Genomic DNA, 60948 nt, shown 5'->3' on the forward strand with positions numbered 1-60948 from the left:
TGCAAGTTTTCAGAGAAGCAAGTCACTAAACACACTTGCACACACCAAGTTGTCAGTCAAGAGCCTTGTTTCCAAAAAAATAAAAGTCTCCAGATTTCCACAACCGACGTGAGAAATGTTCTGCGTTCAGTGTTGAGTTGAGTCACACCCAGGACAGAGCCGTGTGAGGAAAAGACAACGGGGCGGTAGGGAGACGAGACTCAAAAGCTCAAGGACTGCCAGCTGAAATGAGTGGACAGGGGTGTTTGAAGATCAGATTTCTGGGAATTTTTGTTTAGTAAACTGTTGCTTTAAAAAGAAAAGAAAAAAAAAAAAACATCTCTAGTATGTAACAGGTTTGGGCGGCACCACAGACGAGGTCTTACGGAAGAGGGTAATTTTATTTGGAAAAAGAAAAAAAAAACAGGAAAGAAGAGGGTTGAGTGAGGGAGAAACTGGACGATGTGCAGGACAGGAGACAGTGTCCAGCCGTTTCTTATGATGTCCGGCGGCATGGAGCACAGCGGCCTTCGTCCAAACCCAAGCTGAGAGTTTCATGCTTTGTATTTGAGAGTTTTATGTTTTGAATTACACTATAGAGAAAAAAAAAAAATAAATTTCTACAATAAAAACATTTTTTTGTTTTTTTAGATGCACTGTATATACACACAAGTTCTGTCATTTGTAACTTCTCGCTCAGCTTGTGGTTTTTGCACATTTTTCACTCAAAATATTCTTCCGCTTCTTATCTTGGTGGAAATCGGCAGACACAGGTGCTGCTCTCTTTGCTTACATTTGTTTTGCAGAAACTACTACAGTGGCACTTTTAATAGGACGCCAGCAACGGACGTGACCCTGACGTGCTCCTTTCGGCGCTGCTGAAGGATCCGAGCAGATGCAGACGGAGGCTGGGGCGGATCCAGCGTTGTGGATATTCGATAATGGGAAGAGCCGTAGCTATAAATACTGCGGGAGAGACATTTGGCCTGCTGGAAAAAAAATAAATAAATACATGCTCTCACAGCTGGCGGTCCCTCTCAGGCTGGTGAATGACTTCACTGTACTGCAGTTGTGTCTCCTGCTGACTGTGAAGCGCTTCTTCAGTGTAACCGTGTTAGGAGCAGGGGTGTTTTACTTTCTCTAAAAGGTCTCCAACCTCGCAGGTCAGGGTGCTGATCTTGGACCAGACAAGCTCCTCTATTTCAGATCTGGGGTAAAAGAGGTGATCAGCTGCCAGGTTTGTTGCCTCTGCTGAGAAAAAGGGGGTTTCTACAGGGTAATTCGGGGGAAAGCCTGGACTTAGAGAGATAGAAAGTCAGATGGAGAGATAACCCTAACCCCCCGGTTTCTTCCGTGCAGTGTCAGTCTTATCAGCGATGTAGCATCACCACATCAAAGACATCAGCACCCGCCACCCCCGTGATTCTCACAGCACACGGGCCGAGAAAGGAAACAACAAAACACACCAGAAGCCACATCCGAAAGAATCTGCGCATAAAGAGCATCTGTCCAGCTGTGAATAAAAGCCTGGTGAAAAGCCTTACCTGAGCTTCCCAACTGTTTATAGAATCTGTACTCCAAGTGAAGCTGCGGTGCCCTGGACTTTATCGGTTCCTGAAAGACAACGAGAACAAAATCTGATCAGAAAAAAAAAGAAAAAAAAGGATGCGGGAGAAATTCAAAACACTGACACTCACTAGATCCTGACAGTTTAATCACAAACTGGATGTTAAATTCTCAGGTCTGATTGGTCAGTAGGTCTTTGTTTCTCATTTACACCACGTCTCCCCTCTAAGAAGCTTAAATATTAATGCATTCGTTTTTGGTGCGTTTTTATGTCTTTATATGTCATATGGATGATGTCCCAGTTCATTTTGGAAAAAAAGCTGCAGTGTCAGCAGGGGTGAAGTCTTAACTTAATGTTTCTTCAGAAATTCCCTGCTAACATCACATGCTTTCATGATCAATATTACACATACAAACATACACACAGTCACCGACTCCCGACTTACAAACATGCTCCCAAAACGAAACTCGTTCGCAAGTTGGATTCGTTCATAAGTCCGACTTATACATCTTTGACACGAATATACAATGTAACTAATGCTATATACACATTATACTCTCTCAACACTGCACCTTTAAATCACAAAGGGAATTCTGGTGACGCAGTGGGGTCAGCTGACCTGGTTTAAAGTGACACAGGAAGACGTCGGGAACAACGCTACATGGTGTTTAATGCGCACTTGACCGGACACCATTTTGTTTCACAGCAGTTTCAGACTGTGAATTCTTTTTTGTTTAGGATTCTCTAAAATTCTGATTACTCACTATTAGGACAGCTTTACAGGACAGAAATTTTCTATCATTGTGCTCCCGGACTGATGCATTGAAACCGGTGAGGCCAAACCATTTCTCCCGCACACACAATATACCCATAACTTTAGACATTTTATAGGCTACATTTACTTACACACTGAAAATATTGTATATAATTGTTAATATTGTGATCTGCTGCACTGCAGTGTTAAATTTTTTGGTACAATACATGTGAGATACTTCCGCGATTTGTTCACATCTACGAATGTTTATAGAACCGCGGTCCATTTGTATCTGCGGAAATTCGTTACCTGGATGATTGTAACTTGGGGACTTGTATGGTAGTAAAAATACAATAGCAGTAGTTGGAAACTTGGGGTAAAAGCAGAATAAAACATGTCAGACGTGGTGTTGCAAAATACTTCACTTCCTGATGGTAAGACGCCGTCACACCACAAGTTCTTGGTGCTAGTTACCTTCCTGCGATTGTATCGATGAACTTGCTTAAAATTTTCGCTATGAATAGACAAAGATTCACATCAGAATTAGTCATGAGCTTCTAGTGGTTTATCTGGCTTTTTACATCCATCCGTCGCTCCTTCATTACATATAGCTTGTACAACACAAGTTATTTTAAACCTCTACAGACAGCCTCTTTGATCATAAAACAGTTTCTTTTAATTTTTTAAAGCTGAGGCAAAAACGAAAAAAAAAAACGAAGCCCTCTTCATCCCGAAGCACAGTAGACCTGCTGATGGAAGCCCTTTAGTTTTTTTTTTACTTTTCGTAAACACATCTTGCAGGAAGTTGCTCAGACAGACAGAGTGTTTCCATCCATTTATTTTCACACACGCTAGACAGACGCATATCAGAGAGCAGTGTTTAAAGGAACAGCACACACACACCAGCCCTAAGCAGATGATGTCAGACGCCGAGAGACCTGAATGAGTAAAAGAGACATTTGAATGGATCGCTGATAAGCGATAATCGGTACGGTTTAACAGACTGGCCGTCAGGCGGTGACGTCCGTGCGGCGAGCGAATGAAGCTATTTCCCGCGCTCTAATTAAATTAGTACAACCGCAATAATGTGATAAACATGCTGGCAGACAGGAAGTGACTCACACACCGCTATGGCAAAGCTCTAATGGCTGAACAGCAGTGGTCGTGGTGGTGTTGGTGGCCTCCCTTTCTCCAATTATTTTTTAAAAAGTTGGAAAGTGCTCCAGCGGCTAATGGAGTGCGTCATGAAACGAATTGAGCGATGCTTCTAACAGCTGCACTTAGGTCTTGGGTTACACGGGAACGTCTGCTTGGCACCGACACGTCTCTCTGCTGGGAGTCAAAAAAAAAAAAAAAAAAAAAAGTGGTGACGTCAGTCTGTCTGTCTTTATATCCAGCTGTTTTAGTCTGTTCGTCTGTCACTCTGTCCCTTTATCAGTCTGTCAATATGTTCGTCCACCAGCTGGTCTGTTATGTTCTGTTTAAATTCACCCTAAACACACGCAACACTCGGCCATGAGGTTCCGCTTCCTGAAGAGCTTATGCTCGACGTAATGGCTTCGCTACATTAATCAACCATATAGATAAAGATTTTGAGAAGGTCTTTACCATCAGCAGTGTTTATCACGTCACCATTAAAAGCTGAAAAAAATAAAAATAGCAGCTCTGAGGAAATCGGTGTGAAGGGAGGGAAGGGGTGGGAAAGATAATAAATCATCTTAAACCTTCCCTTTAATCTGAAGTTATTCATTCAAGCAGCTCGAGAGAGTTTACGCAATATGTTAGCCATTACTTTTTTCGTGGTTTCCAGTAGGGCAATATGATGACATCATCACCACCACCACGATAACTCGTAATAACGTCACAAAAGGCTTTTCAAATATATTTTGAGTATCTATTTGAGAAAATTCAAGAACCTGGATAGGAAGTAGAACCTTAAAAAAATGTTTTTTTGCCATTTCTAACAGCTTTTCTTTCTCCTATTTAAATAAATGTTTTGCTGAAATAGATTGAAATAAATCTATATATCCCGTGCTTCAATCTATATAAAGAATTGATTGAAGCACGAAATAAACACAGAAATTGCTTATTAATATTAATATTTAAAATCATTAATATAGCTTTTCTCAGTGTGACACTAGGTGGTGTCCCTATAACTTACGAACATTCGAGGTACGAATTATTCGCAGATACAAACAGACCGCGGATATAGGTCCGGTTCAATCACTGAAGTCGCTTATTGTGTATTGTACAAAAAAAAAAAGCAGCAGTGCACCAGATACCAATATTTACAATTATATACAATATTTTCAGCATGTAAGTGCGTGTATAGTGCGTAACCTGTAATATATTTTCTTAAAAAGTAGTAAAAGAAAATATTTTACATGTTTTAATACAAATATATGAATCTCACAGGTGTGCGTGAGACTTTTACACTCGCATCCTGACCCAACCTAAACCAGTATTATTATCACAACACAGTAATTTAACCCAAGGCCAGGCTTAAACTCTGAGACACCAAAATAAGCTCCACCCCACAAGGATAACGTTTACCCTCCTCTGTCTGAGTGACCCATGACCTTTCCTAGATCCACCCTTCTTTCAGTGCGACAGCTTTGCAGCTTTGTGTCTCTCCTATAACACGACTTAGACCTTCTTTACTCGATCACGATCCTGGCCAGACCTACAAGATGACACACGGGATGGCGATGTTGTCGATATAAGCATGAAATTTAAAGCTTTGAAAGCTGGACACTGACTAAAGGAAATAAAGTGCCAGTGCATCGTTTGGCTTTTATGTGGAGATAAAGTAAAGGGTGTGCTGCTGTCAGTCACATTCGGTTTCTTTCAAAACAAACACACGGTCACGCTCTCAGTGACAAGTTTGGATGCTTGAACGTCCAAAGTATTACGAAATCTGAAGAAGAAGAAGAGTAGCATACATGCACAGTACTGACTGTGTGTGTCTGAGAGAATGTTTTTTTTTCTTGCTGATGTTCTCTCACAGCCAGGTGATGCGTCATGTTTGCTGACCAGAGCAGCAGAACCAAACAGAACCTGAGCCACAGTTTTGCATGATGACCATCAGCATGTTTTATTAAGAATCACACAGTCGTGCACTTTGTGCTCCAATGCTAAGATCAGCTTTAATCCGCCTTACAAGAGCAAAGAGGGGCTTGACTGAAAGTGATATTCACAAAAAATAATAAAATAAATAAATTAATTGATTAAAAAAAACTGCTCATCTTTAAAAATGAAATAAATAAACAAACAAAACAATGAATGTTACTTTAAAAAAATAAACATTATGAGGACTAATGTCATGTTAATTGACCTCTAACCTGGCATTCGAAACTGACCTGAGGACAGTCCTTAATTCTACAGGTTCATTCCGATCAGCCTGAAGTACAGTACGCTGCGAAGTGCACTTTACAAAGTGTTCAGCCATGTTAAGGAGCGAAAACGTTCACTTCAAAGGTAACTGCAAACGCAGTAGGAAATGACAACATGTGAGATGTACTGTACAGTACATGTACTGTACTATTCATCAAAGAGATGTAATTGTGGGTTTGCATTTGTTCAAGTGTCCAACAGAACGTTTCTATGTTAACGTCACACACGGCTTCTGCATAATGTCCAAGATTAGGTCCAGTCAGGGATGCCAGATAAAACTTGGAAGTTACGTTTATGTACATATTTGCCAACTGAAAAACTAAAATTTGGCAGATTTTCATTACCAGCCCAAGACAATAAAATGTTACTCGACAGGGTGTAAATCCGCCTGATCTGACATCAAGACTCTAAACCTTTAGAGCACACGTTCGTGAGGGTCGTGATTCGGAGGCCCATCATACGCTACAACTTCACACTTTAGTATATCAGATTCTTGTGTGTGTGATTTGTAACCTTGCAAATAATATGTTAAAAAAATAAATAAACAAATAAATCTTAAGTCGATTTGTCTACCTAAGGGTAGACTGCTGATTTGATTCAATTGATTTTAAGGCATTACGATTTTTTATTCAGTTCGCTTCAATAGCACTAATGTCTCAAGATGTCGAAACTATCGTGCACTGAAGTGCTATGTCATTTGTGTGGTTAAGTGTATGAATGTCACCGCCTACAAAGCAGCTATTTATTTAAACCCAAAAGCAGCAAACTCTTGCATAAAATGGAAGCGGAAAAGGTTTGCACTTTCTGCAGAGACTGTAGTATATTAAGGGAATCGTCAAAGTTAGAGAATTTATTGTTTGAAAGTTTACTTGAAGAGCTCAAAAGGTGTGAATCGATACTGAATTCAATACTGATCAAAAACAAATAAATTTAATTTCATAAAATTATAAAATCCCACAGCTCTGCTGACCTAAATCTTACCCAACACAGCTTTAAGTGAGAAACAGAAAGGGCCTTCAGGAAGTCCAGTAATAAACAACAACAATAGAACAACAAAAGAACATAATGATTGATCAGTGCGCACTCTGGAGTGTTTTATTCCTCTTATACACACCAACTTGCCAGCAACTAAATTCTTTTTCTCTGTAAAAGAATGAGTGCAATGATATTCAACGTCTAACAGAAGCTATAAAAACACACATCATCAAAACTTTTATCATCTCATGGCTGTGTGCACCTACGAAACTTGTGAGTCGGCATTTAATTAAGAGAAGAAGAGAACGAGGAAGTTAACCTTTGCGCTACGTCTAATACTATTAATGATATTAATTCTACTGTATCAACTATGGCTGTCCAGGTCAAGAGGATGCAATTGAAACGTGCTACACACACTCGGGTTTCGTAGGAGACCGGATGGACACTGATGATGTCGCATCTAAACAGCTGATCTACTTCCTTTCTCGAGTACGAATGGTCTTCCACGTCTGATTCGATCTGTGCCACCTTTTTAGAACAGACTCGGTACCCGATTGTGTTCCCGCTGATCAATACTAATCAGATTTCACCGTCAAATGTTCTCAGAAACTATTCCACGGCACTCATGTAAAAACTCATGTTACCTAGAAAACACGAGCTCAACTTGACTCTTTGCGTAAAAAAAAAAATTAAAAATCCTGATCAATCCAGAAACCATACTGTAGTATTCATATGAAACTACAGCTTTAATACAAACCCGGAATTGGACTTGTATTTGTCTTTTCCTTGTCACTTGTTGACAGACGGCTTTGGGTTGTTACTCAAACGCTGTAGCGACTCAGCGTGACTCAGGAAACCTGTACGTCACACAAAAGATACTGCTTACTATAAATAGCACGGGCAATACGAAAAGCGCCCCACCCCGTAGTGCAAGGCTTTTATAATCACTGCTGGATCAAGATTCAACTTCTGAACTTAATCAATCTCGATCCTGATGGCAGATCGGCTTTCTAAAGCTTTCTCGGCTGATTTTATGTCAAAGTGTCAGATCTGTAGACATGCTTGATCTGAGGAACATAAACGTAGCCTTTTCACTGATGGTAAAAGTTAAAGCTTTTTAAGTTGAATAACTCAAAACTTTCGCCTTTTACTGTGTGACTCAAGAGTGTTTATAAAGGGGGTGGGGCTTCTTATAAGAAGCATCGGTTTATACTGCAGCAGATCGGGGGAAAGAAAAATAAATAAAAAAGTGAAAGATTTCTGCCATTTTCACTTCACAACATGGTCACTTTTTGTTTCTTGCCAGAAGCTGTCCCTAATGTCAGCACCTCGTCTCTGATGTCTGATCAGCTGAGGTACAACGTCTAATCCAGGTCCATCTGGCCTTCTGTGAAGCAGAAAAGGAAATCGATAGAGAGAGAGAGAGAGAGAGAAGAAACACAAGGACTGAACGACTAATGAAGGGAGAGGGATTTAGTGAGGACTGACAATCTGAGTCACAAACCTGGAAGAGGCTAACGGAGAGCAAGTGTAGGATCCGTGTCTCACAAATAACAAAAACAAACAACAAAAAAAAAACAACACACTCAGATTACAATAATAAGGCCTTTGGGAAACATTACACAACTGGGATCCCCTGCTTGAGTGAATGTAGCGGTACATAGTGGTGCGTCCACAGGGTTCAAAATTATTCAAATCTAAATAAGAAATAAAACATACAATTGTAAAGATGCTAACATTTAAGCGATCACTTTTAATAATTCATATTTTTATGCTGCAAGAAGATATCATGAAATATGAGCAAAAAGGCTGTTGACACAAATTATGTAGATATTGCCATTATATTTGAGTACTTTATAATAATAACAACAACAACAAATGACCTAACCCTAACATATATACACACAGTTTCCTGTCGTACACTGCGCTCAGCGTCTCTCGCTAAAACTTTATGAGAACTGAAAAACAGAGGCGACCTTTCAGTCGTGTTTCTCACTCTGACCCTGACTGCGCCTCTTTTCTTCCTTATTTCAACGAAGTGTGTGTGCGTGTGTGTGTGTGTGTGTGTGCGTGTGTGTGGGAGATGAGTGAGATGACTCTGCTTCTGACCGTCCTTCCTGCTTCAGCTTCTTTTGAGCTTTGCTAAATGATGCGTGATATAAACCCAGAGGTCTCGAGCAACAGAGATGAATCAAGAATAAATCAATCCTCAAATCGAACAAACCGAGCGACATTTATATTTACTTTTCAAATACTATCTCACTACACAGTGATATTCAAGTCTGACGCATTCGTATCGTCACCTGTTAGACAATGTCTAAATGTGTAGCATGCGCGAGTGTGTGTCAGAGAACACGATACAGTACCGCTGAAAATCCTGCTCTGATGCCAAGTTACCCACAATGCACCAAAAGCTTTATACGAGTCCATAAACGTTGCAGGTGATAAAATATTAAAGCGGACTATATTAAAACTATATGGACTTTAATAGCAGAACCGGAACTCTTAACCCCAACACACACTCTCACACAGACAGACAGCATAAGAGCAATGAAGGTAGCTCATTAGATGGGTGACGTTACCAAATTCAATATCTCGTATCAGGCGTAATAGTTGGTGCAGAAGAGCAAAGTTTCCTGTAGATAAAGTGAATTTCTGGCGCTTACTTCCTTAAAGTGTCATCGTTTGCGCTGATGTAATGGACTGGGTTATGGCTCTGGCGTTCCGTCAGTGCGATCACAGGGAAATTGTGAAGCGGTATTAATCATCATAATTGTGCGTTTATGTTTTACTTTTCTAGTCGTCAGCCAATCAGGTCGGGTAAGACTTTAAAACTCTACACCAGGTGGGGTTCAGCTTAAGCGCTCCGAGATGCTTTTCTGATCACTGTGTTTGTAACGAGTGGTTATTCGACATCTCTTACTGGGCTCGCCGGCCTCCTCAACATTCAACACAGAAGAAGCGATGCTCATTTTTCGATAAATAAACCCTCAGGAGATTTCTGAAATACTCAACCACCAACATTCCACCTCCGTTGTTGATCCGATGTTTCAGGTAAACGTTAACTGAAGACCTTTATCTCCTTAATCTAACAGTAGTAAGTAGGGCTGAAACGATTCCTCGAGTAATTCAATTACAAAAAATGATCGAGGCAAAATCTTTTCCCTCGTAGCATCAACAACTCGAATCATCACCACGGGATCACAAAAAAAAAAAAAAAAACATGAACATATATACATGAACCTCCACAGAAAAAAAAAATATCCCCCCATCTCTAATATTTATTTAACAAAGATGTTCATTCCAGAATCTACAACAGACTTGATATAAAATCAAAAAATCTACCAAGAAGAAAAAAAAAAAAAAAATCTCTCTACACACATAAATTCATTCTCAATTCCTGCTTCAGCTCCTGAGAGGCGTGCAGGTAATTTATTGCAGAGTTTGCACCCGCCCACTATGATGCTGCTGAACAAGCAAAGCTCTACCTCCGTTCCTCCTACCTCACCAAATTTTACACAACAAGAATAAAGTGATCAGTTTGACACTTACGCCGAGTACTTCCAAATATCGCTCCGGTCACGCGTAGTAGGAAAAGTTACAGAAAGATCTACCTACACGATACCTCGGACGTTTCATCAAATTAAAAAACAAGTTTTAAAAATTCATGTTCCCAAAAACAAGTGTGGATTACACACTAAAATAAAGATATACAATTAAGAAAGAAAACAAACAGATACATAAATACACACACAACACATAATAGTTTTTTTTTTTATTCATTACTTAGGGAAGTTTAAATGAAAATGGCTCTGAGCTTTCAAGCATCAGAACGGGATCTTATCCACAGGTGTAAACGCAGTTAAAACGGATTTAAATTGAATTCCCGTAAGTGAGAGTATAACTTTGTCAGATTAAATTATTAACCTTAAATTACAGTTTATTAGAAATCCACTGCGCAAGTTAAAGCTCGAACCTAAAGCTAGGCTAAAGCACAGTAGCGTAATACGGACAAGCTAGTTACAGTTTAGTAATAACGAATTATACAGTCTGCATTACAGATTCAACTGATTCAAAAGTCTCCATTAGGTATCACTAAATGGTCAACGCTGGTCTGGACCCAGACCAAGTCACAGTTCTTGCGGGACCTTGATGCTTTTCTAAAAATCGAGAATTAATAATACAAATAATTAACATACCGGTAAATTTAGTGCATTTTTTTCCCTCGTGATGGGCGTCGCTACAATCATCACTCAGTCAATCGGCACGATAGTTTGGACAGAAAGTGTGTGGAAGAAACAGAAAAGTAAGTGTGACACAGTATGGCTTGCTCCAAAAAAAAAAGTTGACTAATTTAAACATGAACAGACAGATCTATACATGTTTATTTAAAACCGGTTGGTCTCATATCTCTCGATTTATTCTAAAATGATTCACTAAAGATTGGTTAAAGGTTGTTGTTTGTATTCCGTACAAAAACAACAAAATATACAAGACCATCAAAGTCCAAATGTTCACATGATTAACGTAGTTACGTAAAATTGACCAATATTATACAGAATTCTTTTTACTGCGGATGATGTATAACAGCGTTTCCACACACATAGAGAACACATGGGCGGGGCGTATGTTTGCGTATCATTTTTAAACATCTCTCCATTCAGTCTCTACAACTGAATAACTTGTAGCAGACAATTCTTAAAATAAACAGATACATGGGTGGTATCACCAAACCGGTGTACTGAGTAAATCCAGCGTATGACAACTGCCGTAAAGAGAGTAAGAAGGGCGTACTGACCGTCACATATGCTCTGTACAGTGAGGTAAACGAGCCAGGAGGATTAACCCTTAAAACTAAAGTGGCACATATCTCTGCGGCAATACAGCACTGGACCGCAAAAAAGAGAAAACGGCTTGTATGGAAAGTCAAATTCAAATTCAAATTCAAATACAAAAGTCTTGCCTGTGTGCATTTGGGATTTGTGTTACATCATGCAGAACCAAAGTTATCATTACTTTTAAAACATGTAAACTGTACTGCATCCGGAGTATAAAAATGATATCACAAAAATGCAAAACTAAAAATGTGTGTACTGTTATTACTATTATTATTATTATTATGTAACAGAAATACCCCGCAAAAAAAAACATAAAAACATGTGATCTTATGAATCTCTGCTATTTCTTTGATTATACGACCCATTTTTAAAAATAAAAATTAAATCAAGTCATGTATTTATTTTTAATTTCAATTTTAATTTCATGATTTTAAATTAAGTTAATCGTGTGCGCATGTGTGTGTGTATATAAACAAAGAGAAAGACAAAGAGAGGGAGAGCTGAATCTTAACACATATGGGAAATTCTGACGTCGGCTTGAAAAAATTGTATTGACTGGACCTTCTTAAATTTTAATTCCGTACCCCTGATCCATACTAACACTTCTAATGCAGGTAAATTATATTTTACTTTTTGCTGACGGTGTAAGCGGCCATATTGAAAACGAGTAACACTAGCAGCACTTCTGTTAGTGTTTACACTTAAATCATGGTTGTTTTAATCAGGAATCCGTCTTTCCCACGAACCTGGACAAAGCAAGTGTGTGTGTTTCACATTATATCAGAGTCACATCTGTCTGTGATGATCACTAGCTGGATATGAGACGTCCACTTACCAGTTTAATTGCCACGTATTCGTTGGTGTAGAGGTTCTTGCCGAGCCTCAGCTCTCCGAAGTTCCCGCATCCGATCTTCTTTCCCACGCGGAAGTTGGGTCCGACCATGAGGACACCGGAATTTCCACCCGTGCCGCGGCTACCGTGCCCGGGCCGTCCTCCGCCCGGTTTGGACATCCTCCTGCCCTCGTCGGCGTCTGCCCTCCCACCTCTCTTATCAAAATCCATAAGCTTGTGGTACCCTGGCCTCTCCACGGTTACTCACCGGCCATGCAAAGCAAAAAGGTGTCAAAATAAAGGCCGGGGTTTTTTTTCTGTTTGTCTTTTTTGTTTTGTTTTGTTTTTTTAACCAGAGAGGGAGGGTCAGAGACAGTACTCCGTACACAAATCACAATGAATCCAGAAAAAAAAAAAAAAAAAAGTCACGTAAATCCTTCACGGATCCTGTGGTCAGGGTGTGTGGCACGTGACCGCCTGTCTGAGGCGGGTGGTGCTATCATGCGCGTATATGCATGCGTACACATACATAGCAAAAAAAAAAAAAAAAAAAAAAAACGCACACAAACACACACACCCACCCACCCACTCTCACACACACACACACACACACACACACTCACTCACTCCCCCACTCACATTCACACACAAACAAAATTCCTGCTAGTGGATCCAATCAGCCACCGTTGAACGTCTACTTGGACTCCGCATGGCTTCCTCGAGTCATTCGATGGGGAAAAACGTCTTCATGTTGCGAGTCCGCCGGCGGACGTGATGTCAACAGGGATGTTTCAGGCGATCCGAGACGTACTCCTTCTCCACTAGATATCTGTAAAATACAAATAAAAAAAAAACGTAGATAAGTGAAAGAAATGTAACAAAGGACCGACTTTAACAAAGTTCCACAATATATTCAATCTGCAGCCGTTAAACAAACATAAACCTTGTAAACAATCCGCCGAGGCTAATCCAGCAGTGTTCAGACTAGCCTAAGGAAGATAAAGACTCGGCAGAGAAAACAGACTGAACAGATTTCGAAAAAATAAAATAAATGAGCAAAGTGACCGAGCAGCATCTGTCTCAGGAAGAGGGGAAAGAAAAGAAGAAGAAAAAAAGAAGAAAAAAAAAAACGCGAGATGTCTCAGTGTCGGAAGCATTTATTAGTCGGGAAGGAAGAACACGAGCACGAACTGAAAACGAGGTGCATTAGCGGTCATGGGATTTTACAGCGTAAAACAGAAGGGTCGCAAATTACAAGCCAAGCAACGCTCGTATCGGGTTCAACAACCTCACTGTTCTCCCAGAGTCCTGGAGGAGAGCCTGCGGGTCACTGGAACGGGTCAGGGTTTGCATAACTTCATGGAACCAAAGAACCACAATTATTTCCTGTTAACAAAACGGTGACATTAGGACCTAACGATTACTACGAGAGTTTTTCACACTTACTCTTCCGGTTTCTGAATCTGAATCAGTGTTATTTATAATTTGACGTGTTTAGGCAAAAAAAGCAAATATAATAGAATAGAATAAATAATTTAATGAATAAAGAAAAAAGTATCCACACTTCAGTTATATTTCAACTTCTGTTGGTCTCATCAGCGCTTTCCGTTCAAGGCTTCTGCCTTTCCCGATCACTGCTGTGCAGGTGTGAAAGTTTTTTTAATGTATTTTTTTGTTTTCAATTTATTTCAGTTGTAACTGCTGTGCAAGCTAAAATGGACGCCACACACTGAGAGGGAGGATTCGCAGGAAAGATGATCAGGGTGCAATGTTTCGATTAATTTTTATGTGGTCTGAGGGTGTACCTGGTGCCGAAACAACTCACGGAAGAGCACAAACAGAAGCGTTTGGATATCTGCAAACACCGATACAACAAACAAAGAGTCATTACTGGTGACGAGACATGGATTCATGGCTACGAGTCTGAGAGTAAACGGCAGAATACGAAACGAAAACATCCTCAATTGCCAACGAGAAAAAGTTAAAAAGTCAAAGATCAGCTGGAAAATTCATCAACGCTTACAGTTTCCTGGGATTCTCAAGGACCAGAAGTATTGGAACTTCATCAGAAAAAAGGCTTGACAATCAACAGTCCTCGTTACAGTGAGACGAATTAAACGCAGAGGACTGATATCCAAAACAGTGTTGTGATCTTCAATGCCGAAGCACGTCCGCATACTTCTGCCTACACTCTTAACACTTTTTTTTTTTCCATCCTTTTTATAGTCCTGATCTCGCTCTGTCAATGATCTTTCACCTGAAAGCAGATGAAGGTTCCCTCTGATAAAAAAGTGAAGACAGCAGTGCATTTGTGGCACACAGCTCAAAGAAAAAAATTTTTTAATGAGGGAATACACTCGAACAATTTTGCGGTTTGACTTGGTTTAACACGTCATATCAAGTTTTTTTTTTTAGTTTTTTTTTACTCTGAAACCCAAAGCACGAGTCTAGGGCTGAAACGATTCTGCCTCGAAGCTTCTTTTAATTAATTTTAAAAGATTGCGTTATGGTTTTGCGCAATTATTTGTTTCCGGATGCAAGCCGCCAGTAAACAGAGACGAAGAAGAAGCACTAACGTCAGCCACAAAGCAGAAGGAGACACAAACAGTTACTGTGTATTGATCTAAGGGAGCGTTCTGTTGCAGGCTGCAAAATGGAAGGGAGCAATAAAAATATCAGCGAGCCACGAGAAGAAAAAACCAGCAAGAGAAAAACGACAGAAATTGCCAGTCAAGGCTTATACAGTCCCGATCAAAAGTTGAAAAATGGCAGAAAATCATATTTTCCATGGTTGGATCTTAACAAGGTTCTAGGTAGAGCTTCAACATGGGACGAAATGGGAGAGAGACCAAAAAAATTTAATAAAAAACAACGATTAAACTGAAACAGGCTGTTTTGCAGCTGATCAAAAGTTTAGGACCACAGCTCCAAAAAAAAAACCCGTAAACCCTCCCAAAACAGAAATCAAACTTCCAAACATGAACTCAGTACTGAGTAGCTCCACCGTTATTGTCGATCACTTCAAAAATTCGTTGCGGCATGCTTGATGCAAGCGTTTCCATGAGGTGAGTGGGAACATTTCTCCAAGTGGTGAAGACGGGCCGCACGAGGGGCATCTACTGTCTGAAATTGTTGTCCATTTTTGTAAATTTGCTATTCATCCCCAAAGGTTCTTAATTGGATTTAGATCAGGGAAACACGCAGGATGGGGCAGAAGAGTGAGGTTATTCTCCTGGAAGAAGTCCCTTGTCCTGCGGGCACTGTGTACTGTAGTGTTGTCTTGTTGAAAAACCCAGTCGTTACCACACAGACTAGGGCCTTCAGTCATGAGGAATGCTCTCTGCAACATCTGGACATAGCCAGCGGCTGTTTGACACCCCTGCACTTCCTGAAGCTCCATTGTTCCACTGAAGGAAAAAGCACCCCAGACCATTATGGCGCCCCCTCCAATGTGGCATGTAGAAAAGATCTCAGGTGGGATCTGCTTATCATGCCAGTAACGTTGGAAACCATCAGGACCATCAAGGATAATTTTTTTCTCATTAGAGAATAATACTTTCTTCCACCTTTGAATGCCCCATGTTTGGTGCGCTCTTGCAAAGTCCAAATGAGCAGTCCTGTGGCGCTGCAGTCAGCACCAGTAACAGCCTTAATTTGGGTCGAGGATTGTCCAGTGTCTTGATGCACAGCCAATTGGATCCTCCGGCTCAGTGCTGGTGAAATTTTTTTGGGTCTTCCACTTGACTTGGGTTTGTTCCATTACCCTCAGGATCATTTAAGAAATTCTGAATGAGTCTTACTGCGTCCCACCTCAGCAGCGATGGTGCGCTGTGAGAGACCCTGCTTATGCAGTTCAACAACCCGACCACGTTAAAAAAGGCAGAGTTTTTTTGCATATGCCATCATAACGTGTGACTACCTGACAGAAAATGACAATAAATCTACATCTTTGCACAGATATGGCCTTTTAAAGGCATGTGGTCCTAAAATTTTGATCAGCTGTAAAAACAGCCTGTTTCAGTTTAATCAATATTTTCAATTAATTGAATGCTCACAAAATGTTTTGTCTCACTCCCATTTTTTCTTATTGCATGTTGAAGCTCTACTTGGAACCTTGTTAAGATCCAACCATGCAAAATAAGATTTTTTGCCATTTTTCAAGTGGTTTTAAACCTTTGATCGGGACTTTAGTATGCCTGAACTGTAGATTTAAAAACTTTTAGTCCTGCAAGTTAAGTTGCACAACTTAGTGTTTTTGTATAATTATTTATTTTAATGTTTTTTGATAGTCATTTGAAATACTTTTTTTTTTTTTTTTGCATCTTAGAAAAGGCTTTCAGTCAATTTAAGCTGTTCTTTGTATTGTATTTGTAATTTGTATTTTGAGTAACGACAATGTTTATTTTTGATAAAATGCTGTATGCACTTCAATAAAAGTTGATTTTTCTAAATAGAAAAGAAATTAATCTCTGTTTCTCTTATATATTTTACATTGCTGTTTAATTGAGCAAAAGTACATTTTATCCGATTAATCGATTACATTTTTGATAGAATACTTGATTACTAAAATATTCAATAGCTACAGCCCTACATGAGTCACTTTCAATTCACATCCTGCAGGTAAGGCGGACTGAGAATTGAAAACACAAACACTAAAAAACAAAAACACAAAAACAAAAGTCTTTAACACAGAAATTTTCATATAAAGAAACTTTTATCAAAATAGCTTATTTAAAAGCAATCTTTATTTGTCTAATTAAATAAATAAAAAAATGAGGTACTTGAGACTGGTGATGACTATACGACCGTTTTCTGATAACAGGAACAAGCACAGATGCTCCATGGCGTTAATTGTAACAATAAATGGATGAAAAAGTTTGACACTGTTCCTTGATTTTTTTTTTTTTTTACAAATCGCGAAAGGAATAAAACACTTCAGGAGATTGCTCAGGTGAAAACTCCGGATCAAACTGTGGATAAGTTTCCTATCACAGAACTACTTTAATTTGTTTTATTCCTCACTAAAAACACAGACATCATCGTTACAACAGGACACAACAGGACAGGCTGCATTTATTGCATTAGTTCAGATAGTTTGTGTTAGGCTAGTCACATGACTTAATTCAGATTGTTTTTTTTTTTTTGGTCAGATCATTTTGCATGTCATGATGATTACAAGTGTGTAAGCGTCTATCAGTGGAACCTGCATGCATACACACACACACACACACACACACACAGATACGCCTTAGCTCGACTCGTCTGGGTTAAAACACGTCATATTCGTGCAAGCAAAAATATCAACAGTTAAAACCACAGCTATAATAGTTTAAAAGTGAAAGTAAGAGCATTTACATACACACACAGTGATTAGAACTGAAGATCTGGATTAAACACGGGCGTGTCTGTGTATGAAGGGAAGCATGTGAAGTGATAAATCCTTCGTAGTACACGCCCCTGGAGGCAGCAGTGTCATGATCTGGGGTTTCTTCAACGGCTCAGGTCTAGACTCAGCAACATCATGCGACAATAAAACGTCAAAAGTCAGCTGACAACCTGAATGTATTGAATGACCCAAAAATCTATGAAAGTTTTCTGACTTGATGGCATATTTCAGGATTTAAAAAGAGAAAGATTAGTTTTGTAAGCATGAGGAACCATTTTCACACACAAACCCGTAAATCAAAGATAAAGTTTTTTTTGGACAATGGACTATAAAAAACAGCTCGACTTGACTGCTAAAATGTGATTCTTTTCCATGGGAATTGAGATCACGATTCTCTCACACGATTCTTTTTTTTTTTTTTTTCCAACCAAAGTATTTATTGCACTTTTATTGACGAATTAAAAAAAACAACAAAAAAACATTTTTTAGACAACCATGCTACGTCTACGCAAGACTTTAATTTCTTACAAAAATAAAATAAATTCCTTATTTTAGCTGTGCACTGATTGAATGAGCTACGTCTGAACTGACTGCACTGTTTTTTTATATTATCTTATATTTTTTACTGCTATATTTTGATTTTAAATAAAATTTTAAACCATTTAAAAAGTTTTATTGCTATCGTTTTCTATTTCATTTTATGATAATTTTCTTCTCCTTTATGTAAAGCAGTTTAAATTACCATTGTGTATAAAATGTGATATACAAATTAACTTCCCTTGCCTTATTTCAGAAGCTTTAACGTGAATAAGTTTTAAAGCTTTAAAGTTAATGAACAAAATAACTAAATAGCACCTGTCTTTGTACAGTACTTTTTCATATAACGCATTAGTTTATATAAATAAAAAAAATAATAATAATATATATATATTTTTTTTTAATCAGCACAGAGTATTATATGACGTCAGTTTGTTTAGATGGTTTAAAATTAAATACATATTTTACAGTATAGAATGTATTGTTTTTAAAGGTTTATTGTTGATCTTAACATACTAGGTAAGTTCGCTCTTAATCTGTTCTCGGGGTCTGAGGTTTATTTAACTAATACAGTAAGTTATATCAAAATAAAAAATATAACTCAAAGTTATTTAGTTTTTGGTGTGTGTGTGTGTGTGTATGTGTTAGACATTTACCTACTGCTGACAAAAATAATACTGATATAAACTAACACATGCGCAACAATTACAGAAGGAGCCAATCAGGAACAGGCTGGCAAAACATGTACGCCTCCACCCACAGGTTTTGATTGACGGCTACTGTCCCTCCTCCTGCCTATAATTGGTTGGAATTGAGTGAACGAGCGTTTAGAGTTTAGGTAATCGAAAATAAAAACAGCTTTTCTCACAAAAAAAAAATCTTCTTACTGCTCTAGCTCTGCCAGGTAAACTGATTAACTTGTTTAGGTCTTGCTTTGCTTCCTTGTTATACGTCACGTGAGTGACGGCGGAACGGCGTAAATGAGGAAGAGAGATGAGAGAAGTGATTGAGTTTATGGCAACCATTTGCTAATCTCTGGCCTAACAGGTGGACTGATTGTGTTTTGTGTTACACAATGTGAGTATAAGCACAGAGAGAGACTGAAACGGCATCTGGGGTGGTTCTCAAGTAAATAAGTGAACGTGTGAACGCAGTGTGACCTGAATGCAGGGAAATACATGCATGTGTATTTTCATTTAATCAAAAATAGAAATAAAGGCGTTAACTTGAAATTTGCAATTCGAGCTCTGTTCACGTTATTTCATAACTTGTCAAATGTTTTCCCATTAGGCTTTATTTTTTTTCTGATAAATGTGTGTCGTCGTTACGCAAACACACAATGTGAAGATTCATAACTTGTGTGTTGAGTGGAGATGTGTAGTTATCGTTATACCAATATGACATTAGGTTTAACATCAGCGTCAGGGTGGGAGTGTCCCTTTTCCTGGTCTAAAAATCTGGTTTTAACTGGTCTATAATTACAGACGCATCTCTACATCCTCCAGCGTTTGACTCCTGAAGAAAAGAAGTGAAACAGGTAATGTAGGAACTCTTCAAACTCGTGACACGGCTTCAAGCTTGCAGCGAATGATCGATGGAGAACAGGGTTAGGCCTCGCCGCCTTATCAAAGGTTGCACACATCAGACAAAAGTAAAGTTTCTTCCGAAAGTCCTCGAATGGTCCTGTACAAGACATGTAACGAGATTTTCAGCTTTAATTTTCAGTTATTTACATCTACATTCTTTTTTGTGGTGAGCTATCAAAACTATTGGAACAACGGGTGTTTGGTTTGAGCCCGGGGTTACTCCTTTGAAAACTGCATTTGTAGTTAAAAAAAATAAACCAACACGAAGACCTGAGAGCTACCTATTGGAGAGAAAAGGTGCAATTTTTAAAAATGAGAAAAGCAGAAAGGACTACACAAACAACAAGCGTCTGCGACAACCAATCCTGGAACAAAGATGTCAAAAGGGTAGAAAAGATAAAGTGTGGAGAGAGACAGGATCTGCTCATGGTCCAAAAACATACAGGCTTATTGGTCTAGACTAATGAAGGAAGGCTTCCTTGGCTTGAAGGTAGACATTCAGTCTATCATTTAGTAGAATTAATTAATTTATTTATTTATTTATTTGACCCAAACAATAGCCCAAAGATGCACTGCAAACACAAGAAAAAGACTGAAAATAAGTCTAATCAATCACCAGACCTGGGTCAAACATAACTGAGCAGCATTTAACCTCCTAAAGAGAAGCTTGAAGGAAGAAACCTCCAAAAAAACACCAACTGAAACAAGCTGCATTACCAGCTTCCAAAAGCATCACTAAAGGAGAATGCATCACTTCGGTGATCTCCCACAATGATGGAAAATCTGATCTATCGTCTTATAATTATAGTTTGATCTCTTTATTGTATAGCAAAAACAGAAGGATAAGTCTTTCTGGTCCAATACTTTTGGAGCGGAGTTTATGTATACATGTGACTGGAGTCTTTCTGGGCGATTGTTAGTCATGTTATATTTAGCGTCACTCTAAGCCTCTGAAATATTTAACAACGACAAAATGACTTTGCTCCGCCAGACGACAATTAAGGCAAATTTCGAGGTAATTATTTCCCCTGCTGTGTGGTTTTTTTTTTTGACAATCTATGAAGCACACAGACACACTCCAGGCGCTGAAACGTCAGGCGTCTGTTGCGCGCGTTCGCCCAACGCCAGTCGTGAATGACAGGAGAGACAGAGTAGTTTCTCTGCAAGAGCTCGATTGAGATGTGGGGGGGCGGCCCGGCTTTACACGGGCGTGAAACAAAACCATGCAACACACAAGTATTTCTTAGATAACGGTTAAATATATATACCTAATAAACAATTTGAATTGTGCTTAATTAAACAGACACCACTTTACATATTTACATTCATGACTTGAGTGATGTTCACAACCTTACGAGTGACAGTGCATTTCATGGGGTATAATATGGTAAGGACAATTTAGACTTCCTGTATCTCTTGAGAGACAGATGTCTTGTCCAATCAGGAGTAAGACTTTCATTCGCAAACCATACGTACCTTTTCCGGTTTGTCTGAATAGCTGTTATATTTTTTGATTTTCTATTTTGTTTCCGGATTTGTTCAGGATGTTGTTTTTGTTTTTTTATTATTTTGTTTTGCACTTCTTGGCCACCATACGTTTCTATTTAAAGAAAACAAAACATTGTGTATTGAAACACCTAATGTGTGCATTTTGGAGAAAATGTTAGAGAAAGAAAGGCTGAATGCTTTCATAATCACAATACAACTAAATCCAACAAAGACACCCTGTCACACGTTGTTCTTCGTTTGTGTCCTTTTAATTTCATTTACAGCCAGATAGAGAAACATTGTCACTGTACATTGATGATTTTATAAAGCAACAAGATGATTCATTTTTTTTTTAAATAGCCTGCTGCTACGTTTACATCTGATTATTTTAACCACTCCAGATTAACCTTCAGAAAGCTTTCACAAGTGTTAGGCCTTTTGTTGAATCTGAATTAAAGCGAAATTGCCACTTTTGACTTGCATTCTTTAAACTTCTCCGTTCATTGGTTGAAATTATAAAGGATGGGAATCCACAGTCACCACCTGATACAACATCATGATAACCAGGTACCGATTAAAAGTATAATCCTGTAAGTATAACAATTTTATAAATATCCTGATTTAATATTCAATTAATATTTAGTTACAATTTTAATACTTTGAACCTTAAAAGTTGTTATAACTCAAAAGTTCTATACGTCAGATTCACAAATGAATTGAACGAGTAATTAAATGTCGCGTGTTCGTTATAACTTTCGTTTTCTCACTTAAAAAACAACTGCAGCAGCTAAACAACAACAACTAAATTTAAACACAAGAGTTTAAAATTTAATCTCAAATTAATTTCAACAAAAACCTAAATTTTCACAGCACGTATCTCTGTAATCTGCCATAATTACTATTACTAAACAAACTTGGCAAATAATTCACTCCTATTACATGAGATGCAAATGCGGGAATAGTTTAGAGTGTACCACCTGTAGGATTATAAAGAAAGACGTTTTACTGCCTCAAATGCCTCCAGTCTTAACAAGTCTTAAGTGTGTGTCAGGATTGTGAATCACACGAACATGCAACTTTCAACGCGTTTTGGGACTGATGCAAGTAAGTGTATTTTAAAACTAATTTGCTCACAGGGTTTGGATAAAAAGGTTGACTGGAGATTTTAGTAACGTCCTCGATGTTTGATAACGTAACGCCATAGCAACGAGTCTCTGTTGCACCGCTTAAAAGCTTGCGCACAGAATCGGTTATATCAGAGGCTGATCAGTCACGGCTAATCAAAAATTAAAAACTCACCAGTTAAGTTAGAATTCAAAAACAAAAGAATACAACCCTTAACATGTCTGCTGACCTGATTCCGACTAGACTTACTTCATCACCACCCTCGAGTTTGATCAGAAGCAGACAGAGACGCCATCAAACCTAAAATGATTGCTGTGCTCTCACTGGACGAAAAGCAATGCTGAGGATGAAAACACTACATGTGTGGAGCAGCACTTTAAAAATTTTCCCAATTGCACTCCTGTATGTGCTTAGAACTGTTTCTGGCTTCCTTTTTCTCTCTCAAAAATTGCATGTTTTTATTCACCTATGAGAACTGACTTTGCCCCATGCCATGGTATGTAATTCCATACATCCCTACAGTGCTTAGGCCATTGGTATACCAATGACCCTGGCATCGTGCAAGTACAGAGAGGAAGTAAGGTGACCAATCAGGTTACATGGCATGCGATATATATATATATATATATATATTTTTTTTTTTTTTACATTGTGCACAAAAGTACTGAGCCAGGAGTCGCCTCGAAGCACGGCTCAAGCCGCCCGTTTGGGTGGACTAACTAGTCTAACAAGGAAGAAAAACATCCACGGTAACCAGCCAGGATTCATTCACCATTAACAAAAAAGAAGTTCTGCCCTGATTTCAGTCAAAGCCTAAAAATACATAAACAATCAGATACTTCACGTTCACATGTTTTAATCCCATCAGAGTGTGTCTGGTGGTCGATAAACTGGACTTTCCAGCAAGCACAAATGACTTGATGACAGCCTAAAGTACAAACAATTTTTAAATGTCAATCATGAGGTTTAAAAGTTAAGTATTGTCTCTCTTCTTTAATAGTTCTTAGCTAGTTTTGTTAACTTGTGGCGTTAATTTATGTTGGATGTAGCACCTTGGTCCTATAGGAACCTGTAGGAGGTTGTTTCGTTTCACTGTATATGGTTAAAATTATAATAAAAAAACCTACTTGACTTGAATAAACCTTAAAATGCTGATTTTAGATTTACAAAGTAAATATAAAAAGACAAACAACATGTTACTTAATTATCTGGGCTGTAAAACAGCTTTAGCTATCAAGGAACTACCTAGGTTATTTCAGGAAAAACAAGTCTTACAGCATGTGGATACAAGTTAATCGAAGTTTTATTTTTTTAATCTTGCTTTTAAATCTGACTGATTTTTGTTTCTTTTTGGTGTGTAGAAATGCATTTGACTTGTCTAGATGATAAGTTTTAATCTGGATTAAAGAGATATGAATTTGTTTATTGCGATTGCTCAAACATGTTTGTATGCTTTAAATCAGCTAGATATTAAACAAATAGATATTCTAAATAAATGAAAAAAGTATTTTAGATTTTCCTCCACACCTACATGTGTTAAACAAAACACAAAACAATTGTGTTGCTTAAAAAGGCTCAACCCCAGGAAGGTTTGCTGGGAAGAGAGCACTTAGCTTGTTGGCTATCCAAACTAGCAACCTGTTTAACATTTTCAACAAATGTTAAGATCATTAACACACTATTTAACACGGGAAGATGACGAATGATTAAGATGGTAATGGTTTTATACCTGAAATGACACCAGAACAAGTTATTACGGCTTCTGTCTGTTTAAACAGCAAACACTCATAATATAATATTCACATTTAGGTAATAATATTCACTTCTTTAAAATTAAATCCGTATGATAAAATGACGTCTTTATATCTACGTGGTTATAGTATAACATGATCAGGGATTCCATTAGCTTGCTAACTTAGGAGTGGGCTTGTCATTTTAGTTACCTTAGAGCTAGCTAGCCTAGCAACAGCTACCTGAACGAATTTTCCAGAAACAAAAATTACCTCTTAACTCTTAAACATATTAATCTCCTTCGAACGTCCGTCCTTGTGAATTATATCCAAATCCTTATTTATTTAGGAACGGAAAACAACAAAAATACGTAACCAAAACCAGGTAAAACTTACTACATAGCATGCTAGCTAAAAATCTATTTCTTATCTATACAGTTTATATATATAGGGCTGGGAATAGCAGCTAAGCTGCTATGTCGCTCGATGTCCCGCCTGCTATGCCAGGATTGGCTAGTCATATCGGCTAACCGCGTTTGATTGGTTGAGAGAACATATTCCGAGTAGAACTAGCCAATCCTAGGCAAGGAGGTGGAGGGAAGGTTGCTTTGCTCGGTGTAGAGCGCTAGTTTATAGCCACTTAGCTAACCGAGCTAGCTAGCTAACTTGCTAACATTTCGATGGAAGTATTTTCTTGTGTCGTAGGCTTTAGGAAATGTATAGAATAAAGGCGGGTTTACCTGAAGGTTCGAGTCTGGGTGTCGAAAGCCCATATATTCCCGTGTTCATGGCTTTAAATTGTGGTTTTTAGTTTATTTTTAAGTCCCCACAGCAGCTACGCTAAGCGCGGAGACGCTGTTGTCTCTTTAAGCCTGCTGAAGAGGCGTCAGTAGAGTCAGTCACTCCCCATCACACTTTGAGAGCAAACACACACACACACACACACACACATCCGGACTTGAAGAGAATGCACAGTCCTGCTCTTACCAACATGTCTCTATTACACACAACCCAAAGAAATAAGCATGCTTATTTGCATGTTCTGTTATATAGTAATGAGAGAACTTTGGCAAGTTGATACACATCCTACACATGAGAACACACACCTTTGAGCAATCACCTTGAGCAAAGTTGAGTTAAATGTAAAAAAAAAACATTCATTCATGCATTAATTTTCTATACCGCTTTATCCTGAAGCCTATTCCAGGAGACTTTGGACATGTGCACACTGGACAGGTTGCCAATTCACCACAGGATGCACACACACTACAGGCAATTTGGGCACACTAATGTCTTTGGACTGTGGGAGGAAACCGGAGTACCCGGAGTAAACCCACCAAGCACGGGGAGAAGATGCAAACGAGACCCAGGGCAGGAATCGAACCCTCCGCCCTTCGTCCACCTGCCATCCAAATCATCCTCAGGCGACAGATACTCCCATCATGGAGATATAGCCGTTGGCAGTTACTTAAGGGGTCGAGTTGCAAGCTTGGCACCTAATTGTCTTTGGGGACACCATTTTGCAACCTACATACGTATCTTTTTCCTCTAGTACCCAAAGGAAACCCACCAAGCATGGGGAGAACATTCAAACTCCACACACAGACCTGTGGCAGAAATCAAACCCTGACCCTGCTGACCACTAAGTCACCATGCCACCTTGTAGAACCTAGATTGTAGGAAAATAACACTTATTTATAGCCATTATCAAGTAGTTGTTGTTACACTACATCACTTATTCATTTATTCAAATTCAGGACGTTCTTTATCCTGGTCAGGGTCATCCCTAGGTATGAGATACTGTAGAAATACACTCTGGATAGGACACCAGTCCACATCACACACACACATATTTACAACTACTACCCTATGTATTGGCATGGTTTTGAGCAGGGATCTAAAGGAAACCCACACGGACCTGGGGAGAACATGTAAAACCCAGAACTGCATCAAAGTCACCTCCTCATTCTACTTGGAACCTGTTCTTTGGACCAGGTTCTTGGAGGTGTTTCTCACTACTGTCCACATTATAAATATTCCAATGACAATGATTTTTCAAAAAACAATCATTTAATGCCGGTTCATTGGATAATTAATTGATGGCACTCTTACAGTACCACATTTGGGAATGGTGTAATAGTGAAGAGTGGCACAGGGCTCCCTCTATAGGTAGAAGCAGCAGCAATACCAGCACCCACATTCATTCAGCCATGTCACTCATGTTAAGTACCTGCTTTATCCTGGTCCGGGGTGCAGGGAAAACTGGGTCTCATTCCATTTCAACACATGCTCCACACACACACACACACACACACACTCATTCACAAATAGCGCAATTACACACCTCCTGAAAGTCCACCTCCTGGCATGTTTTTTTTTTGGGAGGGATAAGATGTCAGAGAACCAGGAAGAGAACCGATGAGGACGACATGCAAAACTTCTCCCAGACAGTAACCTGAGCTCAGGATTGACCTGGTGTCCCTGGAGTTGTGAGGCAGCAAGCGAGACTACCTGCTGCATCGCTACAGCAGCCATGCAAGCAGTGCTTTTCAAGTAGAATAACTTAAATTCTACATTTAAGAATTCATAATGTTGTTTAGCTGCTCTTGTGATCTGGTGATAGTTGCCAAAATTGAAACCGTTGAGATTACATTTTAAAGTTTTTTCAAATGCAAAGTATTTTGAGCTTAAAGCATTTTTAAAAAGTGTTTTTTCAATCATTAATTTTTTTAGCATTAGTTCTTAAAATAGTGTGATTTTGTTATGTTTTTTTCTTTAGCTTGCACAATCTTCCAAATGAAAATGAGATACACAACCACCATTTTTTAATATGCATAATCCATAGCAAATAAAAGCTAAAAAAGGTTCAACCTGTCACTATGAACTAAGGGTGTGGTTTATTTGACTGATTTGATCGAGTCATTAAAATGCATCAATTTGTAAATAAATGGTAAATAACCAATACTTATACTAATATTAACCTCACCATGTTTATTTTTATTTTACTTTTATTAAAAACTTATATAATTTCTAAATTGTACTGTTTAGTGCAATTTATTTCCTTATAGATAAATCTTTTTGGGTCGTATAAGCTTTTCACTGCATATCATACTGTGCATGGTTGTGTATGTGTCAAATAAAAAATTAAATTTAACACTAGTGTGGGTGATGTAGTTGTAAAAAAAAAAAAAAAAAACTTAAAGAGAGTGAGCAATTTCGGTTAACTAACCTCTTTTTTAATCCATGTTTCATGGTTGATCATGTTCCTACATATTATCTTAGATTTTTTTTTCTGGATGCAGCATGAAAACTGCAATTATTGTCATGAATAAAATGAGTGCCTGGGGAAAAAAAAAATAAATGAATCATCATCTCTATGGTGTGATTATTGCTCGAACACAGATCATCTTTTTTTCTACTCTTGACGCACCCCCTGATGATGTCATGGTGTCCATCAGCCCGGTGACGCAGGAAGAGTTTGCGTGCGTTGTCATGCCCGTCTTTTTGTGCGTCAGCACACAATAGGAATATCAGTCATCGGAGTAACTCCATATATAGGAATAGAAAAGTGGATTTATGTACTGTATGGCACTTTTTATTGCGTCCAGGTTAGTTCAGAAAAAAATCCACTGATTAGTACCTGTACATGGCCAGGATTTGGACTTGAGTAAACTTTATTTCATGAACACAATACCTCTGGTTATTACATACCCAGGCAAACATTTAATCTAGTTATACCAGTTTTTTAATGGTGCCAATACTTTTCAGGCACAATGCAACAACAAGATGTTAAACCTACAGTGAATATTTATGTGTAATTATAAAAAGTGCTTTAAAAAATCCCTTGGCAGATATATAAATACTGGAGTCAAGGGGTCGTTCAACAGCGCTTAAAAACACTACAGGCCTAACGTAAACTCTCTGTCAGGTTGCAGTCCGACTCAGGAGCACCTGTTCCTCTGTTCACAGCGATAACTGGCTCAGCAAGGTTTAGGGTTTTTATTTTTATTTTTATTTTTTGGGTGGTGCAGCTACAAGTCCAGACATGGATGCGCCATGGATTTAATGTGTAGCCCAAGGCTGCTGCATTTATGTATCGCCGTGACGTCTGGTACACTGCTTTGAGGATGTGTGATGGGTAAGAAGGGAAAAGGCAGAGCAGTGGAGAGAAGGCTTGGATACTTGTGTTGTTCTCCATAAACAAACGGCTGGAGAGAGGACGGAGAACTCAGCCGAGACGGAAACTGGAAACGTGCCGTGTCGTCTATGACACGACTAGCGCTGATGTCCGAAATGACTGTTTCTTGCTTGGGGTGTTTCTCTTCTTCTTCAAGCTCAGCTTTGGTTTGTTTGGGATTCTCCAGAGTCTTTTTTCTCGGTAGAGGAGTGAATCGCTGTCCCTTGCGGAACTTTGCACGCCTGTTCTTGAACCATACCTGGAGAAAAAAGAAGTATATCAACATTACTACATTTATGCTTTTAGTCAAAGATAAATGAACTGTAATATATTGACAGAATAGGGAGCAGCTCAGTAAGGCAGCAAAGTAATACAGTACAAAGTGGTATCAAAAAGTCTCAAGACTAGATTTGTACCTCGCCAACAGATGGCAGCACAAGGTTGCACACAGAATTGCGGGGAGCAACGACCCTTCATAAGTCAGTGTGCCAAAAGACATTGTCCTGTGTACATCTGGAGCTGTGCAACCGATGCTATTCTGACTGTGTGCGATTTCATCTTGGACAGCGAGTTAGAACAGAGCGAACATGAAATACTATGTGAAATTGTGCAAGTCTGCCACAGAGACATCAGACATGATTCGACAAGTTTACATGATTTAGCAAGCAATGCTGCAACGAGTCGTTCGAGGTGTTTTAAGTGGCACATACACGTCAAAAGCGGAAGAACATTGCTGGAAGATGACAAGAGATCAGGATGATCTCCAACGAGCTAAACCCCCGAAATTGTTGAAGACCCTCAGTAGTGAATTTTGATTCCCAGGTTTTAAGGTCTCTGAAGGAGGAAAGTGACCAGATCTGTGGCGTGCTTATCTCAAAATGTTTTGATACCACCATGATACAACATGATTCTGGCTTTTTATGATATGCAGTATTATTTGAGATAGTACTCACTAGTCTTGTATTATTAGATCTCGCAGCCTAAACATTTTTCTTTTAAGAGTTTATTTAAAACTTGCAGACGTAAACATGCTATACACCACAGCAGAGTGGAATTCTGGATTCTGATTGGACAAAAGGTGTCGATTCATTTTCTGTAGCAACAGCTCTGACAACAGTGTCAGTTTTAACTCAAATCACAGGTATAGAATAATAATTCAAAATCTGTTTTTGATTTTCTCACCTATCCTATTGGACTCACCAGGTACCTGGAACGGCGTGTCAATCCGTTAATGGGCACACAAGGCAATTTGGGAATGTAAATTAGCCTAATTTGCATGCCTGGAAGGAAACTGGAGTACCCGGAAGAACCCACCAGGCACAGTGTGTAAGAACACGTGCAATATGCAGTAAGGTCCCGGGGTTGTCAGGGTTCTCACCTGAATGCGTGCTTCGGGGAGGTTGACGCAGACGGCCAGCCTCTCTCTCATGGCCACGTCAGGATACTGAGTTTGTTGGAAAGCTTTCTCCAGCGCCTGCAGCTGTGACACAGTGAAAGCCGTCCTGCTCCTCCGCTGCTTCTGCAGACCACCGTCGCGTGCCTCGAGGATCAGCTCTGAAGTGCACACAGACACAAGCTTTAATCAGATTACAACCAGACATTCTTCACATTAATGTTGTGTCAGTTGTGTTTATTATTTTCGTGTACGTTATAAGATAAAAATAAAAATATTAAATATTCTGCCACTGTATGATGATATTTAGTTCTTCTGAGAATGCTTAAAGGGGATAGATGTTTTCCTCTGCTGCACGTGAGGGAAACTGAAAGGCCTCATTAGAGTTAAAGCAACTGATATATTGAAATAACTGAAATCGAAAATATCAAAACCAAAGTTCATCCACTGGAACAAATTGGGTTTAAAAACTAATATGGTAAATTAGATAACATAATGAATCAAATTCAAATGAAACTTTTCACATGTACAACCATAAATAGTATGATATGCAGTGAAATGTTTATAGGACTGTTCGAAATTAGAACTAAAGAGCTAAGAATTAAAAATAGGATAGAATAGAAAGATTTTACTCCAATGAACTGAATAAATTAATATGCAGAATATTATGGTTTTTATTTTAAACCATATTAAATATATGGTTTAAAATTTAAAAAATAAATATTGGTACATACTGTAGATCTAGATTAAAGATCAAAATAAAACTTGTTTTTTTATTTATTTTAGTAAATTAGTAAGTAGGATTATACTAATCATCTATCATACTAATTAAGATTAGTATGCTTATTGTAATAAAGTTTTATGCATATTTGCACACTCAGTACAGTATACTTCAATTTTTACATTATATTTCTATTTTTATGTACATCATATTTCTATTTTTATTTTCAGTTCTATTTTTCTTAGTTTAATTTAATTTTTCTATTTAATTTTTCTATCGTATTTCTTTTATTTATATTTATTACTTATTGTAAACTTTAATTCTCTTTTAGGGTCACTGGCAGTCGTATAAGCATTTCACTACATTTCGTACTGTGTATGACTGTGTATGTGACAAATAAAATTTGAATTTGAATTTAAAGTTTATATCTTGATACTAAAACACCTATTAACTGGTATATATATATATATATATATATATATATATATATATATATATATTTTTTTTTTTTTTTTTTTTTTTTTTTTTGCAAATCCCATTAGTTAAGTGTATTTAAATTTCTATAATAAATTTTTAAAAATATTTTTTTTTGCATGTATAAAAAAGTTCTACAACAGAAGTTGGCATAAACCAAGATAAAAAAAATATCAAAATTTGGTTTAAGACCAGCTTAAACAAACAAAGAAAAAAAGTCAATACAGCAATAAATAAATAAATAAATAAATAAATAAAAACAACCTTTATAAAATCAGGCAAGAATAAAGCAACCTTTCATTTTGACCTGGGACTAAAAACTTTATTCTCTATTCTAACCAGATGTGTGAAACGAGCGCGTGTTGTTATTGTTTACCTACGAGTCTCTCGGCCACAGTGACGGTGTGTGTGTGAAGGCGGTACCGCTGCGCCACCTGCTGGTGAAGATCCAAACACAGCGCGGGGTGAAGAGCGCAAAAGTAGGGAGAATTCATCTCTCCTGCCTGTTAACACAATTATATATCTATTTATAAAAGTCAAAGTCAAGAATATACAGATACACATTTCACTAATAAAGTAAAACAATTAGATGTGAGACTAAAAATACAAAATAATAATAAATAAATGACAAATAAAAACACTGGGAAGCTTATTAAAGCCTTAAAACACCAGCTTCAAATAAAAACTACTTTATCTTTATTGTGGTTAATATAACTCTCTATCATCATATTTTAACACATTTTGTCAGATTTTTTTTTTACTTAATAACTCATTATATAAAACTTAACACTTTATATATTTTTTGGTTATTAAGTAAAAAAAAAGGATAATGACATAATAATGAAATAATGTTTAATAATGTATAATAAATATATAGAGTAGAAAACATCTTGTGATCATTATTAAAGTCTAAATAACAATATTAAGATAACAGTATTGCATAATAACTTGAGATAAGTCAAGAAGAAGTTAAAATATTGACATCGCATTTCTACCATTATGTTATTACATAACACTTGCAGGAACATTTTGTCCAAATAACAAGTTATTAAACTCAAATAACAGTTAATAAAATAATGTCACAATAAGGAGATATTACACGGAAAATAAAGACTTTTCATCTTTAAACAATGAGGCATTTCAATGAAAATAACAACATTACAAATAACATTAATATAATGACAAAGCTGTCAACGAGTTATTAAGTCATAAATAAAATGAATGGTAAAGTTAAAATATTAAGCTGTTCAGTCAAATTAATGACAAAACACTCGCATTTTTGTTTGACAGCATGTGGTTCGGGTGTACACTACAAATATAATATTAATAACATTTACCTGGATAAGGAGTTAAAAAGGCTTTAAAATAATCTCAATAATCCTACACTCCTGCATGTGTGGGTGTGTTTCTGGATCAACTCCCTAAAGCCCAAACAGCCAGCACACTATTTAAGACGCGGCGCTCTGTCCTCCCTCGGCCATTAGCCAATAGAGAGAAAGGCATTAGGCCGGATTAGAGAGGATGAGGAGGGGGGAAGGAAGAAGAAGGAGATTTGGAGGGCTTGGATTTCTTTCCCCCCCTAAAACTATTGAACTTGAGAGATTTCTGTAAAGGCTCTGGTCTCCAAAAGCACTCCCTCCCTCTCTGTTCAAACAATTAGGACAATGTGCTGAGCTAATCTCTGGGGCTGGCCACGTTATAATAACATTAAAATGGCCTTTTTGACTGCTTTCTGTCAGCAGTCTTTTCTGCTGCTCTCCACGCCGGTGCAGGGAGCTCCGCGACAGTTTACTTTGCTAACAGGTTCCATGGTTTGTCTGAGCTCTTGTGAAAGGAATCCACTCGAAAATGAAAAGGCTCAGCTGTAATCGCACCAGATGTTTTCTGTTGTGAGAAAAATTTATTATTTTGCACATGCCTTTACACTCTTCATTTGTGCCTCTGAACGAACTATTCAAAAGTCTACAAAGAAATTTAATTTCCTATAAGAAAAGACTCAAAGTAGAAGCCTTTGATGGAGCTACAGAAACTTTAAAGAACCTTTGAAGTGAACCAGTGTTTGTCACTAAACTTTAAATTATATTCAAATATTTTTTTTTAACTAAAGCATTTCACATTGAACATTTAGCAAATCCTTAATGTCTTAGTATTTGTTGCATTCTTCTTTAAAGGGTTCAATATGGGTTCTTATCTTCAGAACATTAACGGATTAAAAGGATTTATATGAGGGAAATAAAGGAGTTTGATGAAGTGAATTCGCTTCATCATATCACCATGTTGTTGATTATTTCCCTACATCATCCCACCCTGAAGTGTCCCGTGTGCCGTTTTCTAGCTAAGTGCTTTAAACCGGCTCAAACCAGATCATCTTCAGAACCGCTCCAGAGTCTTAAAGATGTAAATTCCACTAAAGCCTGATGAAACTGCAGAGCTTAGGGCTTTGCTGTCTTTCCCACGGGTGTGTGCGTACGTGTGTGTGTGGTGTGTGTGTGTGTGTGTGTGGTGCCCAGGGTTCCTTGTCCTTCATCTGTTTTCACCACACATCGAACTGAGAACACAAAAAAAAGCTGAGCTGTCTGATAGAAAACACAAACACACACACACACACACACACACACACACACACACACACACACACACACACTCCATCCTTTGACTTTCCAGTAACGGAATTTTAAACGAAATACTGAATACAGTAGTATGCAAAAGTTAGACACGAGAAAATGAATAAGCTAAAAAACGTTTATTCCAACATAAAGGTTTGTGTTTTGATGTTTGTATGTTTATTTATTTCTTTTTCTTTTTCTCGCTGTCCATTCATCCCTGGCGGGGGATCTCTTCCTAATGAATTTTCCCCTTTTTTCCTTTTGCATTCTTTCCTCACTTTTTGACCTGTATTTTCTCCTTCTTTCTTTGTCTCCTTCTTTCTTTGTCTTTTTTAAAATAATTTTATTCTCTTTTTTCCTCCTTCACACATGAGGGTTGCAAACTTTTCCAATCCTATACACCATAGACACCATGTGCAATATAATAAAATATAATAAAGTTGTTTATATCTTGTAAGAAAAATAAATCAGATTTTTTTTTCATCTGGATTTTCTGGGTCTTATTTTGTTCACAACATTGCGATTGACAGCATGGATGAAAACAACAAATGAAATATGATAGAAATTCTTTAAACAACAGTGCCGATATTTTTGCACACATCCCCCGCTACCTGTATCTGCGCTGTGTGAATTCTTTTTCTGTTCTCCTTGTATTCATTCCCTGTTCTTTTCGTTCCTCTCCTCTTCTTCGCGGTGTTCTTGGCTGTCAGTGTGTGTTAGTGTCAGTGTAAAGTAAGTCATTTAGAAGAGCTCGGGCGGTGCTCAGGCCCTGAACCCGGTTTAAAGCTCTCGGCTCAGATGCCTTTGTCTCCTCGGCCTGTGGGATTAGCGCAGATTTGCTGCGATGAAATAAAGCATTTATTTCATGCCACTTTCCCAATGAAACCTGGCCAAAGCTGTGTCGGCTTGGAGGATTAGAGCAGCACAAAGACGCTGCTTCTGTGTGACTCCCCTCCCTGAAAACCGCTGCTACTAAACCCCCCCTCCACAGTCTCCACACGTCTCAACATGTCTCCATCTACCTTCATTCATCCCCACAAAATCCACACCTATCCACTCACCTCCACACATCTTCACGTCTCCGTTTACCTCCCCTCATCTCCACACATCTCCAGAGTCTCCACACCATCGCCACATGTCCCCATCTACCGCAGGTCTCCATCGTCTCCACTTTACACGTCATCTCCAGATCGCCACGTCTTCACACCATCTCCACATGTCCATGTCTCCATCTATCTCCACATGTCCCAATCCATCTTCACATTTTCCACAACACCTCCACATGTCTCCACACATATGTTCGCGTGTCTCCATATGTCCCAGTCCATCTCCACATGTCTCAACACACTCTCTACATCTCCACACATCTAAACATCTTCACAGCTTTACCTGTCTTGACACAACTCAACATGTCTCATACCTCGTCTCCACATGCCTCAAACAACTTTAATTTGTATCCACGTCTTCACATCCTCGTCATAATCCTGCATGCCATCTTCACTTCATCTCCCACACCATCTTCATGCATCTCCACATCTATCCATCTCTGTCTCCACACATCTCCACCCTATCGCCACAGTTCTTCACAAGTCTATACACCATCTTCACACATCTGCATCATCTCCTTTCACCTCCACATTTCTCCACACATTTCGGTTTATCTCCATACCTTTTCATGCACCTCTATTCATCTCCAGAACCCTCCAACCATCCCGCCCACCTCTACATCCTTTTCTCAATTTATAGCTTCTATTTTACTTTTCTAATTCTTTAAACTTTTCTAATCCATGTCCTCTCTCATTCTCTTCTCTTCTCTCATTTACTGTTTCCAGTTTTAGTGTTGTATATCCTTTCTCTTATGTTTCTCTTTGATTTGTGTTAACTATAAAAGGTTAATCATTCCTCCTCTTTTCAGTTTTTCTCTTTTCAACTATTTTCTTTGGTTGTTATTTGTACATTAATCTCCTCCTTTCCCCTCTGGTTGTCTTCTCTTTATCGTTCATCTTCTTTCTTCTCTTCTTATTGTTTTCTGTGCCCTACACTTTCTTTTTTCACTCTTAACATCTCTCCTTTTTTTTTACTTTTTTCTTTAATTTTATACACTTTTTATCTCCTTTCTTAGTCCTGCTTTCCCCCCAGTTCTTGCTTTTCTTTTTCTCTCTTGTCTCTTCTTCTCTCCAACATCCTGTTGTTGACAGATTGACCTTGAAACTTTTTCCTCCTGCTGTATGTTTAAGTTTTTCTCCATCCCACACACCCATTTCAACTCGACCGCAGAAAGGAGGTGGCCGTTTACACCAAAACATCAAGCTAAAACATGCTTCCATCACATTTAAACATCCTCCGGGTTATTTACACTCGTCTAGCTGGATGTAGGCCTCCTAATTTCATTAGTGCAGAGTTTTAGTGCAAATGGTTTGGTCTTTATAGTTTTAAGTCTCTCCTGCAGTTTAAAAGGCTTAACGGGGATCCCCACGTACACAGTCGGGGATTAAGCACTTTAAAGTGACAGGAAAGACCTGACGTGACTCTTAACAGAGAGACGGTGGCGTTGGGGGTGGGCACATGAAACTGAACAGATCCGATGGCAGAAAATCGCAACAAAACGAATTATGTAATAACTATGTCCAAATAAATTAAAATATATCGCTATTTTCTTTTAAATACACATTAAAAACATTCGTAATGTGCCACTTTTATTGTAATGCTAATGCTAACATTCTGACATACAATCAATGATGCTAACACTAGCTACACTTATACATATTTAATGTTGTCCACCTTATTATATTTATTACAATTCTCAGTTACTAAAGTATTACTTGTAGCACAAAGATTAATCTCCTGCTATATTTATCTGCTTAGTGTTAGCATGAAGCTAAAATAAAAGCTTCGCCTGCTAGCAGAAATCCTGCAATAATTTCTTCAAAATCGTTTAAAATACATTTTTAAAATGCAGGTACACAGGTGTGATGTGTTTTGTAAGGATATTGCTAATGCTAACATCCGGACAGACAATCAACAATGCTAACACTAGCTACTACACACTTAAGAAACTCTCTTCTAAATAGTACAAATTCAATTTAATATAGTTTATTTTATCCTATACATTAACTAAAGTGTTTCTGTACCACGAATGTTAACCTGCTGCTGTATTTATCTGGTGTGTGTTAGCATGAAGGCAGCACAGCTAAAAAAATAAAAATAAAAATAAATAACAAAAATATTTGGCTGCTAGCTCACATCCAGCTCACAAGCTAAAACAAATTATGCAACAAATACATTCAAATCAGTTAAAATACTTCACAGATTTTACAATAGTGGTACAGATGCCACTTATTTATTTATTTTTTATGTAAGGATATTGCTAATGCTAACATCCTGACAGACAATGAATAATGCTAACACTGGCTATGCTTTAGAATCTCTGTGCTAAATTGTACAAATTAAATGTATTATGTTTTAGCATATTATTTATCCTATGTATACATTGACAAAATTACTACAGTAGCGCAAATGTTAACCTGCTGCTAAAGTTATCTGCTGTGTATTAGCAAGGACCTAGCATAGCTAAAAGATCCCAACAGAATGTGTGCTAGCTCACATTCGCTCACCAACTAGCAACCTAGTCTTTTAAGCATTCTTTAAAAATGTTTTTGCGATGTTAAAAGATCACATCCGTGCGTCCGAACTAGCCGAGTCTTGCTAGTCCAGCCTGTTTTGTGAAGTGTGTAAAATTCGTATGACTTTTCTGTAAAGCTAGCGTCGCCTTGCAGTGAATCGTTTATCGACGAGGACCATCTGAACGCTCTTTAATAGCCTTTGGATCGCTTATAAACTACAGAGGGACTTAGAAGAGCATTGAGAGAGGGGTCTGGCCTTTTAAGATGTCCCCTGTTGGTTTTTGTTTACCTCGCCTGTTTAACAGATGTTTGAGTCCATAGCGGATCGAGCTCTCTTTTTATTCCTTTAATTACTCATCAATCGGTGAAATTTGTATTGACAAGTCGCTGTCAAGGCCTGAGCTTTGGAGCTGTCAGTTATCTGAGGAAGAGCTGCTTAACCGTGAGGCCCTCACACACGCGCACCATCGATCCAGACGCCGCACAATCGAGCAGCTCTGGCACTTCTGGAGTGGAGCGGGAGGGGATAAACGCGGCTTCACCGGGGGGATCGATGGGGCTGGCTGGCCTTTGACCTGACACGGTGAGGGATCCAGACCAGCAGGACAGCAGCATCTGAGAACGAGTTTTAGAGAGAGAGAGAGAGAGAGAGAGAGAGAGAAATCAAAATAATTCACCAAACACACATACATATGTTTCATAGGTTTTAAAAAACTTAAATGTGTTTAAAAGCCTGCAGGTTCTCCAACTCAGAGCCACTTAGTATTACTTTTAAACAGTCATTCTGTCTAGGGCTGCAACTAACGATTACTTTAATAATCGATTAATCTGTCGATTATTTTTTTCGATTAATCGATGAATTGGATTTTTTTTTTTTTTTTTTATAAACTAAAAAAAGCATTTATTTCCAACCCTTGATTCAAAAACAGAACTAAAATCTTTAGAAAGTGCACAAACATGTTGCTCCTTTAGCTGTTATAATAATAATTAAAATAAAAATAAAAATGGACTAACACAAAAAACAAAGACATGCGTTTACTCTGCTCCGCGCCCAACTAAAGTTTTTTTAATAATCAAATGTCTCCGCGTCGTGCGACACGACGAATTGATTATGAAATTAGTTGCCAACTCTTTTAGTAATCGATTTTAATCGATTTAATCGATTCATTGTTGCAGCCCTAATTCTGTCACCAGCTTTTTATCTTTTGAAAGACAAATCAATGCAGCTTCTCATTCACAGTAAAGTGTAATGTCCTCTGTTTAAGCCCTACCATAGGAATGATGGGCTTTTTCGTTAAATATTTGTTAAATAATTGCGAGGTAAAAATAATCGGCACTCTGGCTGTAGTATTTATTTTAGTGAACTTTTAAAAAAGACAAATACATAATTTCATAGCGTGACATAATCTCCTCGCTTTTCAAAACACTTTTCTCCATCTGTCAGGAAGATTTCGTGTTCCCTCATTAAAAATGTTTTACTCTGAGCTGTGAGCCACGAATGCACCGCAGTCTTCACTTCTTTATCCGAAGTGAATCTCCGTCCTCGTAGGGCTGCTTTTAGGGGACCAGACAGGTGAAAGTCTGATGGAGCGAGATCAGGACCATAGGGAGGAGGTGTTAACCACTTAAAAAGTTTTTGCAAAATTGTCGCCAGAACGTTGTGGGCAGAAGTGTGCGGACGTGCATCATCATGCAAGATTATGACACCCTTGGATTTAGTCTTCAAGTTTAGTCTTCAGCTCTTCAATAAGCGTCGGATACACCCTCATACCACAAAAAAACGAATCACTGCACGCTGAACATCTTTTGTGCAAATCACAAGTGGGGCATGGATTCTTGAGAACAAGGGACAGAGAAAGTGACAGACCCGAGGTCAGACAGAGGACACAGAAGCCTGTAAATCTAATATCTATAAAATACAACACATTAAGAAACTGGAACCAAACTCTAGTTCCACATTTTACTGCACAATTTGAGAAGCAGAACCACATCAGAGCTTGTGATCACACACAGGTAAGAAGCAGCCAGTATCCAGAGGTGATCAGAGGATAAAGTGATCGAACTTGATGATGAAAAAGCTGTTTAAGCCGCTCGATGCCACATGTCCAAATCTCTAAATCGTGCTTTAAATGCCCAGGAGGAGCATTGTGTGTGTATTGATTCTGCTGTGGGAGCTTTTTAAATACCTGGTTGTCTATGTGTGTTTGTGTATGTGTGTGTGTGTGTGTGTGTTAAAGGCCGCCGGATGACTCTAAGGGTAAACACAGGGGCCCATAGAGCCGGGGGACACAATGGCTTTCCCTCTCAGACCATCAGACCCTTTTATGTTTCTGATCAAACAGCTGCTGAGTAAAAAAGGGAAATCCTGAGCTAGCATCTGCTGGAACTGGGACTAGAGGAACACACACACACACACACATGGCATATGTAAGTGTACTCAACCCAAGGATAATGCAAAATATCTGAGAAATACATCTTCGGCCGTAAATACACACTTTGACTCACATATAGTCTCCAGTTATTAAAAAAAAGTGTGCATTTACGGGAAGTATATAAAGTTTATATAATGTCTCAAGATCAAACTCAATTAAAGCATAAGTGTCAAAAAAAAAAAACTCGTTTTAAAGTATTAAAAAGTAAATTCTTTTCAACTGATGAAACTTAAGTTGTCATGCTACATGTGAAAAAATAACTTTCATCACTTTAAAAAAAATGTATTTACTATATATTTTCACACCATTTTGCCTGAAACCATCATTCAGCCTCAAAAAATCGTTTTTTGATCATTTGCATGATGATCATAATCAAAATAAATATTCCAGTGTGAATAAACAATGTTCACCATTCACTAGCTAATTATTTTAGGAACTCGGCTCTAATGGTTAATTAAATTTAAGTGTCCAGATGGCCCACAGTGGCGTAGAGGTTAACACTGTTGGATTTCCGTCTCCAGCGTGTGGGCTTGGTGGGTTTTCTTTAGACACTCCGGTTTCCTCCCACAGTCCAAAGGTTTTTTGACATTCTTAAATTGCTTGTCGTGTATATGTGTAGCGATGGATTGGTAGCCTGTCCAGGGTGTACCCCACTTCGTGCCCAATGTCTCCTGGGATAGGCTCCAGACCCGCCCCTTCCCGAGGGATAAGAGGTATAGAAGGTGAATGAATGAACGAAAAACATTTCAGTGCCAGTGTAGGCATAAAACATGCTTCAAAATCATTTTTAGTAAAAATAATTTAATGGATATTTTTGATAATGATGAGGATAATTTTGTTCCTATAGTAAACCTGTAGTGTCCGGCGAATGAAGAATGATCTGGGAGTCACACAGGTTTTTGCGAGAGCTCCCCAATTTTTTTATGAAAGCATGTTTTTTTCCCTTCAACATAATTTTCAAAAAAAAAATTTTCCCTTTCATGTACCTTTAGGGCCTCTATATAAAACTAAAATGAAAATAAATAAATCTTAGGAGCCCATATGGCTAAAATCTAGTGAAGCTTTAGCAACAAGTATGTTGAAGGTCGAAATGAAAATTAAGGAGGGAAAAGTAAGTTATTGAAAATTTACTCAATTTCAATAATAGTCCTGTTAGGCATAAATATGGCTAAAAGTCTACTTCATCTACATTTAATCTTTTTAATCTCAAACCCATTTAAAATAGTGTACTTCTTCAGTTCTCCTAATACAGGAACCGTATACTTTGAAAGGGAAAGATTTCAAAGTAGGACCATTTAAAGAAAACCTTAACTGTCCTTGGAGAAGTAACAATCTCAAAAGTAGATCAAAAAGGCTAAAAAAAAAAAAATCTGACAAAGAAATCTTTTGAGTTAAATCATTTAATAGGAAACAAAAAATAGATACAAAACAGTTTTTGTACAACTTATTTACAGCCTATCATTTTCAGCTTTAAGCTTTTACGTATGTACAGTACAGAGCTGTGTCAGGGGCCGAGGCGGTGTAATATTAGCTCTTATAGTGAGAGAGTGAGTGAGTAAGTGGACAGTGGATTAACAACAGATCAACTGGTAAAAGAAAAGGAGCAAAGAAAAACGAAACCAAGTGTCAGTTAAGGGACGCTTAAAGCTTAAGGCTTAAATGATATAAACATGTAAACATAAAGTAAAGTCATAACTGTAGTCAGAAGAGATTATACACGTGCTAAGTGCTTTTAATGTCACAGCTATGAACAAAAAACACTGAAACAGAAACAATACTTAGACATCAATGCGATTTAGTGATAAGCTGCCAGAATGTTAGGTTAATTCCCTGGGTCAATAAAAAATAAAAATAAAAAAAAAAGAGAGAAAAAAAATAATCACGTTTATGGTTCCTTTCCTAATATCTGTCTCTGAGTGGCACACAAAGTTCACTGGTTTACAGACTTGATTCGTTCTTATAATGAAGTCCTTCACATTATTTTAATTTCTGGCAAATTCACTGACTTGATTTAACTTTCTCTGATGATCTCCTTCTTACTTTAAGTGACACGGAGCCATGATTTCTTAGACAGTCAGATGTTCTCGGTTTGACATGAATCACACACACACACACACACACCCACACACACACACACTGGGTTGACTTGACCATCTGATGCTCAATGTTTTCCTAACCTTCCTTCCTGCGACTAGGTCTAGTTTACAATTTGATAACCCTGTGAGACACAGTACTGTGCAAAAGTCATGAGCTGCCTTTCATTTCGTCACATCAAATTAAATTAAATTAAATGATGTAGATTAAATAAAAGAAAACAAATGTTTTACTGGAACATGGTACAAAATGCCTAAAAATATATATTTTTTTATGTAACAACCTCAGCACCGACCTTCTTGCCCCTCTCGTCTGTTCCAACCACCCAGCGTTCAGCATCACCAGTATACTAAAAACTGGCCTGATCATCTGTCATCATCTGCACCTATTTCTCACGCCTCCAGTTGGAAGCTTAAACAATTCATAGGTCACTGTGTGGCTTACCAAACAAAAAAACATTCCTCTGAAACTACTCAGCGACAAATCAGAGAAAAAAAAAATCAGAGACAAAGAAGATCCTTCAGGAAGCTTGGAGAGCTATTCCTCAAGACTACATAAAAAAAAGAGAGAAGAAAGTCTGGTTCTTTGAAAGCAAAATATGAAGCAACGAGGAGAGATCAAAACTTTCGCACAGTACTTTATATCCTTGTATCGAATGTGTGTAGAGACTTCACAGAGAAAAATACAACAAAAGACCGCCAGTGCCTCTGGTGAGTGTATGAACCAGCCAAGCTGAGCATTCTCACTTATTTGTGTGTTATTTATTCTTTAATGTTTAAATAGTTAGATTTATTGCTACCGTTTCGCACAGGAATGCTAAAAAAAAATGCTAAACAGGCCACGCCCACAAGCGGGATCAGTAGTGGTTACATGCTTGTGAACTACTACAAGTCATAATAATAATAATAAAAATATTTTTTTGCTAGTTAGGTCAGAATCTAAGCAACAACTTATCACTTATTGGTCATTATTTAGGTCAAGTCGAACCAATTTAAAAAAAACATTAAATAAATTTGTTGTTTATGTTGTTGGATGTTTAATGTTTCGGCATCCAGCATCGCTTACCACCTTAACGCATAGATGTAACACAGTGCAACATAAAGTCTTTCCAAGCAGCAACCTCATCCCTTATCCTGCAGACATGAAAATAAATAACACGACCCTGATCCACGCTTCCACGTCCCCGCACCCGCCTCCCCTCACACTCCTGTTTCAAGTTTCACCGAGGCTGAAAGAGAGACAGCCTGAAAAGAAGTACGACGGCCCTCACGAGGGACATCCTTCAGTCCAGATTATATGCATTAAATTATATATGCAGCAGCTCTAAGTAGGTGTTCCTTCAAGACCATAAATAGAAATGTGGGCGTGTCGGAGTCTACGGAAAGGCTTCGGCATTCATACGTGTTTTTAGAGGATTTAGCCCTAAAGGCTTATCGTTAGCTAGCATGAATTTGAATTCACCTGACAGGATTACTGGAATGCATTTTACACGTTTTCAACACTAAACCCGACTTAAAAGACAATTTCAGAAAACTTCCAACACATCCATATATGGGCTCAAAGACACGCCCACCTTTGATCACCTTTACCAGAGGAGGACAGTGCTGTTGTTGAAGGCAGGATTCGCCTCATGAAGTACGCGTGTCGGATTTACACCCGACTCTGCACAAAAACTACAAACAATCTACAGACAGCAGTGGCATCTTTCCTTCCTTTTTTTCTCCCTCTCATTTTCATCTCTCTCTCTCTCTCTCTCTCTGGAGCAACAACAGAACCAAGACAGCTTCACTTCGCCTTCTCTGTATGCTCAGTGATGTGGAAAACGGGACAACTGTGAGGTCAGAGGTCATCTCTTGACCTTGGCGTCCTCTTTGATCTTCCATATCATGAGCTCCATGCAGGCAGCGGCGTCTTCGCTGGAGTCGTGGCCCTCCGCTAGAGAGAGAGAGAGAAGAAAACAATTAGATGATACTTGAAGAAGAGGAGGGAATCAGAATGGAGGGTCCTTTTTTCAGACTTTATTCATGCTCTATGTCTACTCCCCATCCTCTCCTCTGGCCAATTTTTGCAGTGTTTTAAACTAAAATAACTGTGAAACAGTTTTAGCGTGCCACCAGAATGACTCGCGAATTAAGTGAGTAAGAGAAACCCGCGTTGAGCTCACCGTTGTCCTGGATGATGCGTTTAAGGTGATCGGCCATGACGTTGCGCAGGGCGCGTTTGAACGGCAGGCCGAGGCGGTGAGGGAAGACCACGGCCGTGTCCACGACGGTGCTGTGGAGCAGCTAAGAGAACACAAGGAAGAGATTGACCTCACACACAGGAATTATGAAAATACGTTAAACAGGTATAAAAATACCCGTGTGCTCGTGTGTGTGTTTGTTACTTTAAGGGCAAAGAGATCGCTCTCCAAGCTATGGCCGATCAGAATGGTTTCTGCGCTGAACATGTTCAGTAAGACGGCCTGCACGTCCCTCAGCCTCATCGTGGCGTTCTCAAGATCTTCTTCGGTCACACCAGAGAACCTGAACACACACGAACACGCAATATAAAATCCAAGAAACCCACACACACTCTTCACTCCATGAAAGTATATTTACGAACATCTTAAATCCAACGTTCTACTGTAAACGTTTTGTAAAGGTGACTTCTATATTTTATTTTCCAAGAACTGAAGTCTTAAAACACTTTTATTATATAAACATTTGTCACATTCTCAAAAAGTCATGAAAATCAGCAGACAGCTTGAAAGGGCCCTCACATGAGATTTTGCTGCATAGCTCATACACACTTGCATGTATGCACATGAAACCCGGGACACATTTAGTGCTTATTGAGGTGAACTTTCACATCAACTTAACAGAAAGTCACTTGTTTTAGGTCATTTGCAAAACGCACCCAATAGATTTTAAAGTACTCCTCCTAGGGGATTTATATGATCGCCAACAAACCGGGCCAATGTGATCTCAAGACATTGAGGATGCAAAATTGCGGAGGGATTTTTGATATCTCAAACGGGTCAGCCATGACGACGCCTTAAACTTATGCTAAAAAAAGTGGTTAATACATTTTGTGGGACATCACACAAAAAGTTGAGTGACATCATTGATGTCATGGAGGTCTAAACATAAAACTCCCCCTTTTCTAAAATGATGTCATACTGATATTGGTATGCCACCCTTTAAATACATGTGCCCACTGTCTTTTGCGATGGCGCAGGTGCTTGGGCCCACTCATCGCTGCTTGCAACTATAGTAGATTTTTCTAATACATTTATTACAAACGTGACTTTTCAGACATCACCCTTTCTTCTGTGCCTCAGTCTCAAGTGGAGTTTTATTAGGCATACAGTGCACTGTGTAGGCCACAATTATCATTTTACACAAGTGTCAAGTGTCATTTTAATACCGCACCGACAGTCTTACCGTGTGTTGTAGTCCACCACTTTGCTTTCTGGCTTCACAAACGTGTCGTAAATCACTTTCAGGTCAGAGTTGATGACCGTCACCCTGGTCAGCTCCAAACCCTGCTTTGTGTAGCACTACATGGAACAAAAAACAGCTTTGAATCACATACTGTACAATAGTCTGTGTTTGTCCGTCTACAGTATACACAGTATTATGTGTTGAAAATGTAGGTGTATCTGTGTGTGCGTGTATGCGCTACTTCATTCTCACCATCTCACAGTCCAGAGCATACACTCCTGCGTTCCCATCAGGCGACGAGGATTTGCTGAAAGTTTTTACAAAGCCGTCCAAAGACTCCTTGCGTCCGTCCTGCACGTGTTGCTATAGACGAGATTGAAAGTCGATTCAATTACATTTTCCCCTTTGACGGCAATACAAAACAGCAACAAAATACAAAAAAGCTCTAATTTCTAAGATCTAAATGAAAACTTGAGCCAAAAGGTCAGATTTACAGGTGGAGCTCTAGACAAAACATAGATCTTTAGGAACGTTTGGAAATCAAATAAGTTTAACACTTTTCATAACATAACCAAGGGAAGTCATGTAGCCAAGCTGATTTAAACTGTTAGCTGTGCTTTGCTACGGTAGTGTTATCTGATAATGATGACTGAATACTGACCGAGTCCTGCTGGGGGGAGTATAACTGATTACTTTCACTGGTTGACTCAGTCTCTATATCGATGGCATCTGATGTAGAGGACGCAGGGTTTGAGCAGGTTGGGAGAGAGGAAAAACTCAAATTTTTCATTTTTAACATTTAGTTTTCTTGTCAATTGTCCCTTATTTAACCCTAGCCCTAGCTACCACGATTTTTAAAACAAAATTAAAACTAGTCATGAAATAAAAACATTTCAGTCGCCATATTGAACCATACCAAAATGACAAATGAAAACAGAGCATTTATTTAACGCTGGTCCCAAGGCATCTCTTCAAATGGTTTCTCATAATCTCCACCAACTTACTTTTGAGCAATAGGTGTTATGATTATATTTTCAGTACACTATGCTTTCTGGTTTGTTTAATTAAATGGGAATTATAATTGAAAGACTCGCAATTACATAATCAAATCCTCCAACAGACCAAATCACAAACCACAGAGAAGCCAAAAGATTCCAAATGTTTATGCCTAAAAATTAAATATCAGTCAGTTTTACTCCTTCATTCATTAGTAATCCCATCACAAGTCCTGGTTACACTTAAACACCTCTCGCAGACACCTAAATCATATTAAAGACTTCAAAATGATTGACAGATGCTTTACCAGAGCTTGTAGTGTTGGAAATGAAAAAAAAAATTTTCATCGCGGCAAAACAAGAAAACAAGATCAGCATCATTCCTCAAATCATCCTTTTTTCATTTAGTGTTTTTTTTTTTTTTGGTTTTCTTAATACGTATGAATAAGTCTGATTTTTCTAAAATAGGACACGCCTACTTTTATTTAATTATTTTTTTTCAAGATGATTAATGACTAAGAGTATTTAGAGCATTAAAAGGGACCTTTTATGCAAAACTCACTTTTTTTTATAAATCATTTAGATTTTCTCCCTAATGTGACCTCACAAGAGTAGTCCCTTCCCTGGCTTGATGCTCTGCTTTGCATAGACACTGAAACGGCACGTTTGGGGGAGGAGTGAAACAGTTTGAGGTGTAAAAGATGCATTACTTGTGGAGGATTTAAGCTAAAACATTAACACACACACACACACATGTTTATATACATATATGTACACACACACTTGGGGGAGCTCTGTTTCACTGCGAGATTAATGACTCTGATGCCACATAACAGAAGGACAAACTCAGGTGGGAGTGTTGGTTAAAACGAAGAGGTGGGGGGGCGGGGGTAAGACCAAAAGCACAGTTATGAAGATTTACTTTGGCCACTTGACATCCAAGAGAGCCCACGGCGCCCGAGCAGCAATTGTACTGTGTCTCCCAGCCTCCAGACACTGTGGCAAACACATACACACACACACACAAACCAATAATGGCCAATGTTATCTCATACCAAAATAGATTTTGCCCTTTGACAGAAAAAGAAAAATTTTCCCACCTTTGTATCTGCGTAATCTGCCCCAGTGGTGGTTACACTCCTCTTTGCGGACGCAGCTCCCGCTGGCGTTGACTTTGTACTCGGCACCACACCGGCAGCACACCTTAGCAAATGCTGAAAAAAACAGGCAGCATAAAACGTTAAATTAAAGAGCTTCTCTTACAGGCCAGTTTTTTTTTTTTTACTTTGTCGGCCTTCATGCAAAGATCATGTTCTGGAAGAAGCCAGTTTAATAAACTTAAATTTTTTTTTTTTTTTCATTTCAGACTTGAGATCAGAAAATGCACCATTACAAAGACGTGAAAATGTCACCAGAACTGCCATGATGAACGAGAAAGCGAGAGCGAGAGAGAGCTGTCATGAGCTGTCATGAAAGGCAACATTGCCATCTAGTGGTGGAATAACTGGTGCGTGAAAGTGAAAATGGACAGAATGAGAAAAGAAAACTTAAGAAGTAAAGAAAAAAGGAAGAGGACAGAGTGAGAATAAAAGTGCACAGACCGACAAAGGAAGAGCATGAGATGGATAGGAAAAATGGAATGCGTGAAAAGGGAACTGGACAGATATAACAAGAACATGGACATCAAGAAAAGGAAGTGGAAAGAGTGAGAATACAAGTGGACAATAGGAAAAGAAAGTCAGTGAGAAAGGAAGTGGACAGAAGGTGTGAAAAGGAAAATTGAAAAGAGTACAAAAAGGAATTGGACGGAGAGAGAGGGAGAAAATTATTAGGACAATAAGCAAGGAAATGGACGAGGGACAAAGCAAGCAGACAAAATGAGAAAGAAAGTGGACAGGATAAGAAAGGAAGTAGAAAACAAAATAAGGAAAAAGGACAGAGTGGAAAAGAAGTGGACAGAGTGAGGAAGAAAATGCACTGGATTTATAAATGGTTTTATCGTTTCTTTCTATATCTCTCCGTCCATCTAAAAAGGACAGGATGAGGTGATGAGAAATGCAGTGAAGGTTCATACGGTCTTGGTTTTTCTTCTCAGGAGCGTTATAGATGAAGGCGTGGCCCAGGCGCTCAGGGTGAGGTCTCGGGTAACCGTGTTCCTGCAGCTGCTCCTCACTCAAAACGTACGGTTTCAGTTTCTGGTAGAGAACTGCACCTGCGAACACACACACACACACACACACACACACACACACACACACACACACACACACAAAAAAAGAAAGAAAAAAGACTCTAAATATAACCACACTACAAATGGGTCATTGTTCTCTATCTATGCATGTGCAATTATAATAATAATTATTATTATTATGTTGCGGATCCCAGGATTTATATATGGTCACATCCATCCTGTATAGTGTTTCCTTTTTTTGGGGGGCCCTGAAATAAGTGAAAGAGTGTGTTACCTCTAAGCTGCATGTCCTGCTGTCTGCCCATGCGGTTGATGGTGTAGCTGGTCGTAGCTGCCAGGCGGCCGCCCAGGACACCCTCATGTGACTGAGACTTCCTGCTTGCAGACGTGGTGGACTTCTCTGAAAAAGAACAACGTATGGTTTGTAGTTAAGCCGGTTAAAGCCAGATTTTGAGAAAAGAAGAGAAAGGAAGAGTCGACTCGTACTGAAGGACTGGGAGGCGGCCGGAGTGGACGGGGTTGCACTCTTGCTGCGGAGTTTCTTCAGCGTGTTCACTGCGACGTTCAGGTAGATGCTTTTACTGCTGCTCCGATCATACACCAGCTTCTCCTCATCCAGAGCCTGAAGGAAGATACACATACACGCTGAGCCCAATCTACACTGTAATGTACACAGTGCCAGTGATAAGGTCATTAACTTAAAAAGAAATATGGATATACAGAAAGGAAGAGACATAAAATGCTTTAGAAAAGCTTCTGTAAAGCTATAGATATATCAAAGTGACGATGATGCATGAATTGCAGCTTTTGCATGAAACTGAAAATATTGTTAAATATTAATTTCTGCAAATTTATGTAAATTGCATCAAAATAGAGGGGGAACCACATTATTAAAAACCTTATAAAAATTATATATACATTATATAAAAGATTATAGAGTTAGTACCAGCTGTGTGAACGTACTGAACAAGTAAATTTTATAGAATTTTTCTCATCGCATTTCACAGTCAAATCAGCTTTTATTTGGTGCCATCAATAAGTGAACTCCACTTCGGTGCCACTTCATGTCTCTCCCCTGCAGAATCTGTTACTGTTTGCTTGCAGAGATGGAAAGTAACTAATTACAATTACTCACGTTACTGTAATTGAGTAGTTTTTTGTGTGCAGTGGAACCTCGGATTGCAAGTAACGTGGTTTGCGAGTGTCCCGCAAGACGAGCAAATATTTTAACACATTTTGACTTGGAAAACGAGCACGTCTTGGTTTACGAGTACAGAGTATCGTGTATCATTCTTGTTTTAATGCCGAGCGTCACGTGATCACAACTGAGCAAACGTTTTTCCTCTCTCTCTCTTACACTGCGGAATTGTGGGTAATCGTCTCCCCTGCTGGGTCTTAGCGCATATCTTACTGGTATAATCAACATCCGTGCATGCGTATACTGTTTACTACAACACTGTGACCATGTGTGTAAGCGTAAAACATCTTTTATTTTGTATTTGTATGCGCGTGTGTACAGCGCGCATGTACTTTATTATAACACACATGTGTGCGTGCGTGTAAAGCAAAAGAAAGTCTCATTAGAGAGGTTAAAGATCCATTCTCTTTCTCTCGCTGGGTCAGTATGCCGTTATGTGTGCGCGTGCGTAATTTGACACCGACCCACCCCTTCTCTCGCCTTCACACACATTATAATATTATACTGAGCCCTAGTCCTGTCACCAAGTATGCATTTTGGAAATATTCTTTAAAATTTGCATGTACAAAAGATGTTTTTTTTTGACACACTGATTTTTGGGCCAATTTAATATGCTACACAAACTGTTTAAAGTAAATAAACATTTCTGAAACCTTTCTGCCTTTTAACTGATTATGTTTATTATGATTCTTTGAGATAACACATAAACCGATTACATCTTCTTCTTCTTTGTCTTTCGGCTGTTCCCTTTCAGGGGTCGCCACAGCGAATCATCTGCCTCCATCTAACCCTATCCTCTGCATCCTCTTCTCTCACACCAACTAACTTCATGTCCTCTCTCACTGCATCCATAAATCTCCTCTTTGGTCTTCCTCTAGACCTCCTGCCTGGCAGTTCCAACCTCAGCATCCTTCTACCGATATATTCACAATTTCTCTTCTGAACATGTCCAAACCTCCTCAATCTGGCCTCTCTGACTTTATCTCCAAAACATCTAACGTGGGTTGTCCCTCTGATAAACTCATTCTTAATCCTATCCATCCTTGTCACTCCCAAAGAGAACCTTAACATCTTCAGCTCTGCTACCTCCAACTCTGCCTCCTGTCTTTTCTTCAGCGCCACTGTCTCTAAGCCGTAGAGCATCGCTGGTCTCACCACTGTCCTGTACACCTTTCCTTTCATTCTCGCTGATACTCTTTTATCGCACAACACACCTGACACTTTTCTCCACCCATTCCAACCTGCCTGTACCCGCCTCTTCACCTCCTTTCCACACTCTCCGTTGCTCTGGACCGTTGACCCCAAGTACTTAAAATCCTGCACCTTCTTTACCTCTGCTCCCTGTAGCCTCACCGATCCTCCTGGGTCCCTCTCATTCACACACATGTATTCCGTCTTGCTGCGGCTAACCTTCATTCCTCTGCTTTCCAGAGCATACCTCCACCTCTCCAAATTTTCCTCCACCTGTTCCCTGCTCTCGCTACAGAGCACAATGTCATCTGCAAACATCATAGTCCATGGGGACTCCTGTCTTACCTCATCTGTCATCCTGTCCATCACCAGACCGGTTTTCTCACATAAACCGATTACATCTTTGAGTTATTATTATTTATTAAAAAGACAATCCCTTATCAGATTTTCATTTTTCTCTCAAAGTTTAAAAGACAAAAACACACCACTGTGAGCGAGAAGTTAAGCTGTGAATTATGGGTGGGCTCTTGATCCAATTCCATTTAATTCTTGGGCATCATGTTTTTTTATTAAATTCTATTCATTTGCACTAATTGTTTATTGTCTGGTTTTTAACTTGGTTTTAAAGATTGCTTAAAAGTTTCATATATAGTAATAATCTTTATTTCCTGTCCGGTATCTTCTGCTTCACCCTCCAAACTATAGAAATTATATTCTCACAAAACAATCCAGGTAGTCCCCGACTTACAAACTATCAAGTTATGAATTTCCACAAATACGAACAGACATGGGTATACTTCTGGTTCAATCATGGAAGTAGCTCGCGTGTATTGTACAAAAAAAAAAAAAAGACACTGCAGTGCACCAAATACCAATATTTTCAATTATATACAATATTTTCATTGTGTAAGTAAATGTATAAAATGTCTAAAGCCGGGATATTGTACGTGTGTGCGTGTGGGAGAGCAGGAGAAATTAATCGGCCTCACCGGTTTCAGTAAATATAATCCGGGAGCACGATGATAGAAAATATCTGTCCTTTAAAACTGTCCTGATGGTGAATTATCCTAATTTCAGAAAAATCCTCAAGAGAGTTCACAGTCCTATACAGTGGAAATGAGCTCTGAGATAAAATGGTGTCTGGGATTTTACTCGCGAACAACACTGTTACATTTGTGTGAGATTCATTTCCTTTGGCACGATTATTTTTTTTGCCATATTTTGGCAGTGTGGGGAAAGGGGACAGATTTAGTCAAGTGGATTGGTACGCCTTACATTGTATATTCTTGTCAAAGGCGTATAAGACTCACTTTGTCAGACTTAAGAACAAGTCTGAGTTACAAACGTGCTCCCGGAACAGAACTTGTTCTTAAGTCGGGGACAACCTGTAGTATTTTGCAAACACTTTGCTGAAGATGCGGCCTGCTCAAAAAGCTGTGGTATATTTTCAAGGAATTAAAAAAAAAATCATTTAAGTTTGAACAGGAAGTTTACCCAAATGATTGTGAGAATGGATTTTGAATTGAAAACTGACTAATCGATTTAAACAGAGTCGTCGTTCACCCAGGTCTAGGCTACAAGTAATACTACACTCACCATCTGGTACGCCTCCTCCTCGGACAAGCAAAACTTAAGACATTCATCGATGAAAACAGTGAGGTAGCGCTGGCGTATGTTAGTGGGCACTTTCGCTCCAAACTCAGCGGGAATAACGGGGCGCTTCATAGAAGCGCTCTGGATGGAGAAAAAGAGACAGAGACAGTGAGAGTGTGTTACAAAAGACAAGAACTCAAAGTGTTCCTCTTGCTGCATCACATGGTGGTGTAACACACTTTCAGAAAAGAGCTCTTTTCCACCTTCTGTATACATGACCTCACACAATATTTTTTTATGCAAGTCTGAGTCTTACAATTTTAAAAAACATTTTAAATGAAGAACAGGGAGTCAGGGGGAATAAGAGTAAGCCCCGCCCACCCTGAACATACAGCCGATTTTGCTCTCTTAAATTCCCAGTCACTGGGCGTCCTACTGCCTTGAATGCAAAAGTATGTACACTCCAAGGATAAAATATGTACAATTAATAAGATAAAAAAAAGTAATAAATGAGAAAATAAATAATAAATTTTATGCTTAAACACTAGAAAAACAAGATATTCATGTCATAAACTGATAACGGCTTAATATTTCACAGTGTTAGCTCTTACATCATAGCAACCATCCTCTTGTCCTTGTTCCAGATGTTCAGACGCACTTTCACTGAGTTACTAACAAACAAACAAAAAAGTTGCCTATATCGGACTTTTAATTCATTTTTGGGTGAGTGTTGTGCGATTCACACCTTGAGCGTAGGAGTGTGTGCCACTCTCCTTTGCGCCGCAGTGGACACGGTTTTGGACAACATGGAGGCTGAGGTGTGCGCTTTAACCGACGACTGATCTGGTACGGATCTGCTGGGTGATAAAACACCACTGCTAGCATGTTGCGACTCCGCCAAAACTAAAACAATACAACATAAATACACACACATACGTAAAAAGAGTGAGTCGTTATGCCTCTTTAAATACATTCCATGACTTCAAAGTTATCTTTTTATCTTGTAATTATTTTATTAATCCTTTTATACAGCATAAAACATGCTTATTTCCCCTTTATTGTGTGATAAATAGTGCAAATCATTTGTTTTAAATAAGAATTCTAGCGTACCAGGTTTTTTTGCAGAGACGAGGGCGGGGTTTGGCCGGTGCATCAGTCTGCGTTTCTCGCCCGCCCCTGCGGCACTGGAGAGCGGACGTGGCACAGGGGATGCGTTCTTGGCGGCGGACGCGGTGAGCTGCGCCGCCTGCTGCTGGGCGATCTGCATGCGCTGATAACACATCTCCTGAGCGGTCAGTCTGCGCTGAGGCTTGGGCGGGGCGTTCATCGACGACTCCGTCTGTGCAACGATAAGCAGCAAGCAGGAAATAATAGAACAACTGCCTTCATGTTCTGATGCAACTTTATGAAAATACAGTACTGTGCAAAACTCTTGGCATCCCATCATTTCTTCATATTTTGCTTCCAGAGACCTTGTCTCTCATTGTTGTCAGTCCAGTCCCTGTACCTGAGCCGTTTCAGAGCAATGTTTTTTGCTTTTTGTTTATTAAGCCACACAGTGAATAATGAATTATTCAAGCATTAAAAAAAAACTTCTAACTTAAGGCATGAACCAGTGAGAAACAGGTGCAGATGGTGACAGATGATCAGGCCGGTGATGCTGAATGCTGAGGGGTCGGAAAGGACGAGAGGGGAAATGAGGTTGCTGCTAGGGCTCTTACATAAACAGAATAGTTTTTAATCTTTAAATTTTATCTTTAGGCACGTTTCAGCCTGCCGCATTAAAACATTTCCTCCCATTTCTTTAATTTAATCTACATCAACTTTTTCTGCAATTTATTGCACAATTAGGGGTGATAAATTGTCAGGGGTCCTTTGTGTTGCTGCTAGAAGGATGCTGTTGTAAGAATTCAGTAAATTGTTTTGTTGATTTGTTGTTGTGTTGTATTTTAATAATTCAAATCAACAAATACAGTATCAGTCAAAAGTTTGGACACTAATTCAATCTAATTAAATATCTATTTATTTGATTACTGATTTATTTTCTACATTTTAAAACAATGCTGGATGTTTCAAAACTATAAAATAACAACAACAACAACAATAACAGTAAGTTGTTATTTTAGGACACGAAGGTCAGCTGTTCTGGAATAGTTCTTGCAAGAACAGTATTGCGTCGAGTGCATTTGCAAAACCCATCAAGCACCATGATAAAAACTGTCGCTCATTAAGACCTTCCCAGGAAAGCAAGACTAAAACTCGCCTCTACTGCAGCGGAGACGTTTATTTAGAGTCACCAGCCTCAGAAATCACTAAATAACAACCAGCACCTCAGATTAGAGCCGTTATGAAGGATTTATAAACTAGATTTGAGTGTAGAAAGAAGCTGTGTCCAAACTTTTGACTGGTAGTGAATTATTGTGTGGAAAAAAAAAAAAAAGAGAGTAAAGAGTAAACGGCTCAATACTTACATTTCCTTTGGCTTTGAAATGTGAAACTCTTTTCTTCTGGCCGGGGAAAAGCGTGGTTAAAGTGCTCTGTGCGTCTTGTTCTTCCTCCTTCTCTTTCGTAGGCTGAAACACAAATGCACCCACACACACAAACACAGTTTTTTCAGAATTGAAAACACAGCAAGTTCTAAAAGCAAACAGGAAAATTCCCCTTCACTGTTTCAGTTGTAACTTCTGTTGAACTCTACATAAGAAACCTGATAAGATAATGAACAGTTTAATGATGTGTAGCTTATTAACCTGGTTGTGTTGTAGGGATGGGAATTCGATATCATCACTATACGCAGGCGTTGATTCGAATTTGTATTGCAATTCTGTTTTTATTTTAGTATACCAATTTGCCCCTTTCACACTAAAATGTTTACCATGAAAACACATAAAAAATACAAATAAAATTCTAAAAATCTGTTTTGGAGTCAGTGTGGCAATACATGAATTGCCACACGAATGCGGTAATACATCACTAAACATTCACTTACATATTTATATTAAATTTCTCGACACCCCCCCCATCCCCCGTCATTCTTTTTATTTTACACGAAAATTCCTATATTTTTCTATATTGTACAGAATCTTTTCTTTTCCATAGTTGTACAGCTAAGTTTCTTATATATTTCTTATATTGTATATTTATTTTTAAATAATTAGTTCATTAAATTATAGGTGTCGCTCGTTAACTTGGGCGTGTCACACGTTAAGCTGGGGGTAAAGTTCATTAAAGTCTGCGTTGCTCGTTAAGCTCGTCAACCTGGGCGTGTTGTTGATTAACCTGGGGGTGTAATTCCTTAAGCACTGTGTGTCGCTCATTAACCTGGGCGTGTCGCTCATTAACCTGGAGATGTAATTCATTTAACGCTATGTGTTGCTCGTTAACCTGGGCGTGTCGCTCGTTGAGCTGAGGGTGTAGTTCATTAAACTCTGTCTTGCTCGTTAAGCTTGTCAACCTGGACGTGTCACTCGTTAACCTGGGGTAAAACTCGTTAAACGCTATGTGGCGCTTGTTAACCTGGGCGTGTCGCTCATTAACCTGGGGGTGTAATTCATTAAAGTCTGCGTCACTGGTTAACCTGGGCGTGTTGCTCATAATGTAGTACCTGTTTAGCTTGTCTGCCTTTGTCTTCTGTTTTCACAAATTTGGACTCGTTAAAGATCCTGAGGCACTCCTCCATAGGATCCGAGTCATACTCCTCGTCCTCCTGAAGCATAGAAAAGTCCCCAACATCACCAACATCACCGACATCATAATCAACATTATCAGCGTGCTCTTCTTCATCCCCAGGCTCGTTATCATCCTCAGACGACGACTCTGTGGCATCAGACGCTTTCCTCTTGTTGACCAGGCTGCCCCGTTTGAACGCCGAAGCCGACTTCCTGACTATCCGTTCGTCTTCCTCTTCCTCAGGGCTCTCTTCACCGAACAAGTCGGCGTGACTCAGAGAGCGCGGCTTGGCTTTCGCCGCTTTGGCGTCCTTCTTCTCCAACGACGAGGCGCTCTTCTTGATTTTGTCTTTATTGTTGCTAGTACTGCTGCTGCTACTGTTTTTCTTTTTGTCCTTTTCTCTCAGTCCGCTGCTTTCTATCCTGCCGTTTTTCTGCTCCTTGTACTTGCTGGATTCTTTGCTTTGGTGCACCTTGTCCGATTTGGGCCTCTTGGCCTCGCCAACACTTCGCTCTTTTTCTCCATGGCTTTGTTCTCCTTTCTTCTTATCTGGCTTCTTGCTTTTCCCATCCTTCAATTTCAAATCTTTCCCACCTTTTTCAAAGTCTTTAGACTTAACCTTCTCTTCGACAACCTTGGCATGACTCTTCTCCTTCTTTAAGCCCTCCTGACTCGGCTTCCTCGAGGTCTTCTCCACGCCGCCGCTTCCTTTCTTCTCCTTATGGCTGCTACTTTTCTTGACGGACTCGGTGATCTCTTTCCTTACCGTTTTGTCACTTTGACCTTTCTTCACCTGGACACTGGTCTTGGTGTACTTTTTATCCGGCGGCTCGTCATCTGACTGCTCGAAATCAAGAGGCTCGAAGTTGTCGGATTCTTCCTCTTCATCATCATCATCAACCGTGAGTTTATGAGCTGGCGGGTGTTTACGAGCTCCCGTTTCCTTAGATTTCCTTTTCTCATCGTCCACCGAATCCATGCTGCTTTTTCTCTTCTGCAGTCGGCTCATCGTCGTGGGCCGGTACTCATTTCCAGAACTTTCCTCTTCGGATTCGGAGTCGATTGTGTACTTTTGGGGAGCTTCGACCGAAGGCTTACGTGGCTTCTTCGCCACAGGGACGTACTCCTCGTCCGTGCTTTGTGTTTGACCTCTTTTCCTCCTGTCTCCCTCTATCGTTCCGTCCTTCGCGCCCTTACTGCCGGGTTTGGCGGAAAAGTTCGACAGCGGATCGTACTCCATGTCCGTCAGCGGTTTCGAATTGTCCAGTGTGTACTTGCTCTTTGAAGAAGATGAGGTCGTTGGAGCGGACGCTGCTGTTTTTTTTACCGCTGCTCTTGAGACGGCTGTAGGAACGTACTCCATTGAGTTTGCGGAGCTGCTGCTGTTGCTCTCCGAGTCCAGCGTGTATTTGCTAGAGCGAGGGGTCGGGTTGTACTCAGACTTCTGGCTCATCTGATAACTCCCCGGATCGTAAGCGCTGTGGGACGGTGCAGCAGAAACCGCCTGTCTGCTGTAACTCGCTTTAATTGAGCTGTTTTCGGGATCGTATCCCTGCTCGCCGATACGCGACAGCTTCTTCTTCTCCTTCTCCATTTCGCTCTGGACGGCCTGGATGGCCTGGTTGACCAGTTCCAGCTCGCTGGCTCCTGAATCCGTAACCGGACTTGCTGGAGGCTCTGCATTGTGGTGCTCTCCGGGTCGGACCACCTCTGGGTTGAACGGATCATAGCCAAGGTCTGAACAGATAAAAAGACAATATACAATTAGACAGTTGGTTTTTTTTGTTTAATGGAAAGCTTTAATTAATTCTCACGGCCTTGAATTAAGTCCAAGACAAATAAGAATAGCTGGGCGGCTTTAACAAATAAATCTGGAGTAAATCAAATAACTAGGTAGTACAACCATGGTGAGCAGAAAAGCATCTCAGGACACACAACAGAATTTCAAAATTCTGTTCAAAATGTGACAGAGGGGTGTTCAAATCAACTTGTGATGAAACTTCTGGTTCATCTAGGCATAAAAGCGATTGACGTTGACAGAAGTACGCTGATGAGATTTCTAGCCGCATTTAAGTGGTGGAAATATTTTAAAAAGGCTGTATACAATATTTATTAGAATTGAAATAGTTTTATTAAATAGTCTTTAGGGTTTGATACAATTCTAAACAAACTTAGCAAATAATTTCCTCGGACCACACAAAACGCTGTACAGCACATCAACCGTTTTTAATTGCTTTGTAGAATTACAAAGGAACTGCAACATTTTACCACCTTAAATACAAACCAGCCTAATACAACAAATATTGTAAAAAGTAGATTTTGGAGTCAATGTGACGATACATGAATTGCCACACAAAAGAATCACGATACATAACTGAATTGATTGATGGCATCCAAGCATTAGTGAAACGCTGGGAGAAGTGCATTAGTGTAGTTATTGTGTCCTGCACGATCAAAAGTCACGCTTTGACTCCGACTTCATGTTGTGTGAGGAAACAATGATGGAGTCGGTCAAAACAAAACAAAAAGTAGGTCAAGTTCAAGTCAAATTCAGGTCAAGTCCTGAACAAATCAGCTAAGATCAGGCAGATTAAAGTACAACAACAACTAAAAGTCGAACAGTTTTTATACCAATATTTTCTCCTTAAAGGTGCAAGCAAATTTCAAGTCAAAGTCAGAGTCTCATGTTCAAGTAAAATACCAAATCCAAATCAAAGTACAACATTCTACATGATTACAGTTAATCAGACAAAGCCCTGAAAGACCTCTGATGAGTCTGATAAGAGGAATGAGAGAGAAGGTGAAACGAAGCTCTGAGACCAAAACTGTGCCTTGTACAGCCATGACCAAATGCAAACCGTGCTAACATCAGTCCTGTGTCATGCCAACAAGGAAGCATTGTGAGATTATTCGTGTGTGGGCTCACTCACAATTATGCCTAGGAAAAAAGCCATAATTAAAAGAATGATACAAAACATCCTCCGAGAGCAACTTCTCCCAACCATCCAAGACCGGACTGGTGACGAACAATGCCTTTTCCAGCATGATGAAAAATGCATGATGATAACCAAGTGGATCAGGAAACAAAAACATCAAACTTGTTGGAACTTGTTGGTCAATCCTCAAGAGGCGGGTGGACAAATAACTCCAAGCATTGATTATGCAAGAACTGGCCGCCATAAGTCAGTCAGGATGTGGCCCAGAAGTTGATGTCCTGTACAGCTTGCCAGAGCAAATTGACCAGCGCAGATGTCAAACTGTGGACGCGTCTTAAATCAATCACTGGACAGAATTTATTAAACCTTTGCAGTACTTCGATATCGTCCTGAAGTTTGAAGTTTAAATCAAAATGTTTATGAATCTACTTTAAAATAAGCTGCTAATAAGCTACTTGGTCAATGTAAACAAACGATAGACATTATCTATAATAAAATTCAGCTAAACTGAATATTTTTACTGAGATCAGTTTATATTTTCACTTTGGCTGAAATAACAGCACTGAAGTGGTATAAGTTTAATTTAACACGCTCGAGTCGTTTAAGACATTTCAAAATTTCTCAACATCTTTATCCGATCTACTTTTTCCATTTCTCATCTGTGATTCACGCTCCGATTACCGAACAGGGAGTGTATTTGGCTGACGATGAAAGAAGTACAACTTGACGTAAACAAGGTGCAAGATACTCAACCTCGAAAAATTCTTTTGATTTCTTTGTGTTAATAAGTTAGACAGAGAGTTCCGCTGTACAGACAGACATGTGTGCGGGCTTTTACTGGAAATAATAATAATATCACTGATTACATTAAAGCTGATCAGATTATTTTGAGCTTTGACATTTTAACCATTTTTCATTATTGTCAATAAAAAGCTTTTGACGCTTATAAAATGCTTGCAATAATACTTCAGTAGTAACATCTGACAAAATGATCTAAAAAACAAACAAACAAAAAAAAAGCACTTTGTAAAAATGAATATTTGTGTCATTCTCAAAACTTTTGGCCCCCAACTTTGAACAGTTAGAGATTTGGGGCAAACAAGGAATATACTAATCTGTATTTCTACAATGATATGAGTAGAAAATGTGATGTCTGGATATGATTTGCTAGTTAATGCTACTGGAAGTGTTTCATACTACATTGTTGTGGAAGTAAATAAACACAAGAGAAGTGGAAGACTCCTAACACAGGATGCATTGTGCTTTCACAGGAGCTCTCACACACACACACACACACACACACACTAAGTGAGACTATGTAACACTTTTAGAGAGGGAAACAAACCAAACACAGTGAGTTACAGCTCACCGTTCGCCTCAGACGGAGGCTCCTTGGCTTTCCGGAGCTCGTACCCTCCTCCAGCGGATGCTCGGAGTCTGCTGCTGCCGCTGTGCCTGAAGTGGCAGTACGGTCTGCTACAGCCACTTTTCCCGTCGGCGTAAAACGGACAGTCAATCCCACGGAAGAACCCCGTGGACCTCAGCATGGTCACGCTGAGACCTTCTCATACCCACGCTCAACGTCTCACTCAATCTCGAGCCTGTGTGTGTGTGTGTGTGTTTTTTTTGAGCCCCCGAGCTTGCTTTTTCTTTCTTTCTTACAAGCTTCCTAGTGCGCTGCCATGTTGGCTCGGTCGTGTTCTAATACGCGCGTATGTCTCATAAGTAGCGCACGAGTAAACACTAGGTGTCGCTGTTGCCATGTACACTATGGAGGGATTCTATGAAGAGGACGAATTGGGATTTGGAAGTGATCCGTGAAAGGCCCCCAGGGAGCCTTGTTTTTACGCCACTGTGGCATTTGCCTGTTTCAAATTGTGATGAAAGTCTTTTATTAAAAAAACAAAAAACATGTACGTATTAATATTGTGTGGGCGTTTTATGCTTCATTTAAAACTTCGTGTAATGTGCATATCTTCATGTGAGGAAAGGCCAACTTAGACCAAAGTCCTCAATCTAAACTTTCTCATATGCTAGACT

At 39.1% G+C, this 60948-nt stretch overlaps 3 protein-coding genes across 4 annotated transcripts in view; all 3 read right to left on the bottom strand.

Annotated features, from left to right (window-relative positions):
• csnk1g2b (casein kinase 1, gamma 2b) overlaps positions 1-12893 on the bottom strand; it is a 24375-nt gene extending 11482 nt beyond the window's left edge. The window contains exons 1-2 of one of the 2 annotated variants that reach the window (XM_053504095.1): positions 12342-12893; positions 1524-1593 (exon numbers count right to left, since the gene is read on the bottom strand). In XM_053504095.1, coding sequence (XP_053360070.1) covers positions 1524-1593; positions 12342-12569 — 298 coding nt within the window. In that variant the 5' untranslated portion in view covers positions 12570-12893. The remainder of the gene's footprint in view (positions 1-1523; positions 1594-12341) is intronic. The other variant, XM_053504094.1, reaches the window with a different exon arrangement.
• Positions 12894-28058: 15165 nt separating this feature from the next.
• zgc:101100 (uncharacterized protein LOC445169 homolog) lies at positions 28059-32375 on the bottom strand. The gene is made up of 4 exons (XM_053504975.1): positions 32293-32375; positions 31332-31458; positions 29746-29921; positions 28059-28626 (listed from the first exon to the last, which is right to left on the bottom strand). Exons 2-4 carry the CDS (start codon positions 31447-31449, stop codon positions 28222-28224), a joined length of 699 nt encoding a protein of 232 aa, XP_053360950.1. The 5' UTR covers positions 31450-31458; positions 32293-32375; the 3' UTR covers positions 28059-28221.
• An 8625-nt stretch (positions 32376-41000) lies between these two features.
• On the bottom strand, positions 41001-60522 carry rexo1 (REX1, RNA exonuclease 1 homolog). Its single transcript, XM_053504157.1, has 16 exons — positions 60278-60522; positions 55908-57709; positions 54775-54876; positions 53414-53642; positions 53049-53206; positions 52307-52444; positions 48808-48943; positions 48596-48721; positions 48205-48342; positions 47231-47344; positions 47053-47126; positions 45388-45498; positions 45136-45251; positions 44097-44235; positions 43875-43995; positions 41001-43645 (listed from the first exon to the last, which is right to left on the bottom strand). The coding sequence occupies exons 1-16, from the start codon at positions 60453-60455 to the stop codon at positions 43557-43559; spliced, it is 3771 nt and encodes a 1256-aa protein (XP_053360132.1). The 5' UTR covers positions 60456-60522; the 3' UTR covers positions 41001-43556.
• Positions 60523-60948: the final 426 nt, after the last annotated feature.

The sequence above is a fragment of the Clarias gariepinus genome, chromosome 9 (assembly GCF_024256425.1).
Source record: "Clarias gariepinus isolate MV-2021 ecotype Netherlands chromosome 9, CGAR_prim_01v2, whole genome shotgun sequence".
NCBI lineage: Eukaryota > Metazoa > Chordata > Actinopteri > Siluriformes > Clariidae > Clarias > Clarias gariepinus.

What these genes read in the sequence shown, in the direction of transcription:
- rexo1 (XM_053504157.1), bottom strand. Translation starts at nt 60,455, where the DNA reads ATGCTGAGGTCCACGGGGTTCTTCCGTGGGATTGACTGTCCGTTTTAC. An exon ending in CACACACTCCTACGCTCAAG is followed by an intron (nt 52,445 to 53,048) that starts GTGTGAATCGCA and finishes TTCTCCATCCAG; the next exon opens with AGCGCTTCTATGAAGCGCCC. An exon ending in TTGGATGTCAAGTGGCCAAA is followed by an intron (nt 45,499 to 47,052) that starts GTAAATCTTCAT and finishes TCTCGTCTATAG; the next exon opens with CAACACGTGCAGGACGGACG.
- zgc:101100 (XM_053504975.1), bottom strand. Translation starts at nt 31,449, where the DNA reads ATGAATTCTCCCTACTTTTGCGCTCTTCACCCCGCGCTGTGTTTGGAT. An exon ending in TGTGGCCGAGAGACTCGTAG is followed by an intron (nt 29,922 to 31,331) that starts GTAAACAATAAC and finishes TGTGCACTTCAG; the next exon opens with AGCTGATCCTCGAGGCACGC. An exon ending in TCCCCGAAGCACGCATTCAG is followed by an intron (nt 28,627 to 29,745) that starts GTGAGAACCCTG and finishes TTTTTTCTCCAG; the next exon opens with GTATGGTTCAAGAACAGGCG.